This window comes from Danio aesculapii, chromosome 15, assembly GCF_903798145.1.
Source record: "Danio aesculapii chromosome 15, fDanAes4.1, whole genome shotgun sequence".
In the NCBI taxonomy this organism is placed as follows: Eukaryota; Metazoa; Chordata; class Actinopteri; order Cypriniformes; family Danionidae; genus Danio; species Danio aesculapii.
Window position 1 is genome coordinate 33,288,083 of NC_079449.1, and position 72,089 is coordinate 33,360,171.

Below are 72,089 nucleotides of genomic sequence, written 5' to 3' on the forward strand. Positions count from 1 at the left end.
TGAATTGGTTACTATTATTCATCTAATTATCAGCGTATAGTTGTGTTATTATAGGAGCATTAGGTGAACACTGTATTTTTACTCTTGATATTTTGTCTCTGCTACAGATGAGTACAGTCAGAGGTGGAGGGGTTTCATGGAGACCACAGCCATGGAAGGATGCAGACAGAGGTGGTGGAGAGCCTCTGTCAGATAGCGACTCTGAGGAAGAAGATTTTCCTGATGACTACTCCACTCCCTTGGGGGAATATGTAACTCAGGGTAAGAGTATGGCTCTGTTTTAAAACACTGATTGATTAAATGATTTGCATTTTCAATATTGGTCAGACCTTTTGGACCCCAGCTTTAGACTTCCCATAATGAACCAGAACAGCAACAAATTCATTCCATGTGTTGACTTTACTGAGTGCACTATGAATCAGCCCCTCGAATGAATCTGCCTTGTATTTTCTCTTTTTCAATAAATTCAGGGTTGAAGCAGCTGCTTGATGCTCAGCAGTTGTGTGATGTCACTCTTTTGGTGGAGGGAAAAAAGTTCATGTGTCACAGGTGAGTTTTGTGTTTTCTGATGTATATATTGTGCATAAAATATTACATTTTTATAAATTGAGCTGTTTTAAACTGGAATGTGCCAGTCCTAATCTTTGTGGGGGGGCTTCTTTCGGCACATTACTAAAAATTCCAAAATAATTAATTACAATGTCAACACATAATGGTGAATAGAAACTGCAAGAAATCAAAAATGGAAAAAGGACAAAAAGACAAAAAAAAGACACAAATTAAGTGCATATTGTAGAATACTTAGGATAATAGCCTCGTATACAGAAATTGTATCAAATAAGTTAATGTAGAAACACTGCATAGTCTTCAAAGTTTGAATAAAATAGACAGTGGTTCTTCTTAAAGTTACTGTGAAGTTATTCAGTGAAGAGAAGTGAATATTTCTCTAGTTGAATGTCAGTGTCACTTTAAGACTCACAGACCTGGGGTTCGTTCTTCATACCTTGCTTATGGCCCGTTTCCACTTAGTGGTACAGTTCGGTTTGGTATGCTTTTATGGCCGTTTCCACTGTCAAAAGGTACATGTAAGCGAACCGCACCGTACCACTTAGTGCAGGGGTGGGCAAACTCGGTCCTGGAGGGCCGGTGTCCTGCACAGTTTAGCTCCAACTCTGATCAAACACACCTGCTTATAGATAATTAGTGATCTTGAAGACGCCGATTAGCATGTTCAGGTGTGTTTGATCAGAGTTGAAGCTAAACTATGCAGGACACCGGCCCTCCAGGACCGAGTTTGCCCACCCCTGACTTAGTGGAACACGCAACTGTACGCTATTGGTTTACAGAGGTGCATCACTCGCTACTGCAAAAAGCCAGGAGAATGAAAACAAAGAAGCTGCCATTATTAAAAACTCAGTCGAGACATTACACCATAATAATATATACATGTAATAACGAGCCATGGTTGACCTGAGCTCAAACAAACCTTGTCATTGTCTTGATAAACAGCCACAAAGCCAATAAGAACAAAATCTGCCATGTTCTTTTTTACGAGGCTGTCTAAAAGTGTGAGTGGTTTCACTGTCTCCAAAGAGCTCGCGATCGTGCGTCTATATTTGAAATAACATATTGAAGTGCTTCTGACATCCGATCCTTTCAGAAACGGACAAACTCAAGAGTTAAGTGCGAAAAAACAAAGCAAATGATTCTTTCAGCAACCTAAGACATGAATAAACTGCCATGTTTAACTATTATCATCATCTTTTGGACTATTATGAATTCGGAATGACGGAATTACTTTCTAACAGAGGATACATGTGCTGGTAAAGATACAGATGAGAGGTTTGCACTGACTATAGGCTATATGTTGCGTGTTGCTATTGAACTCGAATAAGGACTAAATGTATGCTGCGTGTAGTTTTTCTGTAATTGGTAACATATCGGAGACTGCAAGGGACTGTATGTGTTCACATATGTTGCATTTGTAACGTTAATTGTAATTTATAATTGCAGAAGTTACAGTAGGCTATTTTTATCATTGATCTGCAGTTATGATCATATCATGTTCAAAGAAAGCTTAGTAATGAACATTTATACACAAGTAATTATGTGTATAAAGTATATGTTTTGTGAGAAGTGCTTCTCATATGATACGAACGACCCGGTCCCCTACAGCTTTACTTGAGCGAGAATGACATCGACTGAAACTTTGTCATTCACCAGGCCCACCAAAAGTACCATTGGTACCTTTTTGGCAGTGGAAACGCAAGCTTCATAAAGGTGACCCGTACTGTACTACTCAGTGGAAACGGGCCAATAAATGATCTAAGATGATTTGACAGATCCTGGATATTTTAATCTTGCTAACTGATCTCTGGCTAATTTGGTTCTTCATAAAAGTTCACAAATCAGATTAAAATGTCTGGATCAACTGATCTGAGATCGCTGCGTGTTGTGAAAAATTGATCTATCGATACACGAAATCATGATCAGCAATGCAATGATTAACTGATGAAACAACAGCGTAATGACATTATCTGATTAACATTCAATTATCCATGTGAGAAAAATTATGTAAAATTTGTACTACACCATTTGTTAAATACGATACGCAATAACTTTCCACATTTGTTGTGGGCTACAGGATTTACTATTTCATGTGTCAAGATTTAGCAATTTATTTTGTTTTACTTTTAGAGCAGATTTTCTTCATTATAGTAGCCTAGGCCTATTCAAGTTTCTTAACTGGCTGTTTAAATTAATTTTGAATCAAAAAAAGTTTTTGTTATTGGTAAAGGTGTCTGCATTTTTTGTGAAGCATCAAATCATCGTTATATTAGCTGTTAAAATGTGTGCATGACTGCATAAATTATTAGTTAAAAAAAAACAATAGAACAACGAAAAAAAAGAGACTTGTGCATGTCTATTATCATACACATATTGTAATAAAGCTGGGTCAGTAACTTAAAATAGTACACATTTGTATCTCAAAAGTCCATAAATGTTCTCTTTCAAAATTATTAGACTATTTTCCCCAGTGTAAATAATCTATAGAAGAAAATATCAGCGTTCGGTACATACTTTCAGTAATGCCTTCACTTGAAATGATCCGATCTAATCATGTTTATATGAAATAAGCCTGCTCCCGAGCAGGTTTGAGCTACCAGAACTGTTACCATGACAACAAATGTCAGATGGGGTTTGAAGAACGAAACGATCTTGGATTGTCAAATCATCGATAACCAAATACAGCCAATTGAGTAATCCACATACGAAGAACAGACCCCTATACTGCAAGAATTTGATTACTTTCCTAAGTGTTTATGCTCCTTTGACTGTTGATGATAATGATAATGTGCAAAAATGCCAGCTGGGGAACAGCTTTTTTTTCGTATCAAACACATTTGTCACAATGTCATATTATTGTAGTATGGGCGACAGCGTATCACTTTAAAGAAAGTTATTGAATGTAATATTAAGTTTTTATTACCATTGAAAGCCAAAAATCAAAAACAAAACTAAAATTCTATCAATTGCCCTGGTCATTAAGTCATTGCAAGGGGGGTCCCCTGTGGTGATTTGGGGACTTGCTCACTTGGACATAGTGAACACACATATAAACATGTTTTGTTAAATGTGCACTTTTTTTTTTTTTTTTCAGAGTTCTTTTAGCAGCAGTCAGTCCATATTTCCGTGCCATGTTTACCAGTCCTCTGGTGGAGTCCCGTCTTACTGAGATCCGACTGGAGGAGGTGACGCCCTACGTTATGGAGACCGTTATCCACTTTGTTTATACAGGGGAAGCTGGTCTTTGTCTCGACACAGCGGAGGATTTGTTTGTTGCAGCCCATCGTCTTCAAGTGATGCCCTTGCAGGACCTGTGCTCTCGGTAATGTCTAGATGTGATTTCAATAGCTATGTTTCAATCCAAAATGCAGATAAGAGCATAGTTTTATCCAATGAGTCAAAGAGAACAAAATCGTCACTTTCTGATAAACCGGTCCCAAATATCAAAAAGAAAAAGGGAGTTTGCTGTGGTAGGAGAAGCCACTGTCTGGATTTTTTTAATATAATAAATTCCCTTGCGCCTCCAAAGACAAAACGTAATGAAGACTCGGTGGCTTTTGGAGTTGCGAGATGTTATTTGGGAGCACAGACTGGGAGGTAATAATACTAAAACACTGTGATGATAGACTTTGGTTAATTTTAGAATGGCTAAAACAACATTTCGGATATTAATCAATCCACTGGTTTGTTCATTAATGCCATACCATAGCGACCATGTTTGTTTTCTTATCTGTTAAAACAGAATCACATTAAATTTTTAATGCACATGCTGGATTTTATTCGGTAGATGTGTTTCCATTATAGTTTATAGCCACAGCTATATCACCCCAAGACCGGTTTCTCACTGAAGCCAAGCAGGGCTGGCCTGGATGGGAGACCATATGGGAAAACTAGGTTGCTGTTGAAAGTATTGTTAATGAAGCCAGCAGAGGGTGCTCAAGCTGCTGTCTGTTTGAGTCCTAATGCCCCAGTATATTGATGGGGACATCTTTTGGATCAGACGTTTAACCGAGGTCTTGAATCTCTGGTCATTAAAAATCCCATAGCACTTCTCGTAAAGAGTAGAGGTGTAACCCCGGTGTCCTGGCCAAATTCCCTCCATCGGCCCTCATGGCCTCCCAATCATCTCCATCCAACGAATTTTCTCTTTCACTATCTCTCCACTCCACCTATAGCTGGTGTGTGGTGAGCGCACTCGTGCCATTGTCCTGTGGCTGCTGTCGCATCATCGAGTGTCCTGTGGTGATGTGGAGAGACCACACTGGTGGTGATGTGGAGAGACCCCCCTCATGATTGTGAAGTGCTTTAGGTGTATGGCCATATAAATATTATATAAATACATATTACATTACACAGTTTGTTCCTATCAAAAAAAGTTTATCCTCCACAGTTTTTTTAATGTGCACCTTTCATCAATGCACATTCCACGTTTTATGTGACATTCCAAAATGCGCAAAGAACTAGGTGGACGGAAACATAGCTTTTGTGGTCAATCTGTGATCTTGTTTTGTCTGGAGCTCATTTTGATGCCTTCCTGTTTTGTAGATTTCTTTTCGAACACCTGTCTGTGGAGAACTGCCTGGGTATGTACTCTCTGGCTCGTTCCCATCATGACCAGCTGCTTCTTCGGGCTTCTTTGAGGCTGGTGGGCCAGCATTTCCCTCGAGTAGCCCGGCAGCAAGACTTCCTCCTTTTGGACCCAGGAACTCTTGGCAGTTTGTTGGAGTCGGATAGACTGGGTGTCGAGTCTGAGACTGAAGTTTATGATGCAGCAAGACGCTGGGCTGAATTCCAGCCTGCTGATCGCTACATTCACATGCCCAATCTGCTACGCCATTTACGCCCTGGTCTTCTGGGTCCCGATGAGAATCACAGAATGAACAAGGAGCTCGGGCCTCGAGCTAGTACCGAAGGCATGGGAGGACCGCTGAAACCTCGAGAAGGCATGTTTGAGAAGAAAATAGTCTGTGTAGATCTCAAGCCGAGAGAGGACGAGTCTTTACAAGAGAGGGACTTCACGGTGGATTGCTTTGACCCTCGTACTGGAAAATGGGAGAAGCTGGCAGCCTTGGGATCATTGCTTTGCCCCGGCTGCACAGCAGTCGGAGGTCGATTATTTGTGGCTGGAGGTATCCTGAGGAGTGGCCAGGTTTCATCGTCACTGCATGAGTATGACGTTGTACTCAACCGCTGGATTTCAAGACCACTTATGGCTGAACCACGAGCGATGTTGGGTCTTCTTGGCTGCGGTGGGTTTTTGTACGCTCTCGGTGGCTGCAACCGAACCGCTTTTCTGGATACGTGCGAAAAATTTGACCTAAATGCACTGACCTGGGCATCAGGACCTCGTTTGCCATTGCCATTGCGCTCTTTTGCCTGCGCTGCCCTTCGATGTCGCCTCTACTTGCTTGGTGGTACCACATTAGAGCAGAGCAGGGCTGTGGTGCATGCTGGCGTGCTTATTTACCACACTGTTACAAGGACCTGGAGCCGTGTTGCCCTCGACTCTGGCGCCACCTGCCTGGCAGGAGGAGTAGCAGTGCGCGGTGGCGTTTGTGCCATAGGAGGTTACTTGCGTGACGCCGCTAAGTTCCTTGACGGCAACTACACCCAGGCAGAACCACTGGATGCCACAGGACGTGTGCTGTTCTTCAGAGAGGGCCGAGGATCGGGAGTAGAGCGAGAGGTTGCGGTCGGTGTAGAGCGAGGCGGTGGCGGAAGCGATCGTGCACCAAGTCCTGTGGTTTTCCCAGGCCTACCGAGGCGCATTGCGGCCGGAGGTGTGGCTAGATGGAAACGCAGGATTTACGTTTTGGGAGGTGAGAACGGATCAAGATTTTACGACAGTGTGTACTGCTGGAAGCCTGGCTGGCGAAGCTGGGTCCAGAGACGGGAGAAACTGCCCGGTGATACCGGAGGAGTTAGCCAATTTGGATGTACCACCCTGAAGTTCCCCAAAAAACACATTTTAACACGTCTTCGTGCTGCTCAGCAGAAACGAGGCAAGGAGAAACGGCCGACCAGGTCATGCAGAGTCCTGCGGTACGACCGGGCGAGTCAGGAAGTGTGATTTTGTTTTTTCAAAAAGACATGTAGGCATTTCGGACTCGTTAATGCACCTACTTCTACATCCTTTACTCTTGGTTGATGTCTAGATGTTTTGAAAGTCATGATTTCATTTCTGCAAGCTGAACGCAATTTTTGTTTACTAAGTATTGATAGAAGACGTGCATACGATTTCTTTTTTGTAAGTTCTTCATTGATGCCCAGTTAAGATTTCGGATACGGTGTCATCTTGAAGAATAATAAAATGTTTGAATCACAGCAAGAAAACAGGTTGTAAACAAGTTTGAAGAGTACAGTCACTGAAGTTTTGAAACTTTTTTTATTTGCTTAATTCCTGTGAAGCTGAATTTATCTTTACTGACATTAATTGCTACCCTAAGATCAGTTGTTTCTACTGTGAAGTCATCGATTAAATATGAGATCTCGAAGTAGAATCGCTTACATTTTTTATTGACTACAGTGGTGATAAATGACACATATCAAAGCCATGTTAAGCAACATCAGATGATTAAGCCAGGTCTCTGACATTAGAGATGCCAAAATTTGCATTTAATGCTGGATGGAAAAACATTTCCATAATCTGCTAATTTAAATGTTGGATGATTTTTCTTTTAGATCAAGTTGTTTCACATGCATCCCTCAAAATAATTTACTTGAAGTAAAAAAAAAACATTGTTCTGGAAATTCAGAAATTTTACCTTTTACAGAATTCATTTTAATTGAAGTGCATTGTTACTTCTGTGCACTTTAAACTAAATGTAAATTATTATAAATAAAAAAAGAAGCGAGTTTTCCCATTTGCTACAATGGCCATGTACACACTAAACTAACGTTTCAGGATTGACAACCGCATTTAAATTCATTGAATTCCTTAAATATCATAACGTTTTTATTGAACAAGACTTGAACCCAAAACTGTGATAACTGACACACAATGGTAATCAAACATCTTGCATCCACTGTTTTTGTTAATGTTACAGCAGCCAAATATGTCCATTTGAACTAAACCACCATCAAAAGAAAGTCCCGGGGCTATTGTTTTTTCAGTCAGGCTACCAAAATTTATCAACAGCGTGCCTGGCAGGCTATCTAGATAGAGATTAGTATCCTGAACAATAAAACAGTTAAAAAACAATAGCCCCAGGACTTCGGGCTACCAGATTTTGCGAGTCCTGGTTCGAGGATAATAATATCACCTCTTAAAGTTTCCAGAAGTTTTGAAGTGTTTGCAAAAGAACCAAGTTGTATTCCTCAAGGAACGCTGAATCAAATGAATTGTTTTTTTACGGATGTAAAAGCTTCTTCATGGAACCTTTACCAATAAAGAAATGCCTTTTAAATAGTGTAAATGATTCTTAAGTGACTCTGTTTTGGAGTAATTTAATTTTCAGTGACATTTTAAGTTTATTATTATACTTTTCTGAAGATCTGGCAACATTAATGAGCTTAGACATGCATCATCCAACGTGATTTCGCATTGAATTATCGCGCCATCGACAACTAGTTCTAGTTGTTTAGTTAGTTTTGTAGAATTTTTCAATTTTCAGTTTATTTTGTAGAACGATTTAATGACTAAAATATAACCTGGCAACCGAATTTCCCAGCGACGTGTACGTGAGCTATTTGCAACATTTTGTTTTGTCCTCTTCAGGATATGATGTGAAAACAGTTTGATCCCTAATTTATTATTGCGTTATTCTGTTTTTGACACATACAGATTCATCCGCGACGGAAAGACAGTTGCTAATAAATAACAACAACATCAATGCGCTATTAAAATATACTCTGTTGCTAACTCTGCTGTATCTCAAATGATATTAACAAGTTGAAATGTAATTCTGAAATGCATTTACTATACCTGTCCTTTTTTATTAAGATGAATGATATTCAAGACACAAAACTTTCGGACTGAGGTTTCTGTCTTTGATTCTTACATGCTAACATCGAACAATAACGCAGTCTTAACATTAACACTGTCCATGTGTTGATTCTTCAGTATCTCGTGTGATTTATTTCTTTCATAGGAGGATTGCGTTAATCATCAGATAGTGATTGATCATTTTCTGCACATGGTTGTAACGCACTGTTCAGCTTGCCCTCAATGCCGTGGATCAGTATGCCTATATGTAACGCTTTAATGGCATCTTTTTTGGGTTTAGCTGCTCATCATCTCATCAGAAAATGTTTTAAATCTAGAATTGCAATAGAAACCAAATGACTGCTCTTTGTCTGACTTCATTTTCTGTTCTTTTTAAAAGTTATTGTAACTTCGTCTTACAGTAACATTGCTTTCTCAGAGACAAAGGGGACTCTGTATTTTCATCTGATGTCAAGCAGGTCTGTTTGTTTTTAAAGACCTAAAGTTGTCAAATATTGAACGTCGTTTGAATGGAAAATTCTGTGCTCTGGTTTGCATTAAAATAAACTGATCGCAAGTAGTTCTTTTGTGGCTTTTTTGTATCAAAAGAAGTGAAGTACTGATACTGTCACACTCTAAAGTGCAAGATTATTAACTAGACCTGGTGACACAACTGATTAATTCAGGACCTGCTCATCCATAACAGCGTTTCAAACACTTCTTTGTAGTGATTTCCAAATAAGGTTAAGGTAACGGAACTGTACTGGTGGGAGCTGTAAATCAGTCATGTCGTTTTTAAACCAATAAATACTAAACATTGTTTTTAAATTGGTGACAAACAAGTTTATTTAGCCTTAGTAAAATGAATAAACTTAACTAGTGGCAATACATCATTTAACCTGCTAAATTATGATGCTTAAAGGAACACTAGTTTTTTGGCCCCATTTTACAAGTCCCCTATCATTAAACAGTTGAGTTTTACCATTTTTTTTAATCCATTCAGCCGATTTCTTGGTCTGGTATGAGAACTTTTAGCTTAGCATAAATCATTGAATCGTATTAGACCATTAGCATCTGAAAAAAGTTTCGATAATATTCCTATTTTAATCTTGACTCTTCTTTAGTTACATCGTGCACTAAGGCCGATGGAAATGAACTGTTGCTATTTTCTATGTCAATATGGCTAGGAACTACAGGTATACTCTTATTCTGGTGTAATAATCAACTTTATTGCCGTACCATCGCTGCAGCAGATGGAATGATATTATGCAGCACCTGAAAGTAGATTCGATTAAATTAATCTTTATTTCAATAGCACTTTTACATTGTAAATTGTGTCAAAGCAGCTTAACATACAAGTTCTAGTAAATTGAAATTGTGTCAGTTCAGTTTTCAGAGTTGAGTTTAGTTCAGTGTGGTTTAATTTTCACTGCTGAAAGTCAAAACAATGGAGAGCAAATCCATCGATGCGCAGCTCCACAAGTCCCAAACCAAGCAAGCCAGTGGCAACAGTCATGAGGAACTTCACCAATTGACGAAAGTGAAGGGAAAAAAACTCCACCTCTTCCAAACACCTTCCAAACGACCATTTCTTCTGTCCCACCTATACAGTAAAGTCCCTTGATTATAACGCCATAATGTATAGTTTCTTTTCCCATAATAACATCATTCATTTTCTTTTTCTTTATTAATCTGGGGTCGCCACAGCGGAATGAAACGCCAACTTCCAGCTGCAACACATCTCTGGGAAACATCCATACACACTCATACACTACAGACAATTTAGCTTACTTAATTCACCTGTACCACATGTCTTTGGACTGTGGGGGAAACCGGAGCACCCGGAGGAAGCATCCGTTTGTGCAATCTCCACACAGAAACGCCAACTGACCCAGCCGAGGCTCGAACCAACGACCTTCTAGCTGTAAGGTGACAGCACTACCTACTGTGCCACTGTACCTACTGTACCTACTCGCCTACAACATAATCAGTATAAGTCAAAAGTATTTATTAAGTATCACATACATTTATTGTTTCTTTTATTGTATTTATTGAAGTATAAGTGAACCCTGCTGGTGTTATGATACACTAAATTTGAAATTTGAAAACCTCAGTCAATTTTTGAAATGAGAGATACATTTTTTTTTGGAATATATATATTTGTGGAATAAGAAATTGTGAAATCATATGTAACTAATGGAAAGTCGCAAGGATGTGTAGTGTGACGTGTGTTCTTTGGCTGTTGAACAATAAAAAAAGTTGAATTACAACAACAACAAAAAAAAAAGAAATTATGAAATTACCATATATAATTATCTCTTGGTGACAGTCATGAACTGGCCTCCACAGAGTCAAGACCTAAACATTATAGAGACACCATGGAATGACCGAGGGACAGAGGGAAAAGAAAGAAATAAGATATCTAAAGCTGAAGTTTAATTATTGTTTACTTTGCCGTTTACTGTAATTTTCTTTTGATGAAATTTGAGGACCTTACTTGAAAAAATCTGGTGGGAGGGGTGCGTTGGCTCGAGGCCATAGGCCAAGTGCCTTAGTGCCCCCACCAGTGCCGATATAATCGTGTATCCAATTAAGAAAATCAAACATGGAGAGTCTCAAAAACCCTGTATGAGGAATTACCGTTTCCGAAGTTCATACACATCTGCAGCTGACGTCAGAACAGCAGAAGCAGTTCACAAACGTCACTTTAGAACTAGTATTTGAATGATTCTCTAGCGTAATATCTAATATGATGACAAAACAGGTGATTTTGCTGACATTTTAACATTATAAGGCTGAACTACATGAAATTCCATCAGTCTACAGACATTTCCCAGTATTTCTCTGTTGCAATCGGGATATCACAATAAAAAGCCAAAGCAAAGCAAACACTACCAGTTTCTGTGGCATAAATACAGCACTACAAAATAAAAAATAGAGAGATTGATTTAGAATGTCACTTATGCAATTTATAATTTGTTTAGCTGTAGTTTGAAACTTACGCTGAAAAAAAAGGCTGTTTTTCTCTCCTAAGGACTTATTATGCAGTCTCTGCCGCGATCTTGTGGTGGAACGTCAACCTTCAATTTCTGGTCTGCTCAGACAGGCTGATGACGGCCAATGCACTGAATCCGATGCTCCGATGCTTATCCGAAATGATAAATATTTTAAAATAGGCACTATCCTTATAAATAAACTGCATAGTTGCAATCTAAACAACCACATTCTTGACTAAAAAAAGTCTCAAAGGTAAATTAAATTGTCCAACTGCAGCAATATTTGTCAAAGTGTCGAGTGTCCTCTGCTTGTCACTATGTGGGCGGAGTAATACACAAGGGTGAAGAGGCTAGACTAGTGCTGTTATTTGCAGAATATTGCGCGGCTATCAGCCAATCAGATTTGAGAACCAGACAGAACTGTTGTATATGTATAAGAGCAATATGGTACAAGAGGACTTGTTGTATGAACGAATAAAGTCATGGCTGAATTAATACTATCGCTGTCTGTTTTTTACGTTCTTAATAAAAATGTAGGTTTAATATGTCATTTACTGCTTTTAAAGAGGCAACATTTAAAGAGCTTTGTGATTTGTGCCATATTTGAATCATGTAACTAAACAATTGAATTGTTTTTTCCTAGTAAAAGTACCACAGCATAAAGTTCAATTAACATTAGATGCTGTACACTGTCCACCCATGAGTGCCTAGTAATAAGTTAATTATTGTTGTTAATAATATTCCTTCATCAGCTTTTTTTTTGTCATGTGAGCAAAGATCACGGATTTTACCCTCAAATGCGGTATGAAAAACACTTTGTACACAACTGCCTTGGGATTCATTTCGTGCCATTTCATGAATGGAATCAGCAGCACATCCGTCTCTCTTCAAACATGGAAAACACTACAACGAAACACGTCACCATCAACAATGCAGGAGACATCAGTGTGATCATCAGCTACTTTCTGGTGGTCATTGCAGTAGGAATTTGGGTGGGTGAAAACTTGTTTTTATGTGACTTGTTGCTAATAGATATAACTGGAAAAATGTGTTTAATTTTTGTCTCTATTTTCAATCCTAGTCTACATTTAGGACTAATCGTGGCACAGTAGGCGGCTACTTTCTTGCAGGTCGGACGATGGTGTGGTGGCCTGTGAGTATTAACTAAATTAAAATTTTTATTAAAATTTTTTTACATTCATAGATGAGACTTATTGGCTCTTATTGTATGTATTTATTTTCCTAACACAGGTGGGAACATCTCTTTTTGCGAGCAACATTGGCAGTGGTCATTTTGTTGGTCTTGCTGGAACAGCAGCTGCGAGTGGGATTGCTGTTGGAGGGTTCGAGTGGAATGTAAGCTATTTAAAAAAAATAAAAATATATTCTGTCAATGGTATAAAGACAAGACATACCACTTTTTGATCCTCACATTAAACTAAAATGACAAAAGTGATTTTATATACAGTTGAAGTAAGAATTATTAGCCCCCCTTTGATTAGTTTTTTTTTATATATTTCCCAAATTATGTTTAACAGAGCAAGGAAATGTTCATAGTATGTCTGATAATATTTTTTCTTCTGGAGAAAGTCTTATTTGTTTTAATTCGGCTAGAATAAAAGCAGTTTTTAAAAAAAAAAAAAAACATTTTAAGGTCAACATATATATTTTTTCGATAGTCTACAGAATAAACCATCGATATACAATAACTTGCCTAATTACCATAACCTGCCTAGTTAACCTAATTAACCTAGTTAAGTCTTTAAATGTCACTTTAAGTTGTATAGAAGTGTCTTGAAAAATATCTGGTAAAATATTATTTACTGTCATCATGGCAAAGATAAAATAAATCAGTTATTAGAAATGAGTTATTAAAACTATTATGTTTAGAAATGTGTTTAAAAAAAATCTTCTCTCCGTTAAACAGTAATTGGGGGGGGGGGGGGGGGGCCAGGGGGCCTAATGATTCAGGGGGCTATTAATTATGACTTCAACTGTATATTTAAATAATATTAATGTGAGAAAAGCATCTAATATTTCAAATGCCTTAATAAAATGTCAAAACAGCAGTAAAATAATGGAATTCAGTGTACATATTTTTCTAAAAATAAAACCATATTAGTTATTGAAACATATTGAAATAATAAGTGGTCATTTTAAAATGTGTTATATATTAAATTGTGTAAAAAAATCACAAATGGGTAAAATTTTGTATTGGTATGTAATAAATATATGTTATTTATATAATATGCTAATTTTACAACTCCCCGAGAGTTAAACTGCTGAGTTTTACCATTTTCTAACCTATTCAACAAGTCTCCAGGTCTGGCAGGAGCAGTTTTAGCTTTTTAGCTAAAGTTTTTAGTTTTTATAATCTTGCTATTTTAAACTTTTCTTGTTTGTATTCACTCATCTGTACTGCGTACTAAGACAGACAGAAAATGAAAAATTGCTATTTTCTTGGCTGACATGACTAGAAACTATACTCCCATTCTGGCGTAATAATCAAGGAACTTTGCTGCTGTACCATGGCTGCAGCAGGCACAATAATATTATGAAGTGCTTGAAAATAGTCCCTAGCTAGGGAACAGCACTGGTAAACTACGTTCAGGATTTTTTTTTATTTACTTTTTTTGTTTATTTTTTAGCATGCTAATGGTCAAACCCAATTCAATGATTTATGCTAAGCTACACTGTAAAAGAATTGATTTGTGTTGGGACGATTTAAAGGAATTAAGTTAACATTAGTTTTTACCAATTTAAGTGGATTAAACATAAAACAATTATGTTTTCGCCGCAAAAAAACTGAAGAATTGTTTCAGTATTGTATTGTTTTTGAGTGCAAGCTAAAAAATCCATCGACTGAATGGATTCAAAAAGGGTAAAGATCTACCGATTTTAAAGCTAGGAGACTTGTAAAATGAGTCTATGTTTTTGAAGTGTTCCATTAGCGTGCTTATTTATGTATAGTTTTTTATTACGACATAAAATTATGCCAGACAACATTTTTAGAATATTGTTACATTTTTGTGTTTTTCTTTTTCTTCTGTAAATCCTGGTAAAAATGCTAAAACCAAGCAACAAAAACAGTTAAACAGTATATTCTAACCTTTCTTTCTTTGTTTCACAGGCTTTATTTATCGTTTTGTTGTTGGGCTGGGTGTTTGTCCCAGTTTATTTAACTGCAGGGGTAGGTTTATTTTATGTACTTACGTTTTTAAAACTCATTTATGACTTATTATTTATCATACCCAATCTTCTTTTTCAAAAGGTAATTACAATGCCGCAGTACCTTAAGAAAAGATTTGGAGGGTCTAGGATTAGCCTGTATCTCTCAATCATTTCACTCTTCCTTTACATCTTCACAAAGATTTCTGTAAGAACACTTTTACAAATTATTACGAAGAATCATAATTTGCCACTTTCTTTTCAACATGAATAAAGGTTACCGTTTTAACTCTCAATGGCTTTCTCTTCGTGTCTGAGCGCAGGTTGACATGTTTTCAGGAGCGGTTTTCATCCAGCAGGCTCTGGGCTGGAATATCTATGTAGCAGTGATTGCTCTGCTCTGTATAACAGCTCTATATACAGTCACAGGTAACATCAGCCCTTTATGTATCTAATTTAATTTACATTTAGCAAAATCTTTCATCTAAAACAACCTATATATAAGACATAGTATATTGCGTTGCTTCTGCTACACAATAGATTCACCTCTTAGTTTCTCTGGACTTACAGCAGTTATTAGGTTCATAGCTTTGAATATAATTGTTTTTTTTCTATAAATGTCTGATAATGCTTCTTCCACATTTAAAATAAAAATGACAGTTAGTCAGAATAAGAAATGATTGAAAATCAGAATTATCGCACAAAATATTAATAGCTTAATTAATCTTTTTTTGCTATTTTACGTAATGTAAAAAACTGCTCTATTTTAAAATCAGAAGAAAGGTTGTCAGTGGTTTACAGAATGAAATAAAACTACGTCACGCAAACACATAATTAGAAGTTGTCTCAATTTTTCCACAGTATATACAGTTCAAGATAAAATTATTAGACCTTCTGTGAAATTTTTCTGTGAAGTTTTTCTGATTATATTTTTCTTCTGTAAAAAATCTTATTTGTTTTATAAATTTTTAAATAATATAATATAATATAATATAATATAATATAATATAATATAATATAATATAATATAATATAATATAATATAATATAATATAATATAAAATAATATAATATAATATAATATAATATAATATAAAATAATAAAATATAATATAATATAATATAATATAATATAATACAAAATAATATAATATAATATAATATAATATAATATATTATAAAATAATATAATATAATATAATATAAAATAATATAATATAATATAATATAATATAATATAATATAATATAATATAATATAAAATAAAATAATATAATATAATATAATATAATATAATATAATATAATATAAAATAATATAATATAATATAATATAATATAAAATAAAATAATATAATATAATATAATATAATATAATATAATATAATATAAAATAATATAATATAATATAATATAATATAATATAATATAAAATAATATAATATAATAAAATATAATATAATATAATATAATATAATATAATATAATATAATATAATATAATATAATATAATATAATATAAAATAATATAATATAATATAATATAATATAATATAATATATTATAAAATAATATAATATAATATAATATAATATAATATAATATAATATAATATAATATAATATAATATAATATAATATAAAATAATATAATATAATATAATATAATATAATATAATATAATAAAATATAATATAATATAATATAAAATAAAATAATATAATATAATATAATATAATATAAAATAAAATAATATAATATAATATAAAATAAAATAATATAATATAATATAATATAAAATAAAATAATATAATATAATATAATATAAAATAAAATAATATAATATAATATAATATAATATAAAATAATATAATATAATATAATATAAAATAAAATAATATAATATAATATAATATAATATAAAATAAAATAATATAATATAATATAATATAAAATAAAATAATATAATATAATATAATATAATATAATATAATATAAAATAATATAATATAATATAATATAATATAATATAATATAATATAAAATAATATAATATAATATAATATAATATAATATAATATAAAATAATATAATATAAAATAATATAATATAATATATTTCTGTCTTCAACTGTATGTACATATTAAAACAGTCACATTAGCTGCTGTTTTTTGCTGTATGTAATGTATCTGTAACAAACTTAGCAGATGATTTTCCTAAATTAACAAAATATGAGACAAATGTGTTATTAAACACGACATAAAGTTACCTCAGTATAAAAACTGTACTGTTGATTGAATTAATACTTATACAAAAACCATCATATAAGGTTGTCCAATTTCTTGAAAATTGTTGCGGCATCTTGAAAAACTCTTTATTTTACTAAGTGATGATATGCTGATGTGTATATATGAGGCATCTGTGCATTAGTTAGGTCCATAAATATTTTGACATCGACAATTCTAACATTTTTGCCCCATACACCAACACAATTTGTTTAAAATTAATCGAACAAGATGTGCTTTAACTGCAGACTGTCAGCTTTAATTTGAGGGTATTTACATCCAAATCAGGTGAACACTGTAGGAATTACAACAGTATGCATGTATATGCCTCCCACTTGTTAAGGGTGCAAAAATAATTGGACAAAACTATAATCATAAATCAAACTTTCACTTTTTCATACTTGGTTGCCAATCCTTTGCAGTCAATTACAGCCTGAAGTCTGGAACACATAGACATCACCAGACGTTAGGTTTAGTCCCTGTTGGTGCTCTACCAGGCCTCTGCAGCAACTGTCTTCAGTTCCCGCTTGTTCTTGGGGCATTTTCCCTTCAGTTTTTTCTTCAGCAAGTGAAATGCAAGCTCAATCGGATTCAGATCAGGTGATTGACTTGGCAATTGCTTAACATTCCACTTTTGATGTTTCCCAGGGGTGGGTTGCAGCTGGAGGGGCATCCTCTGCGTGGAACATGTGCTGAGTGGGTTGGCGGTTCCGCTGTGGCAACCCCGGATTGATGGAGGGACTAAGCTGAAGAGAAAATGAATGAATGAATGAATTTAAACATTCATTCATTCATTTTCTTTTTGGCTTAGTCCCTTTATTAATCTGGGTCGCCATGAATTTAAACAAAGAAATTAAATTTAGTAATGTTTTAGTAAAGTTCTTAAAGTAACTTAATTTGTTTGTTTAAATTTAGCCCAAATAAATTGTTTACAAACACTTAACTTAAAAAAATTTAGTAAATCCAAGGAATCACCTTTGAATCATTTTTTTCAGTGCAGCGTTACCCACTGCACCACAGCGTCGCCCTAATTTATTATTTTTATTTTATTATTTTATTTTAGGAAAATTATCATTGAACTGCTTGCAAATACATATAAATAACGCATGACCAATTTCTTTTGAATTCATTTGAATTACTTTTTAGGATGCAATTTCTATTGCCCATCCTGAAGCCTGAGGAGCAAATCAGTGCAGTTTTTATCCTGTTTTTATAAGACTACATGAAATAGCACTATACTGTACCATTGATAGCTAGTATGTATTAAATGTTTAAATTGTTAAACTAGCACAAATTGTAAATATTATAACTATTATAACAAACTGTTAAATTTATATATTTATATATATTTATGAAATTGTAAGCTTATTTATTATGTAAGGTTTTTATAGTGTTTTTTATGTTTTTTATGTTCTTGCTGGGTATGATGTACTGTAATTTCATTCTACATTACAATCTATTGTGATGCTTTTAAAGACAAAAATAAAGGAAACTGAAGTGGTGAAGTGGTGAAGTTTTTCCCTCTCTGCTGTCGCCACTGGCTTGCATGGTTCGGGATCTGTAGAGCTGTGCATCGATGGATTTGCTCTTCAGTGTTTGGACTCTTAGTAGTGATTTTTAAACCACACTGAACTGAGCTAAACTGAACTGAACTTAAACTTTAAACACTGAACTACACTATTTCAATTTACTATGATCTTTTATGTGAAGCTGCTTTGACACAATCTACATTGTAATAGCACTATACAAATAAAGGTGAATTGAATTGAATTCTTTCACTTCAAAACCTCTTTGGTTGCTTTTGCAGTATGCTTTGGGTCATTCTCCATCTGCACTGGGAAGCACCGTCTAATGAGTTCTGACGTATTTGGCTGAATATGAGCAGAAAATATTGCATCCTGCTACTTTTGTCAGCAGTCACATCATCAATAAATACAAGAGAACCAGTTCCATCGACAGCCATACATGCCCACGCCTAGTTACTACTACCACCATGCTTCACTGCTTAGTGTCATGAGCAGTTCTTTTCTTCTCCATACTCTTCTCTTGCCATCATTCTGATACAAATTGATCTTGATCTCATCTGTTCATAGGATGTTGTTCCAGCACTGTGAAGGCTTTTTTAAAACTCTAATCTGGCCTTCCTGTTTTTGAGACTCACCAATGGTTTGCATCTTGTGGTGTGAACCCTCTGTATTCACTCTGGTGTAGTCTTCTCTTGATTGTTGACTCTGACACACATACACCTGCCTCCTGGAGAGTGTTCTCCATCTGGCCAGCTGTTGTAAAGGGTGTTTTCTTCACCAGGGAAAGAATTCTTCAGTCTTCCACCACAATTGTTTCCATGGTCTTTTGGATTTTTTGACGTTGCTGAGCTTACTGGTGCGTTTCTTCTGTTTAAGAATGTTCCAAACAGTTGTTTTGGCCTCACCTAATGTTTTTGCTTTCTCTCTGATAGGTTTGTTTTGTTCTTGTGATGGCTTGCAAGGGCTGACCGCTCTTTGGATCTCATCTTGAGAGTTGACAGTAACAGATTTCAAATAAAAATACTGTAGCACACTTGAAACGAACTCTGGACCTTTTATCTGCTCATTGTATTCGGGATAATGAGGGAATGACACACACCTAGCCATAGAACAGCTTAGAAGCCAATTGTCCATATACTTTTGGACCCTTAACAAGTGGGAGGCACATATGCAAACTGTTGTAATTCCTACAGTGTTCACCTGATTTGGATTTAAATACCCTCAAATTAAAGCTGACAGTCTGCAGTTAAGACACATCTTGTCTTTAATTTTAAATCCATTGTGTACCAACAGAGCACAGAGTACCAACATTGTGCACAGAGCCAAAAATGTAAGAATTGTGTCGATGTCCAAATATTTATGGACCTAACTGTTCATACAGTTGAAGTCAACATGATTAGCCCTTATGTGATATATTTTATTTTTATTTTTCAAATATTTCCCAAATGATGTTTAACAGCACAAGGAATTTTTCACAGTATTTCCTATAATATTTTTTCTTCTGGAGAAAGTCTTCTTTCAGCAAGATTATTATTTTATTTAAACCATTTTAATGTCAATATTATTAGCCCTCTGAAGCTATATATTTTTTCGATTGTCTACAGAACAAACTATCATTATACAATGTCTTGCCAATTTACTCTAACTTGCCTAATTAACCTAGTTAGGCCTTTAAATTGCACTTTAAGCTGAATACCAGTATCTTGAAAAACAGCTAGTAAAATATTATTTACTGTCATCATGGCAAAGATAAAAGAAATCTGTAACTTACAATCTTTGTAAAAATATCACTTTTGAACAGGCAATTTTTGGAACAATAATCTATTAAGCTTTCCCCATTTGTGAAGGTCCAAAAAGTGTAAATACTTGACACATAATGTCTCTGTAGGAGGACTGGCTGCACTGATGTACACAGATACGGTCCAGACCTTTGTTATCATCGCTGGAGCCTTTGTCCTCATGGGATTCTGTAAGTACCCATTGTTTGGATTTCAGAATTTATCGGCTTATTGCTACTCAGGTATTTTGGTGACAGTTTTTACTTTGACAAATCATATTTCAGAGGAAAGACAACACAAGGACAGCACCTTTTAACAATTGTTTTTTCTGTTGAACATTATCTAAGTTTGAACAGTTTTAAAAAGTAGTAGTGAAAAAGAATTCAAATATAGAGCCCAAAGGCCTGTTTACATTGATTTATTTTCTGTGTATATTTTCTCACCGCGGTTGAAAAAATTGAGACATCCAATAAATTAACTTATGGAAGAAAATTACCAATACCTTTTCCACTGTTCTACTTTTTTTTTCTCTTAATGTGTTACAGTACAAAGTTCTTAAACGTAAATTATTATTGAAATACTTACTTATACACAAGAAAAGGATATAAATTATAGTGTTTGAATAGGACAGTGGACATAACCTTTCTAAAGCAATGCTAACCTTGTTCCAAAGCAAGTTTGTCAGCACTGTAAAAAAATAATATGACAAAAAGCCATCATAACAAAAGCTTTTATGTTTCTTAAGATAATCGGGTTTCAACTAATATTTTTTATAAGTCATACAAATTTAACTTAATATTTTTAGTCAGTTTGACTGATGTAAGTTGAAATGGCAAGAAAAAAAAAATTATTTGATTAATCTTAAAAAAAGACAGTAAGAATTTCTTACAGCTATTTGTAACTTTTTGATTTAATGGGTAATTTGTATGAATTTGTACGATCTCAATCATACATTTTAAAGTTGCCAAGAAATCTAAATGTACTCTTACTATTTTTATATGTAAATTAATTTGCCCTCATAAACTTCAATCAAATACCATTAACGTCTCTCCCTCCTAAAACAACTTTTTTCACTTCCTGCTCACATGGAATGCATTTAGGGCGAGGTCTCAGTCTCATTTCTGCTCTGAATTTGTCTATTCGTCAATCGTACTTCATTTAGTTAGCAATGCGCATCTTTCAACTATCCAGACATTGGTTCCTGAAAAACACAATTCACATTTTTTTCTCGCAATTGACCCTTTGCTAAGCCACACCCGAAAATTGCTAAGCCACACCCAAAAACCACCACACACCAATCGTGGCTTTGCAACCGTAGCTATGGGCAGGAGGTCTGTCAAGCTTTCGAGCGAGGGAAACAAGCTAAAGCATTGTGCATATGGATTGTGCAAATCGGATAGCCGGTATCCTAAAAGTTTGGACGAGGTGGTGGAATTTTTTTTCCCTTTCCAAAACCTAAAACCCAAGGGGAGAAATGCCAGGTGTAGCTCAAGCTGTGTGAGGGGCCGTAAAAGCAGCACAATCCAGTCATATTTCCATCTGTTTCAAGCTACGAATATTTGGATTACATTTCAACCGAACAAAACCGAGATGTGATCACAATCTGAGCACTTGCAATCAATATACTTCACCTGCAGTTGTTTTTCAGTCAGTTATAATCCTCATGTCCATGTCAGAACGACAATTCACTGATGTTTTCATCCGTATTTTAGAGATTTAGTTATTGGTGATGAGGTTATACCTGATTAGTGTCTGCTTTTATACTTTTTATTTATACTTTATTTATACTTTAATTTGCATATTTAAATTTTTTCCACTTAACTGCATATTAGAATAGAAACGGTATATAAACACATAAACATACTGACAGGTACTGTACAATGTTATGGATCAATGATGGTATTTGGCACAAATACATCAACTTCCCCTTTCTGGCTGTTCTTTCTATGAATGAATTATGTAGACACACAGTCCATGCATGTTTCCTCGTCGCTTAGTATTGCTATATTTCATTGCACAAAAATATCTATCAGGCTTTTTGGCTAAAAAAGAGAAATCACGATTTAATTAGTTATTATTAGATTATTTTCAAATTTCACCTATTCTGCTGTGCATGAACTAAGCTGTTGAATGGTCAGCATATGAAGCGGCTAGGCTTTAGCTTCAATTTTGATTAAATAATTTTCTAATCGGTTGTGTATTTTGTATTATTATATCCCTGTAATGCGTACTGCATTATCACTCGTCACTCGTACCGTTCATCAAAAATGACTAATTATATCACTGGGAATGTGTGACACCGGCGCACACATATTGTAATAGGAGTGCCAGGCATGAAAGCTTGACAGGCATAGCAACAGTAACTAAGGAGGGCAGGGCTTAGCAAAGGGTCAATTCAGGACCATTTCAAGCGGATGTACTTCAAAACAGTGAAAAAAGGACAATCTTATCTTCCATTTCATGGCAACTTTAATATGATTTGCTTATTCCTCAATGACGGCTGGGTTTAGGGGTGGAGTTTAAGGCCACGTCTCTTTTTAATACAAATTAAATAAAATGAAATCGTACGAATTAGCCAGTTTTCGCCAATACGTAAAATAGCTGTGTTTTCCTGTGAGAAAAAAATGTTAACCTTGTATGCTTCTTTATTTAGGATTCGACAGCCAATCGTGAGTCTCTTAATCAGGCATGAAACACAGCATGCTGTATATAAAAGACCATTTTAGCATTAAAGATCAAATTGCTTTATTTGAAATTAAACAGGAAATAACAGTCGTTAAATTACAGAAATTTACTGTAAAATAATGGATGTTAAATTAAATAAATATACGGTTATTTTACCGTAAATTTCTGTAATTTAACGTCCATTATTTTATGGTAAATTTCAGTGATTTAATGTATGTTATTTTACAGTAAATTTCTGTAATTTAACGTCTGTTATTTTACAGTAAATTTCTGTATTTTAACATCTATTATTTTATGGTAAATTTCTGTAATTTAATGTCTGTTATTTTACAGTCAGTTTCTGTAATTTAAGGTCAGTTATTTTACGGTAAATATTTGTAATTTAACGTCCATTATTTTATGGTAAATTTCTGTAATTTAATGTCTGTTATTTTACAGTAAATTTCTGTAATTTAATGTCTGTTATTTTACAGTAAATTTCTGTAATTTAACGTCTGTTATTTTACAGTAAATTTCTGTAATTTAACGTCTGTTATTTTACAGTAAATTTCGGTGATTTAATGTCTGTTATTTTTCCCTAAATTTCTGTAATTTAACGTCTGTTATTTTACAGTAAATTTCTGTAATTTAACATCTATTATTTAATGGTAAATTTATGTAATTTAATGTCTGTTATTTTACAGTTAATTTCTGTAATTTAAGGTCTGTTATTTTATGGTAAATATTTGTAATTTAACGTCCATTATTTTATGGTAAATTTCTGTAATTTAACAGCTGTTGTTTTACAGTAAATTTCTGTGATTTAATGTCTGTTATTTTACGGTAAATTTCTGTAGTTTAATGTCTGTTATTTTACAGTAAATTTCTGTAATTTAACCTCTATTATTTTATGGTAAATTTCTGTAATTTAATGTCTGTTATTTTACGGTAAATATTTGTAATTTAACGTCCATTATTTTATGGTAAATTTCTGTAATTTAATGTCTGTTATTTTACAGTAAATTTCTGTAATTTAACGTCTGTTATTTTACAGTAAATTTCTGTAATTTAACGTCTGTTATTTTACAGTAAATTTCGGTAATTTAACGTCTGTTATTTTACAGTAAATTTCTGTAATTTAACATCTATTATTTTATGGTAAATTTATGTAATTTAATGTCTGTTATTTTACAGTTAATTTCTGTAATTTAAGGTCTGTTATTTTACGGTAAATATTTGTAATTTAACGTCCATTATTTTATGGTAAATTTCTGTAATTTAACATCTATTATTTTATGGTAAATTTCTGTAATTTAATGTCTGTTATTTTACAGTAAATTTCTGTGATTTAATGTCTGTTATTTTACGGTAAATTTCTGTAGTTTAACGTCTGTTATTTTACAGTAAATTTCTGTAATTTGACATCTATTATTTCATGGTAAATTTATGTAATTTAATGTCTGTTATTTTACAGTTAATTTCTGTAATTTAAGGTCTGTTATTTTACGGTAAATATTTGTAATTTAACGTCCATTATTTTATGGTAAATTTCTGTAATTTAATGTCTGTTATTTTACAGTAAATTTATGTAATTTAACGTCTGTTGTTTTACAGTAAATTTCTGTGATTTAATGTCTGTTATTTTACGGTAAATTTCTGTAATTTAACGTCTGTTATTTTACAGTAAATTTCTGTAATTTAATGTCTGTTATTTTACAGTTAATTTCTGTAATTTAAGGTCTATTATTTTATGGTAAATATTTGTAATTTAACGTCCATTATTTTATGGTAAATTTCTGTAATTTAAGGTCTGTTATTTTACAGTAAATTTCTGTGATTTAATGTCTGTTATTTTACAGTAAATTTCTGTAATTTAACGTCTGTTATTGTACAGTAAATTTCCTTTAATTTGACATCTGTTGTTTTACAGTAAATTTCTGTAATTTAATATCCCAGCTGCCTGAAAAAAAACACATAAAATAACACATTTTTTACAGTGTAATATAAACTGATCATTGTGTTGTCCCTCACAGCTTTCTATGAAGTTGGAGGCTACAGTGCTTTACTGGAGAAGTATAATTCATCACTGCCATCTCAGACATTGTCTCTAAACCCTGATGAGTACAACATCTCTCAACACTGTTACGCTCCACGAGAGGATGCCTTTCACTTGCTTAGGGATCCTACGACTGGTGACCTGCCGTGGCCTGGTGTGATATTTGGCATTGCAATAATCGGCAGCTGGTACTGGTGTACTGATCAGGTGAGAACAGGGTATTTAAGAATTATACATAATGTTGTTGACTTCTTTGTTTAACTCTTTGAATGTTGTATTGTGCAGGTAATCGTGCAGCGCTGTTTGGCCGCTCGCAGTCTGACGCATGTGAAAGCTGGATGTATTTTGTGTGGATACCTCAAACTGCTCCCAATGTTTCTAATGGTGTTTCCAGGCATGATCAGCAGAGTGCTTTACCCTGGTGTGTGTTCTAGTAATGTCTCCATAATGTCTTTATAATCGCACTTTTGATCAGAGTATACCAATAGATAAGTGTTTTTTTTGTCAGATGATGTAGGTTGTGTGGAGAAAAGCATCTGCAAAGAAGTGTGTGGTACTGAAGTAGGATGCTCCAACATTGCCTATCCAAAACTGGTGGTTTCAGTCATGCCAACAGGTAATCAAATAGCTGGTTTGGGATTGAAATTGGTTTTTAATTATTAGCTTTCATTCCTCAGTTCACCCAAAAGTGCTCAATTTACCCTCCACTTATTTCTTGTGTTTCTTTCTTTTGTTGAACTCATAGGAAGATACTCTGAAGAATATTGGAAATCAGCAGCTATTGACTTCCATATTGTTTTTTTGTTCCAATGTATGTCAATGACTGCTTTTTTCCAACATTCATTTATGCATTATGTCATATTTGCATCAAATTACAAAAAACTAATTACCGCATATGTGAGGTGTTTCTAATGCAGCTTCTATGGGCGGAACAGTAAATTTGATGTTATTCTCTCTTCTGGCTGCTGTAATCAGTCACAAGTTTTTCTTTTAACATTGGATCAAATAGCAATAGGGGAGAGCGGGGACGAAAGTAAAAAAAAATGTAAACCTAATATTAAAAGATAATGATTTTAGCAGAAATATATTTTACTCACAACAGTGATCTATCGAAAGCAGGTGTTATTTTGTATCAATGTAGAACAACGTACCCAGAAATGTGAAAAGGGGTCCATATATAAAAGTTTAGAACCACATAAATGTGAGTAAATGGTGTGGACATAATATTTTTGGGGGTTAACTATCCCTTTAATTTCTGCTCCTGTTTCTGTTGTCTCTGCACAGGTCTCAGGGGTTTAATGCTGGCAGTCATGTTAGCAGCTCTCATGAGCTCACTGGCATCTATCTTCAACAGCAGTAGCACCTTGTTCACCATGGACATTTGGACTCGTATCCGGCCTCAAGCTAGAGATAAGGAGCTCATGGTAGTTGGAAGGTTTGGCATCATTCAGTTATCAGTGGCATATTCACCATTAAGGTCTGCCTGTGCAATAATATCAAATTCTGCTCTTCAATAATGAGCCAAAACATTATGACCACCTATTTAATAGGCTGTCTGTCCTCTGCGTCAGGCCCGGCCCTAACCTATTTGGCGCCCTAGGCAAAATTTCAGGTGGCGCCCCGTCGCATCGCAGTAAATTCCACTGCTAGTGTAAATATAAGAAACTAAATAGCTTTGTCTTGGGCATTCTTTTATTTAAATAAAGCAATTTCACATTCAAAATACTTAGAAAGATTTGCAACGCTGGGACTGAGAAACCTCAGCAGCACATCTGAAGACAGAAGAGGAGTATGTGACACCAGTCTAATAATAAACACGTGATTTTAAGAATAAAATAAGATGAATTAATATAAATGAAAAACCTAAAGATACATGCATGATGTAGGTTACTGTATAATACACTATATACTTTTTCTGATATGCAAATTATATTAGTAATTCACATAAGTAACAATTGAAATTTTATTGTCATTCCAGTGAAATGCTAATTAGCAGAATGCAAAAAAATGAGTATAATATACAATGTGGTAATGCTAAGCTAGTACGCTATGCTCTAACATTAATAATGGACACTTTAACACTGATGTAAAGCTTTTGATAAATGCACTTTAGACACTATGAACTGCAGTATAACAAACAGCTAGGCTTACAACTATGGTTAAAATCAAGAGCATTTTGATTGACTACTACAAGCTGGGAAAACATCAGATAACCATGCCAATGCCATTTACGTTATAACACCTAATGCTGCTCAATAGATCTAATATTTACACATTTGCCTGAGAAAGGAATGATGGGGGTAGTTACTATTTGCCATAACATCTATGCTCTTCCATGACATTAGCTGACGGTAAAACTAACAGATAGAGCTAGCTATTTATTGAATAGCAAACCTAATATTATGCCATACACAGGGGCGTAGCGGACATTTTAAAAGTGGGGGACGGCTGTATGAGATCATATGTTAATATAATTATTAATCGCCTGTTTCTAAATGGTCTGTCTCTAAAAGTGAGGGGGATGGATCCGTCCGCCCGGCACGTCCGTCAGTCAGCATGCATACACTCATTTAGGGGTTGCGACGATAGACGCACAGCTTTAACGGAAAGAAAGTAAATGCAGACGTTTTTATCAACGTGCTTTTAAGCCAAAATAAAGCGAAAGCACAATTCTCTTGAACAGCTCTTGCAATTATATCTCATTTGAGATCGGCTCTGTGTTGACGGTACTTTCACTATACATAGAAAGTTTAAACAGGGGGCAAATACGGGAAAATACGTCAACGGGATGATAGCGGGGAAAAGCGGAGAGTTGACAAGTATGTGTGATACTAATTATTAATGGCGGTATCGATCACGGATAGAGTAAAATAATCATCCTTGTCGTAACATTACCTCTGTCTTTGTCGCGTTTTTCCTCCTCTTCTTTTCTTTTCTTTTCTTTTCTTTTTTTTTGCCTCCCCTGCGCACTAGACAGTTTGGGATGTTTTGACACTGAGCATGTTGACCCATCAAAAAATAAACACCGTAGCAGGTAAAGTATTATTATTCGGAAGAGGGGGAAGCGTCTTAGGTGAGTATTATATTATTATTATACTACTGCTACTTAGTAGGCTATGCACTGTGCAGTTAATTTAATGTGGGCTTATTCGTTTCTGAATTCATAATACCAACTAGTTTTAAGTACAGTGGAAATTAAATTTTTTTTGCCTTCCCCCATTTCTAGCGCCCCCTGACGCAAGGCGCCCTTAGCATTTGCCTATACTGCCTATGCCACGGGCCGGCCCTGCTCTGCGTACTGCCAAAACAGCAGTGACCTGATAAGTTATGGACTCTACTAGACCCATGAAGGTGTCCTGTGGTCTTTGGAACTCAGACAGTAGCAAGTCCTGATGGTTGCGAGGTGGAGCCACCAAGGATCAAACTTGTTGGTCCAGCCCATTCAACCTGGTGTTTTATTCGATTGAGTTCTGAGGAATTCAAAGACCAGTGCAACACCTTGAACTCTTCATCATGTCCTTCAGACCATTCCTGAACAGTATGTGCAGTGTTTAATGGTGCATTATCAGTTGTAAATGTCCACCTCCAACAAGGAACATCATTGTTATTAAGGGAAGTAGCTGGTCTGCAACAATGTTTCTCTAGATAGAATGATATATTTCAGACTGAAGGTTTCCCAGCAGAAAATTGACCATAGCATCAAACTCCCTCCACTAGTAGACCTTTATCCACTTCTCAAGGGTTTAGTTTCAGTGCTCATATTCACATTGTAGTCACTTTTGATGGTGGACAAGGGTCATTTTAGGCACTCTGAAAAGTCTGTGGCAATGCAACCCCCTACAAAACGGAGTGTGATGGACTGTGTGTTGAAACATTCCTCACATAACCATCATTAAAGTTTTGCATGACTTGTGTCACAATAGACCTTCTGTTGCATAGACCAGATGGGACTGTCCCTCTTCAGACCACCACTGTTAAATTCTCATCAATGGAACACCTTGCCATACCAGAGACTCTTGCATTGTGTATAACAAATTGGTTCTTGTTGAGGCTCAGATCATAATTCCTGCCCTTTAATTTTTTTTCTCCTGTATCCGATGCAGTGATTACGAGAACTGATTGCTTTCCAACTTGATCAATATGAAGATGATCAATATTCTCTTCACCTTTGACAGGTCACAGGTCAAAATGTTTTGTTTCATCAGTGAAAATAGCATGGAATTTTCCTGAATTTAACCAGTTCTGCAAAATCTGCTCATCGCCATGATGGGGTTGTGTGTAGAGACAGGCAATCAAGCTTAAATTGTGTGCATTTTGAAAGGAATCAAATTGCTAAAGCTTAAAATAAGTATGTTTTCTCATGACATCAGCTTGGTTGTCAGCCATAACATAAAGCAGCCCTGCTGAAAAAAAAAAACAGCTTAAACCAGCCTAGTTTAGAGGGGTTTTGGCTATTTCCAGGCTGGTTTCTAGCCATTTCTAGCCTGGTCTTAGCAGGTCAGGCTGGAAAATGACAAGCTAAGCTGGTTTAGGCTGGACATAGCTGGTTTTGGCAGGGCTCCCAGCCTGGCTAAGCTGGTCAAGCTTGTTTTAGATAGTCAAAACCCCTCTAAAACCAGGCTGGTCGACCAGCTATGCTGGTGTAAGCTGTTTTTTCAATAATGAGGGGTTCTCAGGCTGCGTCTGAAATCGCATACTTCTATACTATATAGTACACAAAAACAGTATGCGAGCTGAGGAGTATGTCCAAATTTATAGAATTCGAACAACAGTATGCGAGGAGTAACCTGGTGACCTATTACTTTCGGAAAGATTTTAAAGTGCGCATTCAATGGACGCTACGCTATCCCATGATGCACCATGAGAGAATTCATGACTGAGAGTGAAGCAATGCAACTGGGTAAGGCACATGATGTTGACAAAATGACGGATGTAGTACATCTGAGTTCGATTCATACTACTCACATTTATACTGTATAGAAGTTACTTTTCTAATGGTCTAGTAGTAAATTCAAATGCAGTACCTACTGAGTAGTAGGTGATTTCGGACCGGCCTCAGTCTTGGCCCTGGAGGTCTGGCGTTCTCCAGATTTTAGCTCCAACTTCAATAAGACACACCTGGGCTAGCTAATCAAGCTCTTAAGCTGCGGTCACACTGCACTTTTCTCCCGATAGTCTTCCATTCATATGCACGCGAATGCGGAAGACTGGAAACACAAGCTTGTGCGACAAGTTTCACAGTTCGCCGCGTTGAAAAGTTCAAGCTTGGTAAACTCTGACCTGCGAAATCGCATCACATGATTGCATGAGACCAATCTAAAGTCAAAACATAACCTCTCTGGAGAGGAATTTAAAACATGGACCAATCGCCCGCTTTTTTAATGTCTAATCATCTTGTTTAATCCCGCCCCTTTTCGCAGCAACGTACAACAGAATTTCACATGTAAAAACTCTAGTGTGACGGCAGCATTACTAGGATTTCTAGAAACATTCTTGCAGGTGTGTTGAGGCAAGTTGGAGCTAAAACCTCCAGGACACCGAATCTCCAGGACTGATTTTGAGAACCCCGACAAAAAAAGTATAGGTAAATTACAAACTGTAAAGTAAATAAATCAAATGAATATTTTCATGGTTGTAAATAATATTACTGAAATTAATTAACTGAATATAAGTTTACACAAGTAAATAAATAAGACTCAATGATGGGCTAAAAGTCTGCAGATTTCTGTGCGCATATATTCTGTGTGGGCTATGATATAGGTTATGGTTATATAATGGGTAAATTATAGTTATATAAAAACAACAAGTAGTAAGTTCTTGGTCATTTTCAAACATATTACTTGAGTTCAAAAATGTATTTGGTACTTGGAGTTGAATGTGCATTTGGATTTCTTTTATCTTCATGATTTTCACTGTTTGAACCTTCCGTAACAGGGTGTGGATACTCTGCATTGTTGGCATAAGCATATGCTGGATCCCAGTTGTCCAGGCAGCCCAAAGTGGTCAGTTATTTGACTACATTCAATCTGTGACTAGTTACTTAGCCCCTCCTATTGCAGCAGTCTTCTTCCTTGCCATTTTTGTGAAGAGGGTCAATGAGTCAGTAAGTTATTGTCTGCTTACCTATTCATGCCTTTTTCCTTTAACAAAATGTACCAAAAGCCTACCTTTCATTCCTCAGGGGGCTTTTTGGGGCCTGATGGGAGGACTGGTTATGGGGCTGTGCCGCATGGTACCAGAGTTTGTATTTGGCTCAGGAAGCTGCCTCAAACCATCCAACTGCCCAAAAGTCATATGTGGAGTCCATTACCTTTACTTCGCCATACTTCTCTTCTTCTGCACTGCTATTCTTGTACTCTTCGTAAGCTATAACACACCACCTATAAAGGACAAACATGTAAGTTATCTTATCAACTGCCAAAGCTGTTTTAGACTACTACTTTTTAATAATAGCATTCACCTTTCTCTCTTTGCCAAGCTCCATCGCCTTGTCTTTACCCTACGCCATTCTACAGAAGAAAGGGTCGATCTGGACTGGGAGGAAGAGGAAAGAGGAAGGAAAGCCCGAAGAGAGGCAGATGAAAAGAGGAGGGCCAAAAATGATGAAGATCAAAGTAAGATGACAAGCATCATTTCAGTAGATAACATCTTTGTGTTGTAGATTACCTGTCCAGTCCTACTTCTGGAAGGTCAATATCATGCAGATATTATCTCAATCCTAATTAAACACACCTCAAGTCATCTAAGCATGGCCTTAAAGATTAATACAAGCTTCTAGTTCTGTGTTGGGGTAGGCTGAAGATAGTGGCCGCATACTTCCGAATTACCAGTGTTGGGGGTAACGCATTACAAGTAACACAAGTTACGTAATAAGAATACATTTCTAAGTAATGAGTAAAAAAACGCATTCATTTTCAAAAGTAAGTAATAATATTTGAGTAACTTTTTTGTTAAATCAATTAGCTTATAAAAAGGTAGTGCTTATAAGGTAGGTAGTGCTGTTGCCTCACAGCAAGAAGGTTGTTGGTTCGAGCCTCGGCTGGGTCAGTTGTTGTTTCTGTGTTTCTGCATGTTCTCTCTGCATTCGCGTGGGTTTCCTCCGGGTACTCCGGTTTCCCCCACAATCCAAAGACATGCAGTACTAGTGAATTGGGTAAGCTAAATTGTCTGTAGTGTATGAGTGTGAATGAGTGTGTATGGATGTTTCCCAGAGATGGGTTGCGGCTGCATAAAAAAATGTGCTTGATAAATTGGCGGTTTATTCCACTGTGGCAACATCAGATTAATAAAGGGACTAAGTCGAAAAGAAAATGAATGAATGAAAATGAATGTTGTCACATTGAGGCAATGAGTATGCAGGAACAGACAGAAACCAAGATGGCAGAGGCTTACATTTCTACAATTCTCAATATTCTAAATGGATCTAAAAAAGGGAAATGGGGATTGTCTTAATGGACAGGGATTTTACTTCACTAATAAGTCAAAAAGTACAAAAATGGCAAACACAATGCCTTACACTTTCATTAATCTGTGTATATGGCAAGTATAGCTCGAGGGTCAGGAAGTTCTCTGAAGATTAGATTATCCTCTATTTTTATTTTTAGGTAAATAAAGGTGTATTGCATTGTTAATTGCAGAGGTAGTTAGGAAACAGGTCAAGCCTCGGCTAGGTCAAACAAAGTAATGCAAAAGTAATGTAACACATTACTTACCATAAAAAGTAACTAAGTAACGCAACTAGTTACTTTTTTGGGGAGTAACTCAATATTGTAATACATTACCTTCAGTAACTTTCCCCAATGCTGCCTATTACAATAGCAGTTTCAAAAATATCAACAAAATATCAACTTTTTATCCGAAAAAGAAACATTGTGCATAAATAATCCACGATGGAAACAGATATAAGCAGAATAAATTCCAACATGTGCATCAAAATAAATGTCCTGATTTTGTTGTAACAGGTAATGTGATGACAAAAAAATGGTATGATGGATAGCAATAATAGAAAAATCAGCTAAGTTTTGTCATTATAAAATCCCTTAGCCAATGTTAACATCAAAATGGTTGGTATTATTACCTCCCAAAGTGTGGTCTCGCACCTCTAAAATCCACTTCACATTCATTGTGTTGTCTTTTGAGGCACAAGTAATTCATTATTTAAGAAAACCCATTCTCAGTGTCTTCTATCACAGCAAATTCTTTTTTGACACAAGTTTATCTGGAAATAACGATTTAGCTCTTTGACTAATTAGATGGAAACTGCTTTATTCGCAAATGATTTGTGAAATTTTGAGTTTTGAGCATAAGTTTAATTTGCATCTCTTGATGGAAACAGCTACTGACAATACCTCATCAAGAGGTTATACCAGGGGTGTCCAAACTTGGTCCTGGAGGGCCGGTGTCCTGCTAAGTTTAGCTTGAACTTGCTTCAATACACCGGCCAGAAGTTTTGTAGTACAGTATATCTGGTAAAGCTGCAGTCACACTAGAGTTTGAGCATGCAAAATTCTGTCGTACAGCGCTTTGAAAAGGGGCGGGATTATACAAGATGATTAGACATTAAAAAAAGCGAGCGATTGGTCTATATTTTTAATTTCTGTCCAGAGAGGTCATGTTTTGATCCTCGTTTGGTCTCACGCAGTCAAGTGATGCGATTTCGCAGGTCTGAGTTCACCGAGCTTGAACTTTGCAATGCAGTGAACTGCAAAACTTGATGCACGATCTGGCGTTTCCAGTCCGACACATTCACGTGCGTATGAATGGAAGTCTTTGAGGAGAAAAGTGCAGTGTGACCGCAACTTAAGAGCTTGATTAGCTGGTTCAGGCGTGTTTGATTAGGGTTGGAGCTAAACTATCCAGGACCGAGTTTGGACAACCCTGGGTTATACAGTTTTGGAAGCGGCCAAACATTGCAGGACTGCACACTATGTTATTGGTCAAACTAAATTCACTACTGTTGATAAACATTACTCTTTATTTTTGTCATAGTTGAACATGGTGAACGATCCATCATGATGAAGATTATTGGCTGGTTTTGTGGCATAAGTGATACACAAGCTCCGGAGCCTACAGAGGAGGAAGTGACTGAAGCATCAAAACAATTACCCGATATAAGTGAAAACCCACTGTGGAAGAATATAGTCAACGCTAACGCACTTATAATGATGACTGTGGCAGTTTATTTTTGGGGTTTCTATGCATGAGGGGTAACATGCTGACCTAGCAGATGAATCAGTGTTTCCCAATCCTGGTCTTGGAGTAATTCGCAACACTGCATGTTTGGTAGGTCTCCCTATTCAAACACACCTGATTAAACTCATCAGTATGTTATCGGTGACTGTAGACAAGAGTGTCAGATAAGGGAGATATCTAAAGTGCAGACTGTTAGGTGTGCAGATCAAGGTTGGGAAACACTGATTGAAACTGTTTGAATTCTTCTACACAATTTGTTAATCAGCGCATATGATAAAATCTGCTTGCTACCATGTGTGAAAATAGAACTTTACTAGTAAAGCACTGAAAATGCAATGGAATCATAATTTGGTGTGTAGAACTTCACTGTTGAGATTGTTAAACATTATACCTCGTTTAATTTTGTAAAATGCTCTTTTTTTGTCAAATGAAGTAAAATAATTAGCTCCCCCAATCCCTGAGTAAGTTTCTATTCATTAAAGGTTCGCAGTATCGCAGATTTTATTTTACAGCGCATTGTGTTTGGCATCCTGAATGGTTGTAGACTACAGTACAGAATGCATTCAGCTTGCCAAACGTACATAGATTTTCAATCGCTAGCAGTGTGAGTTTCAACAAAGGATACAGGTGTTGAAACTGTCCGCAGCAAGACCATCGTAAAGGTGGTCGCACACCATGCAATTTAGAATTATTAGCATAGCCTATATCAGGGTATGCACACCTCTTTCTGAGGTGCCCAGTTACGACTCAGGACACCGTTCATATTTCTGCCGCACAACAGAGCACCCTCTGAATAATTTCATTTTAAATAACATACAAATGTGAGCGCCCAGTTTGGATTACTTCCAACTGTCGCTGTGTGAGCCCCTTAAAGCCTGGTTTATACTTCTGCATCGACTGATCAGCATGGCCCACGACGCATGCCTTGCATGTTGCTCTGCAATAACACTTCCGAAACGCTAGCTGGCAGTGAGGTTATGTTCCTGTGTCGAGTTTCTTCGCTGGTGTTTTGTTTTTTCTGAATGCTATCTTAAACGTACAAGTAGCTAAAACTCTATCATTTTGAGGTGGAAACCAGCAGACGTGCAACAACTTTAATCACAATGTAAACACAAAACAAAAGTTTCCAACTGGAGCTCCTTCACGGGACTCGACACTTGTAAACACTTGTTCCAACGGGTTTGTGCGGCTCTTGGTCCAGTCCACACTTGTCAGCACTACCAAGCAGACCAATCACAGAGCTTGCACTACGCGTCGTTGCGATGTATAGTTAAATTTTTTGAGAGGTGCACGTCAGCATCAGCCATAGTGAGTTCTATGCAATCACGCAAAGGCTGCGCCGGACCATTCGTGTGCGCTTGACGAAGAAGTATAAATAAGCCTTAAGGATGGAGTCTGCTTTAGCTTAGTGGATCAGTGACTGCAAGAAAAAGAACATTACACTAGATGCCAAAATTGTCTGCACAAAAACTAAAAAGCTTTATGAATCTTTTACAGGTTTTGATCTTTGGTTTTAATCTATAATAGGCTACTGTACTTATTTTCTACGAAAATTTGAACTTTGAGAGCAAGAAAGAAACATGTGAAAATGTGTATAAAGTGTGTAGTGAAGGGTTTTACAGCCTCAAAACATCTATAATAATTGTAAAAAATAAAACTGACTACTCTGCGAATTTCGCTTCTTGCGGGTAATTTTTATAATGGTTACTTGTTTATCACAGGAGTTACACTGTATTTGACTGTTGAAATACTAAGAACAGCAATGGCACAGACTCCAGTTTTAAATAACTTTTATTCACTTTAGAGGCAAAGATTCCCAATAGCAGATTGACAGTGAAACCTATAACGGTCTCCCAAACCATAGGGATCAGCATCAATGTTTCTGTTTGTAAGATTTCACAGACTGGTGGAATGAGCAGAACGAACAGGGTTAAGGCTAGAATCAGGTTTTGAGTTGTCCTGTTCTTTGTTGTTCTTCTTTCAGCCACATGAAGCTAATTACTGCTTTGGCAAAAGCTGCCTTTGCCAACAAGCACACAGACAGCCTGGCAGGCAAAGAGATAGGAAAGAAGAAAGGTTTGGTCAAGAAATAAAGACTGATTTCATAAATCAATTTAAAAGGAGAAGAAAAATGAAACCCACCAACAAGAAGAAAAAAATATTATTCACTCACATTCACACACGAAAACAGAAAAATCCAACAAGCAGTCAAACTGTTGATTACAAAGTGACATCAGGGATTTGTAAAGTGACATCATTTTGCGCTTTTGACCAAAAAGACAGCAAATTTTAACTTGACAACAACCCCACGAAGTTATACTCACAAGTCCTGTGTCTAGCCTGCAGGTTATTTTTTGCAAGGTTGGGGTCAGAATCAGAGCTGGTCTTTAAAGATTGCCAAGCCATCAGAATTTCCTAACCAAATCAAAACACTAGTCCCATGCAGCAGACTACCTCATTTAGGGTTTTCAACTTCCAGAATACTCGTCTGCGCCCGAGGGGACAGATAATTAATTATGGTGCACTGATAAGAACTGATACTGACAATGATAGCAAGGTTAACAAGCTAAGATAGGAGAGGCGAGCTCAACCATAAATAGTACAGTGGCATGAGGTTTCAGTAGAGCAAAAGCAGGGAGAGTAATGACAATCCCCCGACCCAATCCTTTACCTCCCATCGTCTCTTTTACGGGCTTGAACCAGCTCACATGGCTGTACCCAGTTGTTATCATGTAGCCCAACTCGACAGCCAGGAGTGTCCTTATCTGTGCGCCGACAACACATCCAGTAGGAGCGTCCATAAGGCAAGTCGTGGTGGTAAGGTTTCGGATGCCAGCGACAGAGCGACACATCTCCTCGCTCATACTGCCGCTTGCACTGCTTGCAGGGGTCATCACGGTACAGCGGGTCCTGGTTCCACCGAGAGTCTGTAGCACGCACACCGTAGGTCTCAATCAGGGTCTTGAAGTCATGGCAGGTGCATTTAAGGGCTGCTAAAGAATGGGTGGGCAGATAGCTGAAGATGTTGACCATGATGTGGTCCGGAAGCGAAAGCATGTATTGCCGTGGCTCCAGAAGCCGCTGGATCTGAAAGCGAATCTCGAGGAAGTCATGGGAAACGTGACGGTAGAGGCGGCACAACGGAGGATCAGAACAATCATCCACAGATGCCAGTGGGGAGTCTGGCCTCTCAACAGTAGCCCCCACTGGCCCATTGTTGTTTGCACAGTCTAAGGACCGCATCCCACTGTTTACCGCTGAACAATTCTCATCTTCAGTAGCTGCTGACTGCAGAAAAAACAGCTGGCCAGGAGGTGGGTCCTCTGAGGCATCAGTTGATTTAGCTCCATTGGGCATAGCAAAACATACAGTCTCTTCTTGAACATTCTCTGTGCTGTCCTTCCCATAGAAGACACATTGGTCTACTGCACCTGTGACCACAACCTCAACATGAAAGCCAGTCACCCGCTCTCGAGCAACTGCAGCCTTCTCTCCTGAGGCAGGGTCTTGGTTAGGATCTGGCGTTGTGGAGGGAGGCCTGTCAGTGATACCTTCCCCAAGGGGATCGGCCTTGGGTGACCCAGCCAGGAGGGCACCTGGGTCTCGAGACGAGGGACTAACCAGTTGATACAAGTCACAAGTGATCTTTTCTTTGCCCCTGGCTGCTGCCTGCCCTCCTCCTACTCCACAACTCATAAACATGCATTTAGGGCGGCCAACAGGTTCAGACTGGGTGCGAGGGTCCAAACTCGAAACCCGAAAAGCGATCCTTACCTCCCCTCTGCCATGGCTTGGGGTTCCAGACTCACCAGTGTGTATGCAGTCTCTTCCCGAACCATTCAGTTCAGGCCGCAAAGTTGTAGTGTCAAGATTCTGCTGCCGAGATTCGAACTGTGCAACAGTCTGAGCAACGCGTCTAGATTCTGGTTGTTGCTGCAGCAGATCAAAGTCACTTTGAGAAGCTGGTGTGGATGAAGGAGGTTCTGAGAGGATTACAACAGGTTTTTGATGGACTGTGTAAGGACTAGTTTGTCCTTGTTCAACCATACCTTGAAGGGCCAAGGCTGTACGCTGTTCTACAAGAGCCACCATTTCGGCCACTGAGAGCAAATCAGTCTCACTAACTACAACACCATCTTCTGTCAAGTTAGATTCTGTCGGTACATCGACGGTAACATTTTGCGCTCTAGTGGGAGGGTCGTAAGAGGAGCAGCGACGACGGCGCTTGGCCTTGGTACAATCAGTAGCCCAGTTTCCCTTGACTTTCATGGCACTAGGCCTGGGAATTCCAGCACCATTACACTGGTGAGCTACAAAGAAGGCAATTTTCTCCTTGGTGTTGCCTGGTTTGATGACATACCAGGTATCAAGCAATACCCTGCCATCTTCCATCTGTGAATTTGGAGAGGGTGGCGCAGGTAGCGGTGGAGCCAGAAGGGTAGATGAAGCAGCTGGTGGGGTGTTTTCAGTGCCAACATCATTATCTTGCTCCTCACTGACTCCATGGGTCTCTATAGTTGTAAGTCCTGAATCATCGGCCTTGCAGTGGGTGGTTGTTGCTCCATTGAGAACTGTACCATTGCTGTATGGCTTATTCTGGGAGTAGGTGCCAAAGGGGCGTGGGCACCACAGCCGGATATGGGAAAAGGTGTCACGGTTCATTGTGAGCCCATGAGGAGCATACCTGCCTCTATGCAGGGCAGCTACTTTGCATTTCACCACTCATTCTCACTTTTCAGGTCTGCAGGTTCCAGCTCAACAGATTACTCCATCTGAGGACTGAGAGAAAAAAAAGTTTTAGGTTGAGCATTTATCCATTGTCTCATAATTATAGCAATAAACAAGGATTACTAGTGAGAACCCTCTAGCCACTCATGAAAGTGGTGAATCATCTAATATGAATGCAAACACACCCACAATGCTGTATATACAAATTTTGTATTACCAGTGATAACATTTAAAATCATTCTGTTAACTAATATTCCTAATTACAAAATCAAAAGCTTCAAATCCCTCTTTTATTTTGAGCAGAGGCTAGAAAAACACAGAGAGTGTAAGAGTTAGTATCATCTCTATAGGTGTCGTTGCAATATTTTTGATTGCATGCCATCACAATTGCTCTACGAACAAAGATTGAAGTCTTCTGAGCCACAGCTTCTGTCACAGCTCACGAAGCATTACAGACAACAGATTTTACTCTCTGTAATATTAGCATGTATTTCAAGTTACACAAATCTGAAATAGAATAAAGCCTTACTGCCATCTACTGGCAGTAATTAACTTAATTAAATGTCAGTGAACTTTACAAGTCAACTAAAATGACATATCCTCCAAGCTGACAGAAAGAGACATGTGCATGTTGCTGGTTTATCTGTATTTCTCTACAAAACGCCATTCATGGATAACTGAAAATTAAGAATCAATAAAAACCTTTTCTTAAATAACACATTTTAATGGCATCTCATAGATACGCTTGCATGCCAACACATGTGGTACAATTATCTTAATTTAGCCTTTTCATTCTGGGTGTTATGAAAGTTCATAAAATGCATTGAAGACCTGCATTCAACCCATTGACAACAGACATAATATTACTTCAGACAAGTCTGGTCATGTCAAACGCACTGCTTTACTAATCTCTTTAATAAACTCTATTATTGTGATACAGCAAACTGAACGACCATAAAAAGTCTTGTTTCTAACCATAATGTATGCATGTTTTGAAAGACCATACAAAACCCTTCAGAGCACTAATGGGTACAGCCTTCTGAAGTGCTTTCAGGCTGCTATTTTTAACCCACAACATATTTTAAAAGCATTTATATTGGATTTGAAAGATGACACCACATGTCTACTATGATACGAACGAATATGAGAAAATCTAAACTGGTTGAACTAAGAAGGGGGTAAATTTTTACCAGGTTAAAAATAAATAAACAATACCATTTGGTTTGCGTAGTGCTTTCACAGCTGACAATACCAACTGAATGTTTCATCATATTTATATTTTTACATCTATCCATGTATTAATGCAATATGTATACACATGTACAGTGCTCAGCATATACAAGTAAACCCCTCACAAATCTATCTTTTTAATTCATATTTTTAATCGGAAGCTATACAATATTATATTTGTGAATATACATTAGATTATTCAGTACTGAAGCAAAGTCTGGAGCTTATCTAACAAATTAACTTACGATAATGGTCCAAAAACTAGTATACTCAAATTTATATGTTATACAAAAATATTAAATACAAATTTCAAAAAGAAGAAGAAGCAAGAGAAGCAAAAAATGTGAAAAATTGTTGAAATTTTGTAGGTTGTAATTTTTAGATGCAATATTTTGTTTGAATTTAATTGCATTATTATCTTTCAGTTTCTAAATATGTTTGGTGGCTAAAATCTTATTTTAATAAATATGTTTAACTCAACCGCTCTAGCAAAGGTTTGACCATGTTTTTAATGGTTTAAATAATGACTGTTAAAATAATTTAAAGAATGACTGTTTTAAATAATGGTTTACACACAGCATTGTTGGTTTACAAAATCAAATATAATCATGTTGCAGTACTACACTTGATTAGTTTTATTGTAAAAAAAAAACAAAAAAAAACAAACAAGAAAACATGTTAAATGAGAATCTAAATTATTTTATGGCATACTTCAAAAAAACAAAGATGACTTAGAATTCAAATGTTTTATTTTCAATAGTTTTTTTTTTATAAATTGGTCTTAGACTTCCTATTTTCACATCTTTCTAAGTAAATGTATTAATTCCGGTATTTTTACCATAAAGCGACTTATCAACAATTTGGTAGAGGTTGATATTTTAGAAATTATAGGATGTGTTGAAAATAAAATGCATTGAGTGTGTTAACTAGTGACATTAGGAGTTAAGAAATACGATCCAATTTTTTTTTACTTGTTAGTGTAGTTAAAGGGTTAATAAATCTGTTTTGCACCAAAATAAATTGCCTATATTCACTGAGAAATTGATACAAATATTAATTTTCAAAATGGTGTGTATTCAATTATGCTGCCACTGTACATGCATGTGCAATCACAAGTCTCAATAAATGTTTGTCTCAAGGAAGTTTGTTGTTTGTTAAACCGGTGGAACGTAATGTTTTGTTATCAGGAAATATATCCTATCATAAAAAAGGAATCCACTTCTGTAGAAAAATTATCTTATTATGTTACAAAGTACAGTAAGATTTGATAACCCCAGTGTGCTTACAGATAATGACGACAAGCAAAATGTTTAAGGACTTGTCAAACAAGTCATTCGACGAGATGAATAACTCAGAAGCGAACAACACAGGGCAATTTGAATAATATTTTCTGAATGCCTGCCAGTTATACATGATAGAGCAAAAACGTTCTTTATCCATTTAAATGTTAATATGATGCTCATATTTGTCTCGTAAACAACATAAAAATGGACGAACAACACCAAGCAAATAACATAGTAAAGATACCAAATACTCTGATATTGCTAATGATTAACCTCGCAAACTCGAACCGAACAGGAAGATAATAAAAGTGATTCAATATGTAATCCCACTGATATGAGAAATACTAAGTGAATTATGTTGTCATTGATTACGTGTTTTCCCCCAGCTTTACCCTTTCACAAGGCCTAACCCATCAAGTTAATCCATGTCTTAACATAATCGCTTGGCATCTTCAGTACTTTAAATTCAATTTAACATGTTAACTGAAAACATTACAAACAGAAAGACGAAGCATTTGAGCTCGTTTGACGTCACGCAGATTAAAGCTAATAAAACTAACTGCTAGTTAAGCTACTGCAAACGATTAGCCTTCTCTAAACATCCGAAAATAAGTGAACTTCTCTGATTTAGTTTCAATTAGCAATCATGTCAACCGAAATATTCGGTAGCAAGATAGTTAATACTAGTATATTCTGTACTAAATTACAGAAGGTTGTTGCTGTTGGTATATATCTGCGCCAGTGTTTAATTAGCATATGTTTAGCTTGGTTAGCTAAGCTGTAAAACCCACGCTTGCTGACAAAAGTGTATGATCTTATCTAGTATTGCATAGAACAAGTTTAGTAACGCTAAAGAATAAAAAGTAAACATTTTTGATTGTATAAAAGGTTTTGAAACATTTCAACTTGATGTCATCATCAACAATAAATAAAATGCCAGGCTAAAGCTATAGCAGGTCTGCTAAAATTATATCTCAGCTTAACTTACCTTGGTTTCCTTCTGACAGCGTTAACGTTACTTTTATAACCAAAAAAGTGGTTACTCTGTTGAATTTCGACGAGCAGTTGTTCAAATTTCACTGCGGGATTTTAAAAACAATCACACCGATGAAAGCTGAGGTCGATGGGGGTTTGCAGGTAGACTGTTAGCTCCTGTTAAGCTAACTCGAGAATAAAACCAAAAACCATAACATTCATCTGGATAGATCAACGGTGTCTGTCTCTTATGAACACAGCAATGAATTGACAAATACTGTGTTTTTTTTTAAAGAATGCTTGCCTCTATTGTTCAACCAGATATCAGTACTGTTTCACCAAAACAGAAGTAGTCAGTAGGTCCTCGAAAAGCAATTGAGGAAGGCCATTTTGTTGACAAGCAGCTGCAAAACGCTAGTAGCCAATGGGGAGAGAAAACTGATGGCGTGCCCATATATGGATGTTCAGACTCCCCCTCTGTCTCTACACCTCTACACCCACAAAGAGGAAAATTCTTCCAGCTCATCATCATAATGATCGGCAACATCTTTCACTTACGCCACAATTCACCGCAAGTGAAATATGAGCTCACAATATCACTGTGGAGTCTTTATGTACAGCTTGGCATATTTATGTAGCCTACCGTATATTGAGCTCAACCTGTGTGTCGACCTATATTTTACAGTCTATGGTGTCGACGCACCGTGATTTCAGATGTTGCAGACTGCAGAGATATCTTTACAATTGGATTATATGATGTCAGGTGGTTCACAGATTAACATTTACAACACTAAATCGAAATAAATGAATAAAAATATTTATTTTACTTTATTATATTATTTGTTTTGGTTATCCGACCAAGATGGTCACTATTACAGTAAAATTAATCACAAAAATTCTGAAGAGTAAATGTTTAGTTGACTTTAAAGCAAAAATGATTATTTATTGACTTATTTATTGGTAAGATTATTTTAAGTAGGAGTTAATCTTTGACATTAATAAATACAAAAGAAAACACCTCTAAACCACTTAAATTTTAGATAGATAAATATATTATAAATACAAAGACAGAGACACATAGGCCAAAGTCATTAAATTAAATTTATTGTTAAAACATACAAGATCATACTAAAGTTTATTGTTAAATATATTTTTAAAAGAGAAAAATATGAGAAACGTTAGAAATGGGTAAAACCAAGATGTCTCAAGGATGACTAAAATGATTATTTATTTAAAATGATAATTTAATAAAAATTATTATTTTTTAAATAATTTAGTCATTAAGTCTTTTAATTATTTTTATATTATTTATTATATTATTATTATTTTAAATATTATTTATTTATATTTAAACTATTGTTACAATTAAATGCATTTTAATTAGTGTCCTCTAAATCACTGTGCAAAGTGCAGCATCTTACTCTTTTTAAATGTGTTTTAAAAATGTATTGAAAGTGATTAAAAAAATCATGCTTAAATTCAATTAAACAAATGCTTCTCAACTCAGTCATAGAAAAAAAAAATTCTCAAACATTACTGTGTAAAAGTACAAAGAAAATTTTACAAAATTTGACTAAACCTAGCAAATATGAAACACTTTTTGTTGTGATAATGTCATCCTTTTGCACAAACTGAATGACCTAGTTACATTTTAGTAATAATAATTTGTTTTATTTAAAAATGGAAATGTTTGTTTTAGCACAGATATCAAGTAAACTGAATAATATTTAACTAGATAACACTCAGAGCTGTTTTGTAGTAAAATTCTTATTCGAGAATATTATTATTATATTATTATTAGAGTATATATATATATATATATATATATATATATATATATATATATATATATATATATATATATATATATATATATATATATATTATTATATTATATTATATTATTATTATTATTATTATTATTATTATTATTTATTAGAGTGTCACATGAAAGTCACTTACTGTAACTCCACGTGCTGTCCTTCACTCAAAACCGCTCAAAACATTAACGGAGACAGCTGCACTTCTCATACTACACTGTAGATGGCGTAATGCTATTTTGGATACGCCCCCAGCTAAAATCCTATTGGTCCATACCAAGCACAAGTCAAACTGCAACACGTGATTGGTTGTTAGCAGACTCGTTCTCCTATGGCAAGTTGTTTTAATACATTTTTTTTAAACTACCAGCATCTATTTTAATGCAACCAGTAGCCTACCTTTTTTTTAGATAGGCATTTTTCCATTAAGTGCTTATTCTTTAGGTAGCAGTGCTCTTTCTATAGTTAACATGGGATCTGCAGAAACTTATTCAGTGCTAGTATTTATTTACTAAGCTTCTAATTTATTAGATGTTAATATCCCTCATAGCTAAACATCTCTGGCCCAGCTCTGACCCACACAACGAGCTTTTGCTTGACCCACATGCTGTGGTGAATTACGGTACATGGAACATATCTGGGCCAAGTCTCGCCAAATTAATAACCCATTACTGGACCTGAACTGGGCCAGATATGTTGGTGTGTCATGACTGCAATGAAATTGATAAACCCATAAAGCATTGCCCTTTAGGTGCACTATGCTTTTTCTTGAAGCGACCTGATAAGTAGAATTTGTTTTCCTTTATTTAAAAATAATAACATTTTATATTTAATCTGGCCCACGATAGGCCAAATTTACATAGTCCACATATCCATTATTAGCATTTGGGCCAAATACTACATTTCATATCTGGCCCAAGTATTGTGTTTCCGCCTTAAAGTTGGTGCCACCTCTGCCAAACCCAGGCCTTGTTTGGCCCACATGCTGTATGTCAGTGCCGGATCCGGATGAATGCCTGCTGTGCCAGCTTTATGCCAAATCTGGGCCAGAATTCTTTGCTACCTGGGTACTTATCAAATAGACAGTAGTACTCTCAGTAGATTCTAATAATATTCTTATTCATCATATAGAAGAATTTGTTCATCAGATAATATTATTCAATAATGTTATTAGATACCACAACCTATAGCAATTAGTTTGTATTGTCTTACCACTTTTTTTGCTATTGACTTATATGCTACCCACTGCGCCAACGTGACGTATTTATGACATTATTGATGTTATTATTATTATTTTAGTTATAAGTAATTATTAAAAGATAATTGTGTTTTTTAGATAGTACTTAATCATTGCATACTAATTTATTAGAAACTCCTGCCTATTAAACAGATTTTTGTAGCTATAACTGTGACAGATCCCCATTAAAAAACAATGGCAAACATTTGAAAATGGTTTCTAGGAATAACAAAATATTTACTAATTAATAGTAAAATAAGTACTATAATCCAATGAATAAGTATTCGTGTCTATTAATATGATTTAGTATCAAAGCAGTAGGACGTTTTAAAAATTAGATGTGATTTGGCTTGCCATACAGCGCTTAAAACCCACCTCCTTTGACGTTTTCAATCCAGATTGGTTATGTCGGCTGTCAATCACTGGAGTCTTTCCGTGTCCGGTAGTGTTGCAAAACAGACGGAGGTGTGTGGAGTGAAAGGACACTTCACAGAGACGCTGAGGAGACTCTAAACTCTCAACACGAGTAAGTAACATTACTGGTAGAAAATTGCACTGCTGTGATAATTTATGAAGACTATATGAAAGCAACAGTACAGTTTGAGGTGCACGTGAGTTAAAAAAAAGCTTCTCCTAATGCCATGTATTCAAAACTTGTGTATGGCCTGAATGGATTCATTTTAATAATGGAGAATTCAATAGTATCATAAACCCATATAACGATGAATGAGTAAATGGGATAAATAAGGTGTAAAAAGTGTTAACATTACATGAAGCATAAATTTAATTTAAACCAATGGTTCTCAACTCAGTCCTTGATGAAGGTGAAAAAATACTTTAATTATACTTGAGTAAAAGTACAGGTAAAATGAGTTGCGCAAATACAAGTTTCTAATTAAAAATATTTCTGAGTAATAGTAAAATTAAGTACAAACTTATACTTGATTGTTTAAAAAAGTAACCTAGCAAATATGAAAAATAGTGAGAGGTGGTTCCTGTTTCATAATAATTATTCGTTTTCTGAGGTAAATTTAATTAAACATATAAAATTTAATCAGTCAGACATAGAGGTTTGAGTAAAAATGCATTGCCAAGGTCAAAAAGATATAGAGCAATTAAATGCAGCAGAGTGGAAGACAAAAAATACAGCCCTTAAAAGAAAACTTTTTTTCTCCAAAAAGACATTAGTTTTCCCTTATTTATCGCTCGCTGCAGAGCCACTTGAGCTCCAGCAAGGGGGAGCTTGAGCTCTCGCTCCTCCTCCAATAAGCTGTTTTAATGTGTACACCCACCCCACCCCTAACCCCAATCCCCAGTGACATCACTCGTAGAAGAAGTGCAAGGAAGGAGGAGCTGGAGCTCAAGCTCCCCCTAGCTGGAATTCAGCTCTGCCCAAGTGGCTCTGCAGTAAGCACCACTTGTATTTATAAGGGGTCACCACAGTGGAATGAACCGCCAACTATTCCAGCATATGTTTTACGCAGCTGATGCCCTTCCAGCCACAACCCAGCACTGGGAAACACCAAATACACTCTCACATTCACACTCACACTCATACACTACGGCCGATTTAATTTATTCAATTCACCTATAGCGCATGTCTTTGGACTGTTGGGGAAACTTGAGCACCTGGAGGAAACCCACACAAAAACGGGGGAGAACATACAAACTCTACACAGAAATGCCAACTGGTCCATCTGGGATTCAAACCAGGGACCTTCTTGCTTTGAGCCGACAATACTAACCACTGAACCACCGTGTTTGTTGATGATCCCCCCCATCCCCCCCCCCCCCCCCCCCCAAAGTATTATTTTATTCAATTCACATCGAAATTAACAAAAAATTCTTATAAATTATTCAAGTGTCTTATGAATCTTATGAAACCGTTTCTGGGTTTTTTGGGTAAGTATTTTACAGCGCTTTAGAAATACTCAAAAATGCATCTGTCAATGTTTTCAAACTATTATGTAGATTATATAAATTCAGTAGATTTACCAAAGTCGCACAAGTGGCAATTTCACATCTGTCACATCCATAACGGAGAGATGTCACATCCATAACGACACTTTTTCCTCATAAATGTGAAAATATTAAAAATAAAATAAAACCAATCATTTTTGTTTTATAGTGAGCCAACTCTTACCCTTTTGATTATCATTTTTTCTTTTGAGTTGTGCAGTTTAATTCACAGAATTTCTACAAAGTATTATTGTTTACTGTAAACCCGCAGACTTTTTTTTCACATCCATAACGCATGTTTATTTTCTTTGCGAATTCATGTTTTGAGTTTTTACTGTCACATCCATAATGCTGGAATTCCTTATATATATATATATATGGCAGAATTGTCATATAGATAGATCTTAAAAAAATGCATTTTATTTTTTTTTATTTAGTACTGTCCTGAGTAAGATACATAAAGGATTGTTACATGTGGTCCACAACACAGAGTAAATGAATAAGTGACATACAATACTGACTTTTTTAAGAACTTTTTGTGTCATTTAATCAACTTCCCTTTACAATTATTTTGTTTCTTAATTTGGCACAAACTGAAAACATGAATCTATTTCAAACATATTAATAAAATGTTTTTTTTTTTTTGAGTATTGAAGTGATGATTGAAGGGCCCTGACATGTGTTTTCAGTGCTGCTGTCTGAAGTTCTCCAGGTGTTGAGGGGGGCTGGCAAGGTGGGTGCTGCGTTTACCAGCACTCAGGGTGAGCAGCTCCGGCTGATGGCCTGCAACTCCACGTTTGGCGCCGGAGTGAAAGCTGCAGCAGAAGCAGTCGAGGGTGTAATGGGAACCGTCATAGGTGGAGGAAATGTGGTTAGTTCACTGTTTTGTTCTTCCAAATTATTTTGTCTTTTTATTTCCTGCAGTACAGTCATATTCAATATATGTCCATAATATTAAGTTATTAGTTTGTTTTTATTATTTTTTTTGTGGTGATTTTTTTTTTTTTTATTTATTTATTTTTTTTTTTTTTGTGAGTATTTAATATTGGATGGAGGAACTGAGGAGAATACTGACAGGAACACATTTTTTACTTAATCATTTGAGTTTTGCCATTTTTTTTTAATCGATTCAGCCAATCTCTGGGTCTAGCGAGAAATATCTTTCGCTAGCATAATTCATTGAATTGGATTAGACCATTAGCATCTCACGAAAAAAAAACGAATTTTCTATTTAAAACTTGATATTTGCACCTGGTGCAGTCATTGTACATGAGCAAAGTTCCTTTATTTTTACGCCAGAATGAGAGTATAGTTTCGAGACATTGACCTAGAAAATAGCAAGTTTTCATTTTCCTTTTTTTTTGTGAGATGCTAATGGTCTAATCCGGTTGAATGATTTATGCTAAGCTAAGCTAAAAGTCCCGGAGAATGGCTGAATGGATTCAAAAATGGTAGAACTTAACTGTTTAACTCTAGGGGACTTTAAAATTAGAATATTTTCAAAAGTGGAGTGTTTCTTTAATAATTTATTGGACATTACTCTCATAATTCACGCAAAGCATCATGGGGTACAGGGAAAAATGGGTAGATATAAATGGACTGGAACAGAGACCACTTTGCTAATTACATATTATTTTAAATGATCATTTTCAGACTTCCAAGACCGACGAGTTTCCTGACATTGAAAAGTGGGAGGAGATGGACCTGGATGAAGCTACAAAGTGGTCAGTGGCCTCTGAAATGCCACCAGACTTTTCCAGTAAAGATGCAAGGGGTGAAACATCAGATACGCCTGTTGGTGCGGCGACTGGCACCATTAAAGGAGCTGGCTGGCCTGCTCAAAACACTCGCTTCTTGCATGTTTCAGCATCTCAACACCATATTAGGTTTGTCCATGACTCTATAGTGGCCAGGTTGAGCCCTGAAGACATTCAAAGGGCAAGGGAGGCAAAACAGAATATTGCCAGGCCTGTCCGACAAAAGGTGAGGACATCTAAAGTTTTTATTTTTGTCAACATTAAAGCTATATTTCAACCAAAAATAAAAATGTACTCACCCTCAAGTGAATCAAGTATTAAACGCGAAATATGACATTTTGAAAAAAGCTTAAAAAGTGTATCCTTTGACTGCCCTAGTTGGAAAAACAAAAATTATTGTTAATAAGTCAATGGTTACAGGTTTCCAGCTTTCTTTAAAATATCTTTTTTTGTGTTTAACAGAAGAAAGAAACACATAGGTTGGAACAAGTCTAGGATGTATAAATGATGACAGAAATGAAATATTTGGGTGAACTATTATTATTATTGAACTGCTATTATTGTGGAGAATAATAAAAGAAGAACAAACTAACTATATTATGAATGATTATTATTGTTATCTAAAACATTTATTAGGAAAACTTTACAACAAGATTTTTTGTTATGAATAATCACCCTTTTAACTTTTTAATTTAATTTTATTTTATTTGCTTATAAGGTATATTAAGTAAATAAAATAATAAATTTGATTTATTATAAGGTATTTTTGAATGTATTTGTCAAAGAAACCTGTTCATTGTCTAATCTGTTTACATTTTTAGCATTTACTGCTTTTTGTTAAATTAAGTTAGTTTAGAAACGACTTTAATGAGAATAGTTTGTTGCTTTATTTTTTCAGCTTAACGAACGAGCCAAGGAACGGAAGGTACCTGCTACACGCATTAGTCGACTTGCCAATTTTGGGGGTTTGTGATGTTAATATTATTATTATTATTATATATATTTTTTTCTCTTTCATAAATGATAACTAGGGATGCTCATTTCGATTTATTTTGCCAACTGACAACCGCCACTCGTTAACAGTATATAAACTGTTAACTAGTCAGATGAATATTAAATTATTAATTAATAAAAAAAAATGATGTCTATTTTGTGTCTGACCCATTAAATATTGCATTTTAAAGTACTGATTTAGTTTTAACATGCAAGCAGCAGCATACAGAACATATTAACAACAGAACATTTTCATGCACATGCAGAAAAAAACCTAGAAAAAAACACAAACTGAATAAAAATAACAAAATAAATAGTCCTACCCTAGATTTTTTTTCACTTAAATTACAAATTTAGGTTCTTCCAATCATGTTTTTTTTTTTCGTCAAATATAAATAGCAGGCTACCTCAAATCGATCGATCCGTGGAAAATATGCATAAATTTAATTAATGCACTGCTGTTTTATTATATCACAAACCTCTATCAACATTTTTAATAGAAGTCATTATTTTAAAGATTATGTCTTGAGCGTCTGATTTTACCTTGGAGCTTGTCTGCTTTTATTTACTCTGTCTCACTGGTGGTTCATGTAAAAAATAAATAAATGTAATCGTTTAACTGGTACCACTAATTGGTTAAAAACGCACCCTTTCGGTTAACGGTTATTCGTTATTATGAGCATCTCTAATGGTAACGCTTTGCATTTAGGTTCCATTAGTTAATGTATTTACTAACATGGACAACACATTTGTTAAAATATGTATACATTTTTGTTAATGCTTAGTGAAAATGAAGTTGTTCATTATTAATCCACTAACTTGTTAGCTAATAATTTTACACAGCTGTCTGGAATACTCACTTTTGACTGGTCAGTTGTGACATCCCCATGTATGTTATCCAGAGATAAAAACGTAGGTGACTCTTTGGTACCACCTTGTGACTGAATAATGAGTGGGTTTTTATATTTGCGTCACTCAATGGGTTTTGTTTCTGTTAGCTTTGCAATTAATTAAAGAATTAATAAAACTATTATGGCTCATAACAGTGTTTTGTCTGTAAGTTTTATATTTTGTGGCAAGTAGCCACGTAATAAGTGGGATAAAGTACATACAAGATTGCTGTTTTCATAGAATAAAGTCCTTCAGTCTTATACAACCTGTCTGGCTTTATTCTGTGATAACAACCTCCTGGATGTACTTTATCCCTACTTGTGCCGTGCAAGTTTATTGTTCTTTTTTTTTTTTTAACCTATATTAATAAGTATACAAAAGTAAATAGACAAAAACTCTTTGGTTGGAGAGTTAAAACTGTTTGAGACATGATACTTACATCAGAATTTACTGGAAGAATTATTTTTATTCCTTGCTCCAAGGTTGTGAACACACCTTAATATTATCGTATTAGTCTTCACTTCAGTAATGCTTCTACTTTCTTTTGTAGGACTAGCTGTTGGACTTGGCATTGGAGCCATTGCTGAAGTGGCGAAACAGTCTTTTGGAGGAAAACGCTCTGATAGTATGTGCTTGTTAGCTTCTGCGTGGCTTAATATGTCTTGTCTTGTTACTTGAATTATTGGACATTATATTCACATTTCTGGTCTTTCAGAGATGGGGGCTCTTTTAGACTCTCCACTCCTGTCCGAGGCCAATGCAGAGAGAATAGTGAACACGCTGTGTAAGGTTAGAGGAGCGGCACTCAAGATTGGACAAATGCTGAGCATTCAAGGTACACGGTTGATTTTATTGTGAATAATCTGATGCTCAGTGCATTAATTTGTTCATATAACTGATGATGACGGATAAAGATCTTTTCAAGGGACCCATTTAAAGAGTAATTTCACCCATAAATGAGAGTTCTGTCATTATTTACTCATTTATGAGTTTCTTTGTTTGGTTGAACAGAAGATTTTTTTGAAGAATGTGAAACGTATGTCGATTGGGGAAAAAGTATTATGGCTGCTGGTAGTCTGTGGATTCCATCATTCTTCAAAATATATTATTTTGGGTTCAACTAAAAAATGTGAGACAATGAGGACACTGACAGTGTTTTCATTTTGGATAAACTATCTTTTAAACTCCAGATGTTTTTTGTGTCACACAATATTATTAAAAAGGAAACAAAAAGTGCTGGATGTGTTCAATTGTTTACGAGTAGGAAAATGTCCTCGGTTATGTTTCTAATTTTTCTGTTTCCTCAATAGACAATAGCTTCATTAACCCTCAACTTCAGAAAATATTTGAGAGGGTTCGACAGAGCGCAGACTTCATGCCAGCCTGGCAAATGCATGTAAGTTACTCTAGTTATTACATTGCTATGTAATGTATTACATAGCAATAATATTACATGTTTACATAAATATATAAACACACACAATCAGGGTTTGGTGAAATATTTACCACATAACTACAGCTCTGGAAAACATTAAGAGACCATTTGCAGGGTTCGTGTTTTGCCTCACAGCAAGAAGGTCCCTGGTTTGAATCTCGTTTCATCGAGATGGGGGCAGCGAAGTGGATAATAAATTGGTTGTAGTGTGTGAACAAGAGAGTGTTTCTTGCTTGAGGTAGTGTACTCTCAGGGCTGGGTCGCAGCAGCAGGGGCATCTGCCAGTGAAACCTGTGTCATTAATTTACAAATCATTCTGATGTGGCGACCCCTAATGAGTGTTTGGAGTTAATCAACAAGAATAGATCATTTTTTTTTGAGCATTTATTTGTTAAAATCGTTATAGGTAAGAAAAAGTACAATATTACTATGGACTGTTGTCTGCGTTAACGTGAGACTCTTATCGGGCAATAAAATAAAAATATCGCTGTTAATCTATTCTTAAAGTTGGGTTGGGAGCTGGGTCTATTCTACGCAAGCTGTGATGACTTTCACCTTGATATTTTAGCGCGGATGTATACCTGGATGAATTGCACTGTAGGGGGCGAGAACGAGTCTTTGAACCTGTGTGTATTCCTACTGTAAAATTACCACATCAAACGTGACGTGCTAACATGGATGCAGTTCACTAGAGTGAATCTGATTAATGTTACACATCTAACTATCAGGCACCTGTAGAGTTTAAACGTTCAAGTGAAACGTATACAAATAAAATGGACCTGGTGTTTTTTAAAATGAATGACTGTGAATGAAAGTCAAACCGGTGAGCCGTCTGACAAAAAGTGCCCTTCTGAATCAAATCAGTAGGATGCCCTTCTGGATCTTTCACTTACTTCAAAGAGACTACTGACGTTTACATGGACATCTATAATCTAGTCATTTGCCTTAATAGACAATAATGTAATTAAGGTGTTTACGTGAAGTGCGTTCATGTAAGAGTTTCCTGTAATTTTGGGTGACTTTAACTTCAGTTCGGCAGCTTCATCTTCACTCATGAACATTTCATTCATGCTCCCGTGACAAACTGGGCTATTATACCCAAATAAGGAATAAGGCCTGCTGAGAGTGTTATAAAATTTAATAATGCACGCCAAATGAAAAAAAAAAAAAAAACGTTAGCATTTCATGATGTGTGTGTGTGTGTGTGTGGGCGGTCCTTTACTGACAGCTGCGTGTGTGGATATGGCAAAAAGTACATGACAGTAATCGTTTGATTGTGGTGTTTACTTCAATAATGCCACTAATAAACGCATACTCCACGTTTTAATTTCATTTCTGTTTAGTTCGGTTATGACTTTAGTCGGATTAAGGTAATCAAAAATCGCTGTTTCAAGCTTATGTAGGTCTACAGTTCAAAATTCTTAATTTGTTTAACTGAATTAACGATTATAAACACAAGTACATCTTATTGAACATAATTAATTTTCATCACCAATTATCATAGTAGAACAGTTTCTCAAGCAGTTTGTGATGTGTTTTGGAAACAGGAGATGAGCCCCTAGTCTAATGCTTGGCTTGAGAAACCCGTTCTCAAAGACTTACTTTTAGTCATTATTTGGGTATATTCTGAATGCCTTCGGTAGAATTCAAATGAGCCATTTTAATCTTAATTAATTCCAAGATTACAGTGAGATTAATCCTAGGTTAAAAAATGTTATATTTGCCCACCCATAGTATTTATACGTATTTTGAATTATTATTATTATATTTTTTAAAATAATTTATTAGTCATGGTCACATTTCTAGGTTTAATGATTTCTAGTTCTAATTAATTTTTATATATGTATTTATTTTCTCATAGTTTTATTTCAATAAATGCTCAAATTAGAAACTTTTTGAAGTCCAGCCCTTAGTAGGAAGTTGCACGTGCATGCACATAGATCTGCACACGAGAGAGAGACGGATTAAAAACAAATGCTGAATCAAAACTTAACTTAAAATCCTGAATCAATATTGGAGTCACTTTTGTATGCTGGCGGAAGGATGACACCATGGCTAAAGTGTTTCTTTTAGACAGGGAATGTTAGGTTTAAAACTCTTTAATCATGCAAAACTTATATAGATTTTGTTGTTTTATGAATGGGTTACATGCACGGAAGTGTTGTTCGGCCACTGAAATCTCCCAGCGAAAGATTGATGTGACTATTTCAGTTTCACAAGTTATTTTTATTTAGTTTAACAACAAATCATAAGTAAACAGCGCTATTCCGCTTAGCTTCCCCTGCTTTACTGAGCTGAAGTTGGTTTTATATTCACATTGGATCCTTTTTGAAGGATGACAGCCTGTAACGCGCTCCCTATATTGTTTATCATGCTACTTTGAATATTCAGTCTGAAATAGCATGCAAGTATGGCTTAGTAATAAGTGTAATTCCTGCATGCCGCCATCCAACCACTGAACGTAAAGTAGTCACTTTAGGACACGCTTGAGAGAGTGAGACCAGCAATCCTTGCTTGCATGAAATATTGCACATTATGACAAGTTTAGCTTGCTACACAACTGAAGAAGTGCTAGATAAAATACAGTTTTTCGTTCAGAATTGTAGTATTATTAAGTACTCTACAGTTTTCTAACTGGTGAATGACTTGATCTCGTGGGTTGTGTGCTGTCATCTTTAATGTTCATGATATCAGGAGGCGTGGCTTTGCATGGTAGGGGAGGGATTGTGCTTCGAAGCTATTATGCTAACCGGTTAGCATTTAGACAGATCACCTACTGCACCTTTAAAGGAGTAGTTGCTTCAGAATATTATTATTTCAATACAAATACATTTTAAATGTAAAGCACATAATTTTGAAGAGTTCTTATTTTCTTATGTTATAAGACAATGATTTATATCTGGAGGGACTATATGTGAATATGTAGAATTCTTTAAAAATTATTATTTTTATCTCATTCTATGTATTAGTTATTGTTTTTGATGTCGTTTATTGTTACAAACCCATGTAATAAAGAAGGATGTTATATATATGATGTTTGTAAATTTGATCTGCTTTTGCTATGAAATATCTATTGAATCTGATATGGCGATAAAGACTCTCTCTCTTATTTCAATGAAATATAACTCTTTTAATAGCTTGCAAGTACAACAACGACACTCAGATAAGCTTTTTCCCCCACACTGTCCACATGAGTGCTAGTACATTTTTCATTTTTCCTTCAGCCTAGTCCCTTTAATTATCAAGGGCTGCCATAGTGGAATGATTCGCCAACTTATCCAGCAGATCTTTTACACAGCAGATGCCCTTCCAGCTGGGAAACAGCCATACACGCATTCACACGCATACACTACGGCCAATTTAGTTTATTCAATTCACGTAAACCGCATGTCTTTAGACTTTGGGGGAAACCAGAGCACCTGAGAAAACCCACGCCTACATGCGTAGTACATGCAAACTCCATACAGAAATGTCAACTGACTCAGCCGGGACTCGAACCAGCAACCTTCTTGTTGTAAGGCGACAGTGATGACCACATGTATTTTTTTATTTTTTTATTTTTATTTTTTTTATTTATTTATTTTACAAAAAATATGTACATATGTTAAAATATATTAGCTGTAATGTTACATGTATGTGTTCATGTATGGAGATACATACACACATCTATCTATCTATCTATCTATCTATCTATCTATCTATCTATCTATCCAGAATCAGAGCTGGTCTTTAAAGATTGCCAAGCCATCAGAATTTCCTAACCAAATCAAAACACTAGTCCCATGCAGCAGACTACCTCATTTAGGGTTTTCAACTTCCAGAATACTCGTCTGCGCCCGAGGGGACAGATAATTAATTATGGTGCACTGATAAGAACTGATACTGACAATGATAGCAAGGTTAACAAGCTAAGATAGGAGAGGCGAGCTCAACCATAAATAGTACAGTGGCATGAGGTTTCAGTAGAGCAAAAGCAGGGAGAGTAATGACAATCCCCCGACCCAATCCTTTACCTCCCATCGTCTCTTTTACGGGCTTGAACCAGCTCACATGGCTGTACCCAGTTGTTATCATGTAGCCCAACTCGACAGCCAGGAGTGTCCTTATCTGTGCGCCGACAACACATCCAGTAGGAGCGTCCATAAGGCAAGTCGTGGTGGTAAGGTTTCGGATGCCAGCGACAGAGCGACACATCTCCTCGCTCATACTGCCGCTTGCACTGCTTGCAGGGGTCATCACGGTACAGCGGGTCTGGTTCCACCGAGAGTCTGTAGCACGCACACCGTAGGTCTCAATCAGGGTCTTGAAGTCATGGCAGGTGCATTTAAGGGCTGCTAAAGAATGGGTGGGCAGATAGCTGAAGATGTTGACCATGATGTGGTCCGGAAGCGAAAGCATGTATTGCCGTGGCTCCAGAAGCCGCTGGATCTGAAAGCGAATCTCGAGGAAGTCATGGGAAACGTGACGGTAGAGGCGGCACAACGGAGGATCAGAACAATCATCCACAGATGCCAGTGGGGAGTCTGGCCTCTCAACAGTAGCCCCCACTGGCCCATTGTGTTTGCACAGTCTAAGGACCGCATCCCACTGTTTACCGCTGAACAATTTCATCTTCAGTAGCTGCTGATGCAGAAAAAAACAGCTGGCCAGGAGGTGGGTCCTCTGAGGCATCAGTTGATTTAGCTCCATTGAGCATAGCAAAACATACAGTCTCTTCTTGAACATTCTCTGTGCTGTCCTTCCCATAGAAGACACATTGGTCTACTGCACCTGTGACCACAACCTCAACATGAAAGCCGTCACCCGCTCTCGAGCAACTGCAGCCTTCTCTCCTGAGGCAGGGTCTTGGTTAGGATATGGCGTTGTGGAGGAAGGCCTGTCAGTGATACCTTCCCCAAGGGGATCGGCCTTGGGTGACCCAGCCAGGAGGGCACCTGGGTCTCGAGACGAGGGACTAACCAGTTGATACAAGTCACAAGTGATCTTTTCTTTGCCCCTGGCTGCTGCCTGCCCTCCTCCTACTCCACAACTCATAAACATGCATTTAGGGCGGCCAACAGGTTCAGACTGGGTGCGAGGGTCCAAACTCGAAACCCGAAAAGCGATCCTTACCTCCCCTCTGCCATGGCTGGGTTCCAGACTCACCAGTGTGTATGCAGTCTCTTCCCGAACCATTCAGTTCAGGCCGCAAAGTTGTAGTGTCAAGATTCTGCTGCCGAGATTCGAACTGCGCAACAGTCTGAGCAACGCGTCTAGATTCTGGTTGTGTGCAGCAGATCAAAGTCACTTTGAGAAGCTGGTGTGGATGAAGGAGGTTCTGAGAGGATTACAACAGGTTTTTGATGGACGTGTGTAAGGACTAGTTTGTCCTTGTTCAACCATACCTTGAAGGGCCAAGGCTGTACGCTGTTCTACAAGAGCCACCATTTCGGCCACTGAGAGCAAATCAGTCTCACTAACTACAACACCATTTCTGTCAAGTTAGATTCTGTCGGTACATCGACGGTAACATTTTGCGCTCTAGTGGGAGGGTCGTAAGAGGAGCAGCGACGACGGCGCTTGGCCTTGGTACAATCAGTAGCCCAGTTTCCCTTGACTTTCATGGCACTAGGCCTGGGAATTCCAGCACCATTACACTGGTGAGCTACAAGAAGGCAATTTTCTCCTTGGTGTTGCCTGGTTTGATGACATACCAGGTATCAAGCAATACCCTGCCATCTTCCATCTGTGAATTTGGAGAGGGTGGCGCAGGTAGCGGTGGAGCCAGAAGGGTAGATGAAGCAGCTGGTGGGGTGTTTTCAGTGCCAACATCATTATCTTGCTCCTCACTGACTCCATGGGTCTCTATAGTTGTAAGTCCTGAATCATCGGCCTTGCAGTGGGGTGGTTGTTGTTCCATTGAGAACTGTACCATTGCTGTATGGCTTATTCTGGAGTAGGTGCCAAAGGGGCGTGGGCACCACAGCCGGATATGGGAAAAGGTGTCACGGTTCATTGTGAGCCCATGAGGAGCATACCTGCCTCTATGCAGGGCAGCTACTTTGCATTTCACCACTCATTCTCACTTTTCAGGTCTGCAGGTTCCAGCTCAACAGATTACTCCATCTGAGGACTGAGAGAAAAAAAGTTTTAGGTTGAGCATTTATCCATTGTCTCATAATTATAGCAATAAACAAGGATTACTAGTGAGAACCCTCTAGCCACTCATGAAAAGTGGTGAATCATCTAATATGAATGCAAACACACCCACAATGCTGTATATACAAATTTTGTATTACCAGTGATAACATTTAAAATCATTCTGTTAACTAATATTCCTAATTAAAATCAAAAGCTTCAAATCCCTCTTTTATTTTGAGCAGAGGCTAGAAAAACACAGAGAGTGTAAGAGTTAGTATCATCTCTATAGGTGTCGTTGCAATATTTTGATTGCATGCCATCACAATTGCTCACGAACAAAGATTGAAGTCTTCTGAGCCACAGCTTCTGTCACAGCTCACGAAGCATTACAGACAACAGATTTACTCTCTGTAATATTAGCATGTATTTCAAGTTACACAAATCTGAAATAGAATAAAGCCTTACTGCCATCTACTGGCAGTAATTAACTTAATTAAATGTCAGTGAACTTTACAAGTCAACTAAAATGACATATCCTCCAAGCTGACAGAAAGAGACATGTGCATGTTGCTGGTTTATCTGTATTCTCTACAAAACGCCATTCATGGATAACTGAAAATTAAGAATCAATAAAACCTTTTCTTAAATAACACATTTTAATGGCATCTCATAGATACGCTTGCATGCCAACACAGTGGTACAATTATCTTAATTTAGCCTTTTCATTCTGGGTGTTATGAAAGTTCATAAAATGCATTGAAGACCTGCATTCAACCCATTGACAACAGACATAATATTACTTCAGACAAGTCTGGTCATGTCAAACGCACTGCTTTACTAATCTCTTTAATAAACTCTATTATTGTGATACAGCAAACTGAACGACCATAAAAAGTCTTGTTCTAACCATAATGTATGCATGTTTTGAAAGACCACACAAAACCCTTCAGAGCACTAATGGGTACAGCCTTCTGAGTGCTTTCAGGCTGCTATTTTTAACCCACAACATATTTTAAAAGCATTTATATTGGATTTGAAAGATGACACCACATGTCTACTATGATACGAACGAATATGAGAAAATCTAAACTGGTTGAACTAAGAAGGGGGTAAATTTTTACCAGGTTAAAATAAATAAACAATACCATTTGGTTTGCGTAGTGCTTTCACAGCTGACAATACCAACTGAATGTTTCATCATATTTATATTTTTACATCTATCCATGTATTAATGCAATATGTATACACATGTACAGTGCTCAGCATATACAAGTAACCCCTCAAATCTATCTTTTTAATTCATATTTTTAATCGGAAGCTATACAATATTATATTTGTGAATATACATTAGATTATTCAGTACTGAAGCAAAGTCTGGAGCTTATCTAACAAAATAACTTACGATAATGGTCCAAAAACTAGTATACTCAAATTTATATGTTATACAAAAATATTAAATACAAATTTCAAAAAGAAGAAGAAGCAAGAGAAGCAAAAAATGTGAAAAATTGTTGAAATTTTGTAGGTTGTAATTTTTAGATGCAATATTTTGTTTGAATTTAATTGCATTATTATCTTTCAGTTTCTAAATATGTTTGGTGGCTAAAATCTTATTTTAATAAATATGTTTAACTCAACCGCTCTAGCAAAGGTTTGACCATGTTTTTAATGGTTTAAATAATGACTGTTAAAATTTATAAGAATGACTGTTTTAAATAATGGTTTACACACAGCATTGTTGGTTTACAAAATCAAATATAATCATGTTGCAGTACTACACTTGATTAGTTTTATTGTAAAAAAAAAAAACAAAAAAAAACAAAACAAGAAAACATGTTAAATGAGAATCTAAATTATTTTATGGCATACTTCAAAAAAACAAAGATGACTTAGAATTCAAATGTTTTATTTTCAATAGTTTTTTTTTTTATAAATTGGTCTTAGACTTCCTATTTTCACATCTTTCTAAGTAAATGTATAATTCCGGTATTTTACCATAAAGCGACTTATCAACAATTTGGTAGAGGTTGATATTTTAGAAATTATAGGATGTGTTGAAAATAAAATGCATTGAGTGTGTTAACTAGTGACATTAGGAGTTAAGAAATACGATCCAATTTTTTTTTACTTGTTAGTGTAGTTAAAGGGTTAATAAATCTGTTTTGCACCAAAATAAATTGCCTATATTCACTGAGAAATTGATACAAATATTAATTTTCAAAATGGTGTGTATTCAATTATGCTGCCACTGTACATGCATGGCAATCACAAGTCTCAATAAATGTTTGTCTCAAGGAAGTTTGTTGTTTGTTAAACCGGTGGAACGTAATGTTTTGTTATCAGGAAATATATCCTATCATAAAAAAGGAATCCACTTCTGTAGAAAAATTATCTTATTATGTTACAAAGTACAGTAAGATTTGATAACCAAGTGTGCTTACAGATAATGACGACAAGCAAAATGTTTAAGGACTTGTCAAACAAGTCATTCGACGAGATGAATAACTCAGAAGCGAACAACACAGGGCAATTTGAATAATATTTTCTGAATGCCTGCCAGTTATACATGATAGAGCAAAAACGTTCTTTATCCATTTAAATGTTAATATGATGCTCATATTTGTCTCGTAAACACATAAAAATGGACGAACAACACCAAGCAAATAACATAGTAAAGATACCAAATACTCTGATATGCTAATGATTAACCTCGCAAACTCGAACCGAACAGGAAGATAATAAAAGTGATTCAATATGTAATCCCACTGATATGAGAAATACTAAGTGAATTATGTTGTCATTGATTACGTGTTTTCCCCAGCTTTACCCTTTCACAAGGCCTAACCATCAAGTTAATCCATGTCTTAACATAATCGCTTGGCATCTTCAGTACTTTAAATTCAATTTAACATGTTAACTGAAAACATTACAAACAGAAAGACGAAGCATTTGAGCTCGTTTGACGTCACGCAGATTAAAGCTAATAAAACTAACTGCTAGTTAAGCTACTGCAAACGATTAGCCTTCTCTAAACATCCGAAAATAAGTGAACTTCTCTGATTTAGTTTCAATTAGCAATCATGTCAACCGAAATATTCGGTAGCAAGATAGTTAATACTAGTATATTCTGTACTAAATTACAGAAGGTTGTTGCTGTTGGTATATATCTGCGCCAGTGTTTAATTAGCATATGTTTAGCTTGGTTAGCTAAGCTGTAAAACCCACGCTTGCTGACAAAAGTGTATGATCTTATCTAGTATTGCATAGAACAAGTTTAGTAACGCTAAAGAATAAAAAGTAAACATTTTTGATTGTATAAAAGGTTTTGAAACATTTCAACTTGATGTCATCATCAACAATAAATAAAATGCCAGGCTAAAGCTATAGCAGGTCTGCTAAAATTATATCTCAGCTTAACTTACCTTGGTTTCCTTCTGACAGCGTTAACGTTACTTTTATAACCAAAAAAGTGGTTACTCTGTTGAATTTCGACGAGCAGTTGTTCAAATTTCACTGCGGGATTTTAAAAACAATCACACCGATGAAAGCTGAGGTCGATGGGGGTTTGCAGGTAGACTGTTAGCTCCTGTTAAGCTAACTCGAGAATAAAACCAAAAACCATAACATTCATCTGGATAGATCAACGGTGTCTGTCTCTTATGAACACAGCAATGAATTGACAAATACTGTGTTTTTTTTTAAAGAATGCTTGCCTCTATTGTTCAACCAGATATCAGTACTGTTTCACCAAAACAGAAGTAGTCAGTAGGTCCTCGAAAAGCAATTGAGGAAGGCCATTTTGTTGACAAGCAGCTGCAAAACGCTAGTAGCCAATGGGGAGAGAAAAACTGATGGCGTGCCCATATATGGATGTTCAGACTCCCCCTCTGTCTCTACACCTCTACACCCACAAAGAGGAAAATTCTTCCAGCTCATCATTAATGATCGGCAACATCTTTCACTTCGCCACAATTCACCGCAAGTGAAATATGAGCTCACAATATCACTGTGGAGTCTTTATGTACAGCTTGGCATATTTATGTAGCCTACCGTATATTGAGCTCAACCTGTGTGTCGACCTATATTTTACAGTCTATGGTGTCGACGCACCGTGATTTCAGATGTTGCAGACTGCAAGATATCTTACAATTGGATTATATGATGTCAGGTGGTTCACAGATTAACATTTTTACAACACTAAATCGAAATAAATGAATAAAAATTTTATTTTACTTTATTATATTATTTGTTTTGGTTATCCGACCAAGATGGTCACTATTACAGTAAAATTAATCACAAAAATTCTGAAGAGTAAATGTTTAGTTGACTTTAAAGCAAAAATGATTATTTATTGACTTATTTATTGGTAAGATTATTTTAAGTAGGAGTTAATCTTTGACATTAATAAATACAAAAGAAAACACTCTAAACCACTTAAATTTTATAGATAAATATTATAAATACAAAGACAGAGACACATAGGCCAAAGTCATTAAATTAAATTTATTGTTAAAACATACAAGATCATACTAAAGTTTATTGTTAAATATATTTTTAAAAGAGAAAAATATGAGAAACGTTAGAAATGGGTAAAACCAAGATGTCTCAAGGATGACTAAAATGATTATTTATTTAAAATGATAATTTAATAAAAATTATTATTTTTTAAATAATTTAGTCATAGTCTTTTAATTATTTTATATTATTTATTATATTATTATTATTTAAATATTATTTATTTATATTTAAACTATTGTTACAATTAAATGCATTTAATTAGTGTCCTCTAAATCACTGTGCAAAGTGCAGCATCTTACTTTTTAAATGTTTTAAAAAATGTATTGAAAGTGATTAAAAAATCATGCTTAAATTCAATTAAACAAATGCTTCTCAACTCAGTCATAAAAAAAATTCTCAAACATTACTGTGTAAAAGTACAAAGAAAATTTTACAAAATTTGACTAAACCTAGCAAATATGAAACACTTTTTGTTGTGATAATGTCATCCTTTTGCAAACTGAATGACCTAGTTACATTTTAGTAATAATAATTTGTTTTATTTAAAAATGGAAATGTTTTTTTAGCACAGATATCAAGTAAACTGAATAATATTTAACTAGATAACACTCAGAGCTGTTTTGTAGTAAAATTCTTATTCGAGAATATTAATTATATTATTATTAGAGTATATATATATATATATATATATATATATATAATATATATATATTAATATATAATATATATATTATAATATATATATATATTAATTATTATTATTATATTATTATTATTATTATTAGAGTGTCACATGAAAGTCACTTACTGTAACTCCACGTGCTGTCCTTCACTCAAAACCGCTCAAAACATTAACGGAGACAGCTGCACTTCTCATACTACACTGTAGATGGCGTAATGCTATTTTGGATACGCCCCCAGCTAAAATCCTATTGGTCCATACCAAGCACAAGTCAAACTGCAACACGTGATTGGTTGTTAGCAGACTCTTTTCCTATGGCAAGTTGTTTTAACATTTTTTTTTTTAACTACTAGCATCTATTTTAATGCAACCAGTAGCCTACCTTTTTTTTAGATAGGCATTTTTCCATTAAGTGCTTATTCTTTAGGTAGCAGTGCTCTTTCTATAGTTAACATGGGATCTGCAGAAACTTATTCAGTGCTAGTATTTATTTACTAAGCTTCTAATTTATTAGATGTTAATATCCCTCATAGCTAAACATCTCTGGCCCAGCTCTGACCCACACAACGAGCTTTTGCTTGACCCACATGCTGTGGTGAATTACGGTACATGGAACATATCTGGGCCAAGTCTCGCCAAATTAATAACCCATTACTGGACCTGAACTGGGCCAGATATGTTGGTGTGTCATGACTGCAATGAAATTGATAAACCCATAAAGCATTGCCCTTTAGGTGCACTATGCTTTTTCTTGAAGCGACCTGATTAGTAAATTTGTTTTCCTTTATTTAAAATAATCACATTTTATTTTTAATCTGGGTCATGATAGGCCAAATTTACATAGTCCACATATCCATTATTAGCATTTGGGCCAAATACTACATTTCATATCTGGCCCAAGTATTGTGTTTCCGCCTTAAAGTTGGTGCCACCTCTGCCAAACCCAGGCCATGTTTGGCCCACATGCTGTATGTCAGTGCCGGATGAATGCCTGCTGTGCCAGCTTTATGCCAAATCTGGGCCAGAATTCTTTGCTACCTGGGTACTTATCAAATAGACAGTAGTACTCTCAGTAGATTCTAATATTATTCTTATTCATCATATAGAAGAATTTGTTCATCAGATATTATTCAATAATGTTATTCGATACCACAACCTATAGCAATTAGTATGTATTGTCTTACCACTTTTTTTGCCATTGACATATGCTACCCACTGCGCCACCGTGACGTATTTATGACATTATTAATGTTATTTTTATTAGTTTAGTTATAAGTAATTATTAAAAGATTATTGTGTTTTTTAGATAGTACTTATTTAAAATATTTAATATTATATTTAATATTAATATTAATATCTATTTAATATTATATTTATTAATATTTATATTTGTCTATTTTATTTTAACATGATTTAGTATCAAAGCAGTAGGACGTTTTAAAAATTAAATGTGACTTGGCTTGCCATACAGCACTTAAAACCCACCTCCTTTGACGTTTTCAATCCAGATTGGTTATGTCGGCTGTCAATCACTGGAGCCTTTCCGTGTCCGGTAGTGTTGCAAAACAGACGGAGGTGTGTGGAGTGAAAGGACACTTCACAGAGACGCTGAGGAGACTCTAAACTCTCAACACGAGTAAGTAACATTACTGGTAGAAAATTGCACTGCTGTGATAATTTATGAAGACTATATGAAAGCAACAGTACAGTTTGAGGTGCACGTGAGTCAAAAAAAGCTTCTCCCAATGCCATGTATTCAAAACTTGTGCATGGCCTGAATGGATTCATTTTAATGACGCAGAATTCAATAGTATATTAAACTCATATAACGATGAATGAGTAAATGGGATGAATAAAGTGTAAAAAGTGTTAACGTTACATGAAGTATAAATTCAATTTAAACCCGTGGTTCTCAACTCAGTCCTTGATGAAGGTGAAAAAAAATACTTTAATTATACTTGAGTAAAAGTACAGGTAAAATGAGTGAAGCAAATACAAGTTTCTAATTAAAAAATATTCCTGAGTAATAGTAAAATTAATTACAAACTTATACTTGATTGTTTAAAAAAGTAACCTAGCAAATATAAAAAATAGTGAGAGGTGGTTCCTGTTTCATAATAATTATTCGTTTTCTGAGGTAAATTTAATTAAACATATAATATAAAATTTCATCAGTCAGGCATAGAGGTTTGAGTAAAAATGCATTGCCAAGGTCAAAAAGATATAGAGCAATTAAAATGCAGCAGAGTGGAAGACAAAAAATACAGCCCTTAAATGAAAACTTTTTTCTCCAAAAAGACATTAGTTTTTCCTTATTTATCGCTCGCTGCAGAGCCACTTGAGCTCCAGCAAGGGGGAGCTTGAGCTCTCGCTCCTCCTCCAATAAGCTGTTTTAATGTGTACACCCACCCCACCCCTAACCCCAATCCCCCAGTGACATCACTCGTAGAAGAAAGTGCAAGGAAGGAGGAGCTGGAGCTCAAGCTCCCCCTAGCTGGAATTCAGCTCTGGCCCAAGTGGCTCTGCAGTAGCACCACTTGTATATTATAAGGGGTCACCACAGTGGAATGAGACCGCAACTATTCCAGCATATGTTTACGCAGCTGATCCCTTCCAGCCACAAACCCAGCACGGGGAAACACCAAATACACTCTCACATTCACACTCACACTCATACTACTACTACGGCCATTTAATTTATTCATTCACCTATAGCGCATGTCTTTGGACTGTTGGGGGAAACTGGAGCACCTGGAGGAAACCCACACAAAAACGGGGGAGAACATACAAACTCTACACAGAAATGCCAACTGGGCCATCTGGGATTCAAACCAGGACCTTCTTGCTTGAGCCTGACAATACTAACCACTGAACCACCCGGGTTTGTTGATGATCCCCCCATTTTTTTCCCCGCACCCCCCCCCCCCCAAAAGTACTTATTATTATCATTTATTCAAGTCACATCGAAATGAAAAAAAATTCTTATACAATTATTCAATGTGTCTTATGAATCTTATGAAACCGTTTCTGGGTTTTTTTGGGTAAGTATTTTACAGCGCTTTAGAAATACTCAAAAATGCATCTGTCAATGTTTTCAAACTATTATGTAGATTATATAAATTCAGTAGATTTACCAAAGTCGCACAAGTGGCAATTTCACATCTCACATCCATAACGGAGAGATGTCACATCCATAATGACACTTTTCCCTCATAAATGTGAAAATATTAAATAAAATAAAACCAATAATTTTTGTTTTATAGTGAGCCAACTCTTACCCTTTTGATTATCTTTTTTTTCTTTTGGGTTGTGCAGTTTAATTCACAGAATTTGTACAAAGTATTTTTGTTTACTGTAAACCCGCAGACTTTTTTGTCTCATCCATAACGCATGTTTATTTTCTTTGCGAATTCATGTTTTGAGTTTTTACTGTCACATCCATAATGCTGAATTGCTCAAAAAATGTATGTATATATATATATATATATATATATATATATATAATATATATATACATACACATACATATTATACATATATTATTATATAATATATATATATATATATATATATACCTACACATACATACATATATCTAATATATATGTATAAGATATATATATATATTATATATATATAATATATATATATATATAATGTATATAATATATATAATATATATATGTAGTATGTATATATGTATGTTATGTAATATAATATATATATATATATATATATATATATATATATATATATATATATATATATATATATATATATATATATGTGTATATATATGTATGTGTATGTATGTATGTATGTATAATAAATTTTTTTGGGAACCAATTGCAGAATTGTCATAGAGAGATCATAAAAAAAATGCATTGTATTTTTTTTAATTTAGTACTGTCCTGAGTAAGATACTTTACATAAAGGATGGTTACATGTGGTCCACAACACAGAGTATATGAGTGACGTACAATACTGACTTTTAATAACTTTTTGTGTCATTTAATCAACTTCCCTTTACAATTATTTTGTTTCTTAATTTGGCACAAACTGAAAACATGAATCTATTTCAAATGTATTAATAAAATGCGTTTTTTTTTTTTTGGAGTATTGATGTGATGATTGAAGGGCCCTGACATCTGCACCTGTGTTTTCAGTGCTGCTGTCTGAAGTTCTCCAGGTGTTGAGGGGGGCTGGCAAGGTGGGTGCTGCGTTTACCAGCACTCAGGGTGAGCAGCTCCGGCTGATGGCCTGCAACTCCACGTTTGGCGCCGGAGTGAAAGCTGCAGCAGAAGCAGTCGAGGGTGTAATGGGAACCGTCATAGGAGGAGGAAACGTGGTTAGTGAAAACCGATTTCACCATCTGCATATTTATCCACCTAAACATGGGCTCTACATTTCAAATTATGGGTAGTACTTCTGGTTCAGGAAACTTCCATTCAAAACGACTGAAACAAATCATTAAGGTTATGCAACGAATAATTTATATACATAGAAATTGTGCTTTCTTGTTAGCTGTCATGAAAAAAAACGTATGCTTTGCATTTAAACATGTGACCAAAGACTTCTGAGTTCACTGTGTTTTGTTCTTCCAAATTATTTTGTCTTTTTATTCCATGCAGTACAGTCATATTCAATATATGTCCATAATATTAAGTTATTAGTTTGTTTTTATTTTTTATTTATTTATTTTTTCAGCCAATCTCTGGGTCTAGCGAGAAATGTCTTTTAGCTTAGCATAATTCATTGAATTGGATTAGACCATTAGCATCTCACTGAAAAAAAAAGAATTTCAATAATTGTCCTATTTAAAACTTGATATTTGCACCTACTGCAGTCATTGTACATGAGCAAAGTTCCTTCATTATTACGCCAGAATGAGAGTATAGTTCCGAGACATGTTGACCTAGAAAATAGCAAGTTTTCATTTTCCTTTTTTTTTGTGAGATGCTAATGGTCTAATCCGGTTCAATGATTTATGCTAAGCTAAGCTAAAAGTCCCGGAGAATGGCTGAATGGATTCAAAAATTGTAAAACTTAACTGTTTAACTCTAGGGGACTTTAAAATTAGCCTATTTTCAAAAGTGGAGTGTTTCTTTAATAATTTATTGGACATTACTCTCATAATTCACGCAAAGCATCATGGGTACAGGGAAAAATGGGTAGATATAAATAGACTGGAACAGAGACCAATTTGCTAATTATATATTATTTTAAATGATCATTTTCAGACTTCCAAGACCGACGAGTTTCCTGACATTGAAAAGTGGGAGGAGATGGACCTGGATGAAGCTACAAAGTGGTCAGTGGCCTCTGAAATGCCACCAGACTTTTCCAGTAAAGATGCAAGGGGTGAAACATCAGATACGCCTGTTGGTGCGGCTACTGGCACCATTAAAGGAGCTGGCTGGCCTGCTCAAAACACTCGCTTCTTGCATGTTTCAGCATCTCAACACCATATTAGGTTTGTCCATGACTCTATAGTGGCCAGGTTGAGCCCTGAAGACATTCAAAGGGCAAGGGAGGCAAAACAGAATATTGCCAGGCCTGTCCGACAAAAGGTGAGGACATCTAAAGTTTTTATTTTTGTCAAACATTAAAGCTATATTTCAACCAAAAATAAAAATGTACTCACCCTCAAGTGGATCAAGTATTAAACGCAAAAGATGACATTTTGAAAAAAGCTTAAAAGTGATTCCTTTGACTGCCCTAGTTGGAAAAACAAAAATTATTGTTAATAAGTCAATGGTTACAAGTTTCCAGCTTTCTTCAAAATATCTTTTCTTGTGTTTAACAGAAGAAAGAAACACATAGGTTTGGAACAAGTCTAGGATGTATAAATGATGACAGAAATTAAATATTTGGGTGAACTATTATTATTATTGAACTACTATTATTGTGGGGAATAATAAAAGAAGAACAAAGTAACTATATTATGAATGATTATTATTGTTATCTAAAACATTTATTAGGAAAACTTTACAACAAGATTTTTTGTTATGAATAATCACCCTTTTAACTTACATTGAGCAATTTTATTTTATTTGCTTATAAGGTATATTAAGTAAATAAAATAATAAATTTTATTTATTATAAGGTATTTTTGAATGTATTTGTCAAAGAAACCTGTTCATTGTCTAATCTGTTTACATTTTTAGCATTTACTGCTTTTTGTTAAATTAAGTTAGTTTAGAAACGACTTTAATGAGAATAGTTTGTTGCTTTATTTTTTCAGCTTAACGAACGAGCCAAGGAACGGAAGGTACCTGCTACACGCATTAGTCGACTTGCCAATTTTGGGGGTTTGTGATGTTGTTATTATTATTATTATATATATATTTTTTTCTCTTTCATAAATGATAACTAGGGATGCTCATTTCGATTTATTTTGCCAACTGACAACCGCCACTCGTTAACAGTATATAAACTGTTAACTAGTCAGATGAATATTAAATTATTAATTAATAAAAAAAAATGATGTCTATTTTGTGTCTGACCCATTAAATATTGCATTTTAAAGTACTGATTTAGTTTAACATGCAAGCAGCAGCATACAGAACATATTAACAACAGAACATCTTCATGCACATGCAGAAAAAAACCTAGAAAAAAACACAAACTAAATAAAAATAATAAAATAAATAGTCCTACCCTAGATTTTTTTTTCACTTAAATTACAAATTTAGTTTTTTCCAATCATGTTTTTTTTCTTTTCGTCAAATATAAATAGCAGGCTACCTCAAATCGATCGATCCGTGGAAAATATGCATACATTTAATTAATGCACTGCTGTTTTTATTATATCACAAACCTCTGTCAACATTTTTAATAGAAGTCATTATTTTAAAGATTATGTCTTGAGCGTCTGATTTTACCTTAGAGCTTGTCTGCTTTTATTTCCTCTGTCTCATTCGTGGTTCATTTAAAAAATAAATAAATGTAATCATTTAACTGGTACCACTAATTGGTTAACGCACCCTTTCGGTTAACGGTTATTCGTTATTATGAGCATCTCTAATGGTAACGCTTTGTACTTAGGTTCCATTAGTTAATGTATTTACTAACATGGACAACACATTTGTTAAAATATGTATACATTTTTGTTAATGCTTAGTGAAAATGAAGTTGTTCATTATTAATCCACTAACTTGTGAGCTAATAATTTTACACAGCTGTCTGGAATACTCACTTTTGACTGGTCAGTTGTGACATCCCCATGTATGTTATCCAGAGATAAAAACGTAGGTGACTCTTTGGTACCACCTTGTGACTGAATAATGAGTGGGTTTTTATATTTGCGTCACTCAATGGGTTTTGTTTCTGTTAGCTTTGCAATTAATTAAAGAATTAATAAAACTATTATGGCTCATAACAGTGTTTTGTCTGTAAGTTTTATATTTTGTGGCAAGTAGCCACGTAATAAGTGGATAAAGTACATACAAGATTGCTGTTTTCATAGAATAAAGTCCTTCAGTCTATACAACCTGTCTGGCTTTATTCTGCGATAACAACCTCCTGGATGTACTTTATCCCTACTTGTGCCGTGCAAGTATATTGTTCTTTTTTTTTTTTAACCTATATTAATAAGTATACAAAAGTAAATAGACAAAAGCTCTTTGGTTGGAGAGTTAAAACTGTTTGAGACATGTTACTTTCATCAGAATTTACTGGAAGAATTATTTTTATTCCTTGCTCCAAGGTTGTGAACACACCTTAATATTATCGTATTAGTCTTCACTATCAGTAATGCTTCTACTTTCTTTTGTAGGACTAGCTGTTGGACTTGGCATTGGAGCCATTGCTGAAGTGGCGAAACAGTCTTTTGGAGGAAAACGCTCTGATAGTATGTGCTTGTTAGCTTCTGCGTGGCTTAATATGTCTTGTCTTGTTACTTGAATTATTGGACATTATATTCACATTTCCTGGTCTTTCAGAGATGGGGGCTCTATTAGACTCTCCACTCCTGTCCGAGGCCAATGCAGAGAGAATAGTGAACACGCTGTGTAAGGTTAGAGGAGCGGCACTCAAGATTGGACAAATGCTGAGCATTCAAGGTACCACGGTTGATTTTATTGTGAATATCTGATGCTCAGTGCATTAATTTGTTCATAAACTGATGATGACGGATATAAAGATCTTTTCAAGGGACCCATTTAAAGAGGTAATTTCACCCATAAATGAGAGTTCTGTCATTATTTACTCATTTAGTTTCTTTGTTTGAGTTGAACAGAAGATTTTTTTGAAGAATGTGAAACGTATGTCGATTGGGGAAAAAATATGGCTGCTGGTAGTCTGTGG

General features: G+C 35.5%; 4 protein-coding genes and 1 pseudogene across 5 annotated transcripts in view; 3 read left to right on the top strand and 2 right to left on the bottom strand.

The window, feature by feature from the left end:
- Nucleotides 1-9,071, top strand: part of si:dkey-260j18.2 (uncharacterized protein LOC325231 homolog) — an 11,535-nt gene extending 2,464 nt beyond the window's left edge. Inside the window, exons 2-5 of the mRNA XM_056473225.1 lie at nt 108-261; nt 471-549; nt 3,662-3,889; nt 5,113-9,071. Coding sequence (XP_056329200.1) covers nt 108-261; nt 471-549; nt 3,662-3,889; nt 5,113-6,637 — 1,986 coding nt within the window. The 3' untranslated portion in view covers nt 6,638-9,071. The remainder of the gene's footprint in view (nt 1-107; nt 262-470; nt 550-3,661; nt 3,890-5,112) is intronic.
- Nucleotides 9,072-12,331: 3,260 nt separating this feature from the next.
- slc5a2 (solute carrier family 5 member 2) lies at nt 12,332-34,885 on the top strand. Its single transcript, XM_056473224.1, has 15 exons — nt 12,332-12,479; nt 12,569-12,640; nt 12,739-12,843; nt 14,618-14,677; nt 14,759-14,863; nt 14,979-15,084; nt 20,353-20,433; nt 24,940-25,169; nt 25,248-25,383; nt 25,471-25,578; nt 26,247-26,397; nt 30,897-31,065; nt 31,144-31,359; nt 31,441-31,576; nt 33,951-34,885. The coding sequence occupies exons 1-15, from the start codon at nt 12,381-12,383 to the stop codon at nt 34,163-34,165; spliced, it is 1,989 nt and encodes a 662-aa protein (XP_056329199.1). The 5' UTR covers nt 12,332-12,380; the 3' UTR covers nt 34,166-34,885.
- A 1,042-nt stretch (nt 34,886-35,927) lies between these two features.
- fbxo46 (F-box protein 46) lies at nt 35,928-44,362 on the bottom strand. Of its 2 annotated transcripts, none has more exons than XM_056473638.1 (2): nt 44,333-44,362; nt 35,928-38,933 (listed from the first exon to the last, which is right to left on the bottom strand). In XM_056473638.1, the coding sequence occupies exon 2, from the start codon at nt 38,814-38,816 to the stop codon at nt 36,822-36,824; it is 1,995 nt and encodes a 664-aa protein (XP_056329613.1). In that variant the 5' UTR covers nt 38,817-38,933; nt 44,333-44,362; the 3' UTR covers nt 35,928-36,821. The 2 variants fall into 2 exon arrangements, with proteins under 2 accessions (XP_056329613.1, XP_056329612.1); XM_056473637.1 differs by lacking the exon at nt 44,333-44,362 and adding an exon at nt 42,384-42,776.
- An 11,817-nt stretch (nt 44,363-56,179) lies between these two features.
- On the bottom strand, nt 56,180-62,400 carry LOC130241669 (F-box only protein 46-like; annotated as a pseudogene).
- A 2,932-nt stretch (nt 62,401-65,332) lies between these two features.
- Nucleotides 65,333-72,089, top strand: part of coq8b (coenzyme Q8B) — a 21,304-nt gene continuing 14,547 nt past the window's right edge. Inside the window, 6 exon segments of the mRNA XM_056473571.1 lie at nt 65,333-65,418; nt 67,949-68,130; nt 69,023-69,352; nt 70,027-70,093; nt 71,560-71,634; nt 71,726-71,845. Coding sequence (XP_056329546.1) covers nt 65,418; nt 67,949-68,130; nt 69,023-69,352; nt 70,027-70,093; nt 71,560-71,634; nt 71,726-71,845 — 775 coding nt within the window. The 5' untranslated portion in view covers nt 65,333-65,417.

Bases quoted from the DNA above. Each gene is read 5' to 3' on its own strand.
- fbxo46 (XM_056473638.1), bottom strand. From the start codon at position 38,816: ATGAACCGTGACACCTTTTCCCATATCCGGCTGTGGTGCCCACGCCCC.
- slc5a2 (XM_056473224.1), top strand. From the start codon at position 12,381: ATGGAAAACACTACAACGAAACACGTCACCATCAACAATGCAGGAGAC. The intron at 12,844-14,617 runs GTAAGCTATTTA...TTTGTTTCACAG, and splicing joins TTGGAGGGTTCGAGTGGAAT to GCTTTATTTATCGTTTTGTT. The intron at 26,398-30,896 runs GTTTGGCATCAT...CTTCCGTAACAG, and splicing joins GAGCTCATGGTAGTTGGAAG to GGTGTGGATACTCTGCATTG.